Source organism: Sorex araneus, chromosome 9 (assembly GCF_027595985.1).
Source record: "Sorex araneus isolate mSorAra2 chromosome 9, mSorAra2.pri, whole genome shotgun sequence".
NCBI classification, from domain to species: Eukaryota; Metazoa; Chordata; class Mammalia; order Eulipotyphla; family Soricidae; genus Sorex; species Sorex araneus.
This window is the reverse complement of record NC_073310.1, coordinates 11,302,500-11,373,770: the sequence shown is the minus strand read 5'-3', so window position 1 is coordinate 11,373,770 and position 71,271 is coordinate 11,302,500. Positions and strand designations below refer to the sequence as shown.

The 71,271-nt window shown below is 49.7% G+C and overlaps 2 protein-coding genes and 1 pseudogene across 2 annotated transcripts; all 3 read left to right on the top strand.

Moving 5' to 3' along the window:
• Positions 1-17,695: 17,695 nt before the first annotated feature.
• On the top strand, positions 17,696-31,511 carry LOC101544192 (2'-5'-oligoadenylate synthase-like protein 2). The gene is made up of 6 exons (XM_055147104.1): positions 17,696-17,893; positions 23,591-23,873; positions 26,612-26,790; positions 27,504-27,745; positions 28,788-28,920; positions 31,035-31,511. Exons 1-6 carry the CDS (start codon positions 17,696-17,698, stop codon positions 31,509-31,511), a joined length of 1,512 nt encoding a protein of 503 aa, XP_055003079.1.
• A 5,810-nt stretch (positions 31,512-37,321) lies between these two features.
• Positions 37,322-51,161, top strand: LOC101543930 (2'-5'-oligoadenylate synthase-like protein 2). Its single transcript, XM_012934272.2, has 6 exons — positions 37,322-37,519; positions 42,713-42,995; positions 45,585-45,763; positions 46,478-46,719; positions 48,414-48,546; positions 50,673-51,161. Exons 1-6 carry the CDS (start codon positions 37,322-37,324, stop codon positions 51,159-51,161), a joined length of 1,524 nt encoding a protein of 507 aa, XP_012789726.2.
• Positions 51,162-57,713: 6,552 nt separating this feature from the next.
• LOC105942739 (2'-5'-oligoadenylate synthase-like protein 2) lies at positions 57,714-69,824 on the top strand (annotated as a pseudogene).
• Positions 69,825-71,271: the final 1,447 nt, after the last annotated feature.

The window sequence follows — 71,271 nt, the reverse complement described above, 5'->3', positions numbered from 1 at the left end:
TATCGATTTCAGAACAACTGGAGCTGTGAATTACTGACCATGATGGGCTTGGTCAGCCCTAGATGAGAATCTATCGACTGCTCCGGCGGGGGCGGGGCGGGAGGGTATCTAAATCTAATTATTGTCCAGGGAAGCCCGTTGGCAGAAGGGTCCAGAGTCTGTGTGCGGAGGAAGGGAGGAAACAGCCCCGGGCTACCTGCAGAAAGGCCTCCCTCTACTCCGAGCCGCCCCTGGTCGTGGTGATCGATCAGTGTGTCGAGTGGCTTTGGCCTTGGAATTAAGCCTGAGAACTGACCTCAAGCCATTTGTGTTATTAACGATGGTAACAATAGGGCCCTGGGCGCTGACAATATTGTTGATCTCCGATCGCGGTACCCTGCATTCTTTCTTTCCTTCTAAACCTCCCAGCGGCGCTCTCGGGGGCCAGCGGTGGGATTTTAGGCGATGTATTACTGATCCTGGGTGCTGGGGAGCTAGAGGAAGGCTTCCATCCCCTGCCCCACGTGGCCTCCTGAGCACTGCTGGGTGTAGCCCTGAACGCCCCCCAAGCAAGGTGTGGTCCTAGAGGCCCCCGTGAGCTCTGCCCAGCTGGCCTTGCTGGACCCCAGAACAACAGCGCCTGAGCAGCGCCCCATCCTTGGGCCCCAGCACTGACTAGCAGGCCTGGTTGGTCAAGCATCGCCAGGAATGTCCTCCCAGGCCTCCCGAGCACCACTTGGGATCCCCGCCCCCCCCCCCCCCGCGCCCTGCCCCAAAGTCAACAGAATTCCTTGGCTTCTCTTTGCCTGTTTCCTCATCTCTGAACACAGGCTGTTTCTGCCGTGTGCTCTGTTCAGCATCGACGTATACGCTCCCCTTCACTCCCCTCCAAGACACAGCACAGAGATGGCTGGGGACTTGCTAAGGACACACAGCCGACCCCAGGGTTTTGTGCGGGTCACAGAGGACTGTGGCTAGTGTGTTATTTAACCACTGCCATGGAAACCTGCACATGAGTGCCTGCCCATCTGGGGCATTGGCGGGGATGGTGAGAGCAGGCAGTGCAAGCCGGGGCTTCTTTTTCCCACCCTTCACCTACTAACCAAGTCTGTTCTCTCAAGTCTGCCAAGCGGACAGGACCAAAGCCCATTCACAGACCTGGAGCTGCAGCCCCAGTGCTCTGGGGCTGTTCCTGGCTCTGTGCTCAGGAACGACCCCTAGTGGTTCTTGGCGGGGGGGGGGGGAACCATTTGATGGTTGACTGCATGCAAGGCAAGTAAGTGCCTTACGCCTGCTCTGTCAGTTTGAATCTGCATTTTTTTTTTCTTTTTGGGTCATACCCGGTGATGCTCAAGGGTTACTCCTGGATCAGCACTCAGGAATTACTCCTGGCAGTGCTCAAGGGACATATGGGATACCGGGGATCGAACTTGGGTTGGCCGCATGCAAGACAAACACCTACCCGCTGTACTATCGTTCCAGCCCCAGAGCCTGCACTTTTAACAAACTCCATAGCCAATGGAGTGCTTTGATTGACATCACGCAGAGATGCAGCAAGAGGGAAATCCTGATTCCGTGGACGCTGCCCTTCCCCCCACAAGCAGCCTGCTCTTTCAGTTCTTACCTTCCTGTGTCACGGAGCTGTTCAGTTCTTGGCGTTGCACCGAAAGAGAACCACATCCACATTGTCGCACGCCTTGTTTGATGGGAGAGTTTTGATGCTTTTTCATTTGTCGTGGTAAAACCACGGACGGTTGTCTGACTCTCTTTACACATCGCTGTTGCCCACAGGGCAATCTGTCTTTAAGCAGAAATCCATCACTCTGAAAGAGAGGCATCCTGGATCATCTTCCCTTCGAGCCTTGGGCTTTAAACAAACATCTTGTTTCACTGCAGACAGGAATGAGAATAATTAAACACGCTGGACTCGGCCTTGTGGCTACCTGCATGCACGCTTGGCTGTTTCTGTTCAAAGTCAATCGCTGTTGTTTCTAAGCCCCATGGTCACCGCACTCTTCACTACTGTCATTGGGTTTTGATTCTCTCCTATGAAAATAGAGCTTTGGGGGCTGGAGTGATAGTACAGCAGGGAGGGTGTTTGCCTTGCACACGGCTGAGCCGGGTTCAATCCCCGGGATCCCATATGTTTCTCCAAGCACCGCCAGGAGTAATTCCTGAGTTCAGAGCCAGGAGTAACCCCGGAGCATTCAGTGTGACCCCAAAAAACAGAGCTTTTTGGTATCTAACAATGTTACAACAGGGGCTTGGAGGAGAAGGCATGGAAAGAGCTGAGCTCCATTCCTGTCCTAACTAGGCATTTAATAGACGTCACCTTGAACATGATTCTGACAGAGAGAAGTGTATGAATCAAGGCCCAGGAGCTGCCCCGTTCATTAGCCACCAGCTGCACATGGTGTGTGATGTGTGCAAGGCTAAACGAGAGGCCAGAAAGTACCGGTTGAAAGTTCTTGCTTTGCATGCAGCTGACTCCTGTTCAATCCCTGACACCACCTGATCCTCCAAGTACCATCAGGAGGGACCCTGATCACAGAGCCAGGAGTAACCTCCGAGAGCCACTGGATGTAACACAATCCTCCCAAAGAAATTTTCGATCATTGAATAAATTGCTGTGTGATTCTTTGGCCCTGGAAGTCTTAGATTCTTCAAGAATCTTCCAGAGCAGACTGTTTCACGAGCGGAGGGGAGAAGGCAGTTGGAATAGAGAAGGGATCACTAAGAAAATAATGGCTGGAGGAATCAGTCGGGATGGGAGATATGTACTGAAAATAGATAATGGACCAAACATGATGACCTCTCAGTGTCTGTGTTGCAAGCCATAGTGGCCAAAAGTAGAGAGAGAGTATGGGGAATATTTTCTGCCATGGAGGCAGGGAGAGGGTGGGAAATGGGGATATATCAGGGATATTGGTGATGGGGAATGTGCACTGGTGGAGGGATGGGTGTTTGTTTGATCATTGTGTGATTGTAACCCAAACATGAAAGCTTATAACTATCTCACAGTGATTCCATAAAAATTTTTAAAGATTTTTTAAAAAAGAATCTTCTAGAGCAGAGATCCTTAACTTAAAGTCCAGGAAGACCCTGAAATTTTATGGAAAACAGAGACCAGAATGCATTTTTCCAGGGGAAACCCTTTAGAAATCACCGTGTTCTCTATAGTATTGAAGCTCCAAGGAATTCTAGAAACAGTGGAAAATACAAAAATATGTACCCCTAGGAAAGATCAATCTTAACCACCACCCACAAATGGGGGCACCACCGGAACAGAAGGACCCTTTGGAAGAGGCAGGTTGGATAGTGCAGCAGGTAAGGTGTTTGCTTTGCATGCAGCTGGCCCAGGTTCCATCCCCGGCATCTCCTACAGTCCCCCAAGCACCACCAGGAACGATCCCTGAGTGCAGAGCCAGGAGTAAGCCCTGAGTACCGGTGGGCATGGCCCCCAAACAAACAAAAAACATTCCCACTTTATTTAAACACCATGGTTTTCCAAAGTTGTTCATGGTGAGTTGTTTGCAGTCATTCAATATTCCAACCCGATCCCACCACCGCTGTCACCTTCCCTCTGCCATTATCTTCATTTTCCCAAGCAACCCTGCCCCCTTAGCAGGCCCACAATAACTTATTTTATATTGCTCATTACCACTCAATGGCTAATGGAATGATCCAAAAAATATTTTCGCAGGAAAAAATATTCAAAAAATATTATATGTCACTATGGGGACATTAAGTCCTTGTCTGAGGGTTTTACTAAGCTGTTGCAAGTTAAGCCATTTGTGTTAGTCTTTGTGTTAGTCAAGAATAGTTAGCTTCTATATTACATCCCAGCCGGAGGCTGACGGTGGCTTTGGGGTGGGGGAGCAGCTGCTGGGGCTGTGTTAAGGCAGGAACTGGCCCACCAGACTCCAAGATCCCCCCAGAGTTCTCACCTGGGACTGGGTATCCAAAAATTTTTTGTGGCTAATTGATCTCTTTCAAGATAAATGTCTGAGTCTCTGGGTCAGGACCAGGAGATGAGCTTACAGTGCGGCAGTGGTAGGACATGGGTGTGGCTGCCTGGGCTTCCAGAAGTATGAAGAAGAGAGGGTAGGTTGTTCATCCCTTCTTGGAGAAGGCCCAGCATATTCAGACACAAAGATCAGTGTTCCTGAAGTTTTTGGCAGATTAGGTTCTCTGAAGACAATTTTATACATGTATTGTTGATTGTTTATAATATATATTGTACATGAAATACTAGTTATTGTTTAAATATATTGTTTATAATAATATATATTATATATTGTTTATGAGTGAATGTATTCCTGGACCGCGCGGCCGCAAAGCGACCACTCGACACATCATCATAGAGGGAAATAAATATATATGCTGTAGGATAACATTGGGTTTGTCCTTTCAGCCTTGCCGCAGGGAACTTAGTTTACCTTAAAGCAATGTCCTTTCTATATGGACACAGGAAGACAGTTAATATTATGCTTTGTAACTTGAGAGCTGATTGACTCCAATAATATTTACTCCCAGGCATCTGCTTTCTCAACTCAGTTGCCCTTAGTTTCTAGCTCCCCAAAAGCAGGGTCCCGACAAGGGATGGAATGGACCAAGGACAAGCTGTGAGCTACCCTGGCATCGAAATTGGCCAGGCCAAAGCACCACAATACTCAACTATAAGTTGAGAGCATGGTCATAGACAAATTCTATCATGATCCAAAAGTTACAATGATACTAGGACCCTGCTGAGGTTAGGAATACTAACCTGACCTGAGGACTGTGGTCTAGAATATATAGTGATAGGTCCTCAGGAAGAACCAAACTTTAAGTTTGATATATCTCTTACTGTGCTTATACAGAATGACATTGCTAGAAATACTAGAAGTAGATTTACTATAACTAAGTGCATTACTAGCTGAGGAAAGAAGAAAGCAACACACCCTGCATGGGATCCCACCCTTAAGCGGATCTCCTAGTTATCTGGAGTAATCTCCTTAGAAGAGATTTTATCCTTGAGTTAATCTCCTGGAGAAGTAGTCTTACCCCTCTTTGTTGATTTGTTAATGTTGTTAATGTTCAACGCACCTTTGTGTCACCACCCTATGTGATTGTTATATAAACTAAGACTGTAAAAGCGGAGGGGATGAGTGTCAGAAGCAAGGGTCAGAGTCAGAAGTGAGAGCGAGAAGGGCTCCAGAGAGAGAAGCAGAGGGGCTCCGGAAAGAGAGATCTGTAGAGAGATTGGAAGACACCAGAGGAGAGACAACAGAGACAGAGAGAAGTCATAAGAGTCCAGAGGAGAGACTACAGAGACAGAGTCAGTCAGAGAGACAGACAGAAGAGAGCACAGCGGCACACACAGAAGCAGAGCACAAAGGAGGAGCCATCCCGATCTGGTCCATACACAGTGGCTTGAGAGCACTGAATGTGCATGTGCACATACGCACATGCGCACGCAAGAGAGACAGAGAGATAGAGACAGAGAGCCACCCCAAGAACATACATCATCACATCACCCTTCCACGCGCGCACTTATGTTTTTTACATATATGCTCTTGGAGAGCCCGGCTAGCTACTGAGAGTATCCTGCCTGCACAGCAGAGCCTGACAAGCTCCCTGTGGTGTATTCGATATGCCAAAAACAACAATAGCAGTCTCACTCCCCTGACCCTGAAAGAGCCTCCAATCGTTGGGAAAGACAAGTAAGGAGAGGTTGCTAAAATCTCAGGGCTGGGACGAATGAAGATGTTACTGGCTCCCGCTCAAGTAAATTGATGAACAGTGGGATGATAGTGATAGTATAATATACTGTGATTATATATAATAACCAGCGTGGGACCAGCACGGACTCTAGCTGGTATTGTGTCATTCGTCTTCCACTCGCAGGCCAGAAGTGCCGAGACTGGAATTCTTGTACCAGCTGCCTCAGTTCACTCAAACCTTCAGCACTCACGGCCCCATGTGTTCTGAGACATACTACAGGGCCATGAGCCCAGAGGGCACAGGGACCACATCCACACAGCACAGTCTGTCACTCATCTCCGTGTCCCCCTCAGGCCCTCCCTCTGCCCAGCACCCAGAGCTCCTCAGTGAGCTTCAGGCCAGGGGCATGGTTACATCCCCACTGGGACCCCGCAGCCGGGGACCGTCTGTGCAGGTCACCCTGGGTCCCTGAGACTCAGCTGCCTCCTGAGCAGACCCAGAGCTCATGTCAAGGGTCCTGTGGAGAAGACAGGAGCGAAACCCGGAAAAGTCTGGCACCAACCAAGTGCTCAGGAAGAGCAATGGAAGCTCATGCTTCATTGAGCATCACAGAGAAGCTTCTAGAAAGGAGGACGAAGCAGAGGGCTTCTCTGTCCCGTCCACATCTGCCCTGGGGCTCCAGAGCAGTGCTCCCTGAGGTGGACTTGGGAGCAGTGCTCTCTTTGGTGGTTGTAGAGCATCATCTAGTGGTGGATGTGAGCAAGGAGCGCGTGTCACAGTGGACACTGGAGGAAGGCCTGGACAACAGCAGACAGGGAAGACAGGAAAGGGACTGCCGTGTCCCTGACAGGGGGCATGAGGTGACAACTCAGGACTGCACATGCCTGGGACTGGCCCCCCACACACACCGTCTCAGTCTTGCTTGGTCAGCACCTCTCTCTGCCCACTGAGGGTCCCGCCACCTCCGGATTCCTCCCAGTGCTTACAGCAGAGGGGCCGTACAACTCTGGGGGTGCTGGGCAGAGGGTGCGGCCCCCGGCAGTGGGTATTTGGGTTTCTGGCACAATCCACACCGTTCTACCCTGCTCTGCCGTACCTCGAGCCCTGTCCTCACAACCCCACTCTCCTCCCCACCAAAGGCCCACAGAGTGGAGAGGGGGTTCCGGGGTTGCCGGCCAGGCTCCCAGGGAGGACTCTGAAGGCAGCACAGATGCGGGGAAGGTGGAACACGTCGGCTGCAGGCAGGGCAGCTAAGCAGGCGGGTGGTTCGGAGCGATCAAGCTGCAGAGTTGGCAAGGCCTAGAGCTGTGGGGTCCAAGAAACTATTTTAAGCTTTTGATAGCATTTGATGCACACACACACACACACACACACACACACACACACCAAGATCAAAGAAGCAAGACAAGTATTCAATAATGTTTGCTTGTATTATGCAGATCATTAAAACTATGCTGTACATACAGATGCTAACATGTAGTCTTGCATTTTAAAAATGGAAAACTATAGAGTATGTAAAGAATACTGCAGAATTCTTTAGCAATAGTGGGGGGGTATAGGGCCACACACAGCAGTGCTCAGGGGCTATTTCTAGCTCTGTGCTCAGGAGTCACTCCTGATAGTGCTGGGGGTAGAGGATCATATACAGTGCCTGGAATCAAACTGGAGTTTGATTGCCACATTCGAGGCAAGCACCTTCCCCACTGTAATTTTCCTCCAGCCACAGATTTTTAAAAATCACAATATACATAGGACATATGCCCAAATACAAGCTTACCCCAGATCTAAGTCAACTTTTCAGATGCACTGATGAGAAGATTTTCCAGGTCAGAGAATAAAAATGTGAGTGTCCTAACAAAGAAAACTATAGACCTGGGGCCAGAGCGATAGCACAGCGGGTAAGGCGTTTGCCTTGCACTCGGCCGACCCGGGTTCAATCCCTGGCATCCCATATGGTCCCCCGGGCACCGCCAGTAGTAATTCCTGAGTGCAAAGCCAGGAGTAATCCCTGGGCATCGCTGGGTGTGACCCAAAGAGCAAAAAAAAAAAAAAAAGAAAGAAAACTATAGACCAATATCCCTGATGAACACCGATGTGAAGATCCTCAACAAAATACTAGCAAATAGAATCCAACAACTCATCAAAAAGATCATACACCATGACCAAGTGGGATTCATCCCGGGGATGCAAGGATGGTCTAACATTTGGAAATCAATCAACATAATCCATCATATCAACAAAAATAAAGATAAAACCATATGATCATATAAATAGATGCAGAGAAAGCATTTGACAAGATCCAACATCCATTCATGATAAAAACTCCCACCAAAATGGGTTTTGGAGGAACTTTCCTCAAGACAGTCAAAGCCATCTACCACAAACCTATGGCAAGCATTATCATCAAAGGGGAAAAACTAAGGGCCTTTCCTCTAAGATCGGGGACAAGACAAGGATGCCCACTCTCACCACTTCTCTTTAATATAGTACTGGAAGTACTAGCAATAGCCAGTAGGTAAGAAAAAGATATTAAGGGGATTCAGATAGGAAAGGAAGAAATCAAGCTCTCACTATTTGCAGACGATATGATACTATATCCAGAGAAGCCTAAAAGCTCTAGTAAGAAACTCTTAGAAATAATTGACCTGTACAGTAAAGTCGCAGGTTATAAAATCAATACCCAAAAATCCATGGCCTTCCTATATGCAAACAATGAGACAGAGGAAAGGGACATGAAAAAAGCAATCCCGTTCACAATCGTGCCCCAGAAAATCAAATACCTTGGAATCAGCTTAACTAAAGAAGTAAAGGACCTCTACAAAGAAAACTATAAAACGCTACTCCATGAAATAAAAGAGGACATGAGGAAATGGAAACATATCCCCTGCTCATGGATAGGGAGAATCAACATTGTCAAAATGGCAATACTCCCCAAAGCATTATATAGATTTAATGCGATCCCTATAAAGATACCCATGACATTCTTCAAAGAAATGGATCAAGCAATCCTGAAATTTATATGGAACAATAAATGCCCACGGATAGCTAAAATAATTCTTGGGAAAAAGATGATGGGAGGCATCACCCTCCCCAACCTTAAACTTTACTGCAAAGCGGTAACAATTAAAACAGCATGGTACTGGAACAAAGGCAGAGCCGCAGACCAGTGGAACAGAGCAGAATATCCCTACACACAACCACAAATGTATGATCATCTAATCTTTGATAAGGAGGCAAGAAATGTGAAGTGGAGCAAGGAAAGTCTCTTCAACAAATGGTGCTGGCATAACTGGACAACCACATGCAAAAGAATGGACTTAAACCTTGACCTGACACCATGCACAGAAATCAGATCAAAATGGATTACAGACCTCAACATTTGACCACAATCCATAAGGTACATCGAAGACAAGGTCAGCAAAACCCTTCACGATATTGAAGCTAAAGGTATCTTCAAAGATGACACGGAACTAAGCAATCAAGTAGAAACAGAGATAAACAAATGGGAATATATTAAACTAAAAAGCTTCTGCACCACAAAAGACACAGTGACCAGAATACAAAGGCAATCTACAGAATGGGAAAGGATATTCACCCAATACCCATCTGATAAAGGGTTGATATCAAGGGTATATAAAGCACTGGTTGAACTCTACAAGAAGAAAACATCCAACCCCATCAGAAAATGGGCCGAAGAAATGAACAGAAACTTTTCCAAGGAAGAGATACGAATGGCCAAAAGGCACATGAAAAATTGCTCTGCATCACTAATCATCAGGGAGATGCAAATTAAAACAACCATGAGATACCACCTCACACCACAGAGAATGGCACACATCCAAAAGAACAAAAGCAACCGCTGTTGGAGAGGATGTGGGGAGAAGGGGACCCTTCTACACTGCTGGTGGGAATGCCGACTGGTCCAGCCCCTTTGTAAAACAATATGGACACTTCTCAAAAAATTAGAAATTGAGCTTCCATTTGATCCAGCAATACCACTTCTGGGAAAATATCCTGGAGAGACAAAAAACTATAGTCTAAATGACATCTGCACTTATATGTTCATCGCAGCACTGTTTACAATAGCCAGAATCTGGAAAAAATCCGAGTGCCCGAGAACAGATGACTGGTTAAAGAAACTTTGGTACATCTATACAATGGAATACTATGCAGCTGTTAGAAAAAATGAGGTCATGAACTTTGCATATAAGTGGATCAGCATGGAAAGTATCATACTAAGTGAAATGAGCCAGAAAGAGAGGGACAGACATAGAAAGACTGCACTCATCTGTGGAATATAGAACAACAGAGTAGGAGACTAATACCCAAGAATAGTAGTATAGGCCGGGGCCCGTGCTCGGCTCCGGCCGGCCGAGTTTTCGGCCCGGGCGCCCATGCCTCTGCAGAGCCGGTGGATGTGGAACGAGTGGGAACCAGAGACAGCTTTAGGAATTGGGGTTCCAGCAAGTGCTTGCACCCATGTATGGAGACTGTGAACTAACTTTGGCTACATGCTGTTCCAGGAAGAGAAATGATTCATTTTCAAACTTAAATCTTCGCGGACTTAATTACTATAATACAGAAATTGTAAACGGCCGCGCGACATTTTATCTCTTCATTCTCATCAGTGGAAAACTTATTATCAAATATTTCCCTGTTAATAGAGCTGTATTCTTAGGGGATACATTCCAACAAAAATAGTGAGTCTGTTTTGAAACTCTAACAACAATAGTGAGTTATGTGCTGAAATCTGGAATGTAATCAAGGTAAAGAGAAAAGGAAGTGAAATTATCACTCACCTACGGGGTGGGTTGGGGGGTGAGGGGTGAGATGTATACTGTTTTTTCTTTTGTTTGTTTGTTTTGTTTTTGCTTTTTTTTTGTTTTTATTGGTGGTGGAATATGGGCACTGGTGAAGGGATGGGTGTTTGAGCATTGTGTAACTGAGATATAGGCCTGAGAACTTTGTAACTTTCCACTTGGTGATTCAATAAAATAAATTTAAAAAAAATAAAAATAAAATAAAAATAAAAAATTAAAAAAAAGAATAGTAGTATATAATACCAAAAGGTTGGCTCCATAGCTTGGAAGCTGGCCTCACATGCTGGGGGAAAGTCATTCCAGATAGAGAGGGGAACACCAAGTAATATGTGATTGGAGATCCTGCGCGGGAAGGGAGATGCGTGCTGAAAGTAAACTAGAGACTGAACGAACAGGATGACCACTCAATACCCCTATTTCAAACCACAACACCCAAAAGGAGAGAGAGATATCAAATTGGAATGCCCCGCCACAGAGGCGGGGTGGGGTGGGGGGATGGGACTGGGGGGGTGGGAGGGATACTGGGTTCATTGGTGGTGGAGAATGGACACTAGTGGAGGGATGGGCTCTTAAACATTGCATGAGGAAAAAACAAGCATGAAAATGTGTGAATCTGTAACTGTACCCTCACTGTGAATCACTAATTAAAAAATAAATAAATTTAAAAATAAAAAATGTGAGTGTCTTCCTGATGCTGTGCCTTTTAGAGAAATCAGGGGCGTGCTGACTTATTAGTCTATTCCCCGCTCTCTAGTAGCATCGCGTCTGATGTGAGGAATCTGAGAGAAAGAGAAGCGTCTCCAGCAACGTGGCATTGGGAAAACTGGACGGTGACATGCAAAAGGATGGAACTGGACCACTCTTCTAAGTCCAGGTATAAAAATTAATTCAGAACGGAGTAAGGAATCCATGAAGCACGTAGAATACAGCAGAAGTGACAGGTCCTGTGTCACTTCTGCATCAGACATATCTTGGAGGACTCTGACCTCAAGGGAATTGAAAGTAAAGGTAAATCTTTGGAACACGAAACTCATAAACGTCTGTACAATAAAAGAAAATACAAACAGTGCAGAGACGGCCCGCGGAATGGGAGGAGCCACGCGCGCATCGGACACTGGCTAAGGAGTCAGTGTGACGCTCTATAGAGAATTCATCTAACAACAAAAGAACACCAAGTGCCCCCTGCTCTTCCCTGTCTCCCCATCTGGCTCTGGGGCACCGGAGGGGAGAGATCAGGCCCCCCGCCAGGGCTTCTCAGAGACAGAGAGGGCTGTGCCCCAACCCTCCCCAGACTCCACTGACGACAGAGAGAACCTACCAGGATGGGCAGAGGGACCAAAGTGAGGAGACCCTGTTTGGTCAAGCCCAGATCTGATGGGGATAGGGGACAGCTGGCCGGGGCTGTCCAGGTTCAAAGCACTGGGACACCTGCAAGAGAACAGACTGAGGACAGAGAAAGGGGAAAGGACGCACACGGAAATCCCATGGACCAAGGGTCGCTCCAGAGACCGGGATAAAGTTATGGATTCATCCGCACGGTTTTTCCCAACACCTCTCAGCAGAGCCCTGGCACAGGGCCCTGGCAGGGGCACACTGGCCGCCCTAGTCCCCGCCCATGACCCCGCCCATGACTCCGCCCAGCTCTGGGACATCCTCGAGCACACACCCAAGGTTCCAGACCCTCACCCCGGCCGGGGCGAATGCTTGAGCGTTGGCCCCTGCTGCAACAGGCCGCGCTTTGTGCTTCCTTCTCATTCGCAGCCCATTTCTGCAGTTCGGCCTCAGTCCGCCGTGTGAGCCTGTAGCAGTCACCATGTCCCCTTCGGCCACATCTGTGGCCCCTGGTGGGGGGGCTCCACTGGCCCCAGCCCCTGGAGCTCACTGTGGAGAACCCGCCACTGCTCGAGCCAGCGTCTCCAGAGACCCCAAGTCTCAGGGCGCTGACTATGGAGGGTGGCGAGTCCTCACACCCCCACACCCCTTTCTTCCATCCTTGGCTGCCACTGGCACCTGACCCTGTGTTGGCCGGCATTGCAAGTGCTCTGAGCAAATTGCTGCTCGGTCTGGTGCCCTGGCAGCTCCTCACCACTCCCAGAAACACCTGGGCCCAGGCCGTGATGAGCTTCCTCCGCAGGATCTGGAAAAGGACCCGGGAACGGATTCAAGACCCCACGGTGGGGTTGGAGCCATAGCACAGCGGGTAGGGTGTTTGCCTTGCACGTGGCCGACCCAGGTTCGATTCCCAGAATCCCATAGGGTCCCCCGAGCACCGCCAGGAGTCATTCCTGAGTGCAGAGCCAGGAGTAACCCCTGTGCATCACCAGGTGTACCCAAAATGCAAAAAAAAAAAAAAAACCACAGTGCGACAGAGGCCAGGACCCGTCAACAGGCAGGTGAGAGCAACAGCCGGAGGATCGGGGTGCACATACTGGCCTCTGGGGGGGCCCTCAAGGCCCCACTCCCTTCCTTTCCAGAGCCAGGAGTTTGAAAGGGAAAAAAGTGACCAGCTCAGGGCCAAGACTACGTAGGAAACCCCTGCTGTCACTGAACCCTTCCTCCTCACGTGTGCCATCTCCAGCCACTATGGTTCCACCCGGAGCTACAGAGACCAAGGGCGCCCCCCACATCCAGCGCCCGGCTGCCCCATGGGCTGGCAGACGCTGACCTCCACTAAGTCCCACTGCACTTGCGTGTCCAAGAAGACCCAGGGGAAGGCATCTGTGGGTCAAGTGACTGTGACCACAGACCGGGGACCCACCCTGGCACCAGCCCCTCTGCTCCCAGCACATGTCAAACTCCAAGATGCAAGACATCCCCAATGCGTTGCAGGAAAGGGGACACCCTGCAGCTACCATCCACCCCTGACCCGGGATATGGCTCTGAAAGTCGGGACCGGGAGGAGGCCGCCACCGTCCTCCACATCAGCCGGGCTCCCCGTGATGACAACAAGGCCACCCAGGGCCACTGTCTCTCTTGTGGGTCTCTCTCCCCACCCGCTGCCCCTCCAGCAAGCGGCATCACCCCACCAACCCAGGAACTCAGGGAAAAGCAGGACGCTCCAGGCCCACTGGCCAGCCAGTGGGGCCAGAGGCTGCCAGAGGGGCCCATTCATCAGGCCTAGTATCACCCTTTGGACGCCAGGGTCAGTGAGGAACAACCCTGCGCCCCTGTCGCCTGCAGCCCCTGAACTCTGGCAGAGCCGCACTCTGCCCAATTCAGGGGCTTCTCGAAACAGAGAAACAGAGGCAGGGGAGGGCCTTTGCATACCGGGGCTCCAGGCCCTCCGAGAGTGGAGTCTCCCACCCCCCTTAGTGCGTGGACCCCTGTCTCGTACACCACAAAACACATCTACTCGGTGGCAGCCCCCAAACAGCAGTCCTGGAGGCTTGGCCCCCCCGGGTGCCCAAGGATGCTGCGAAGACCTCCCTGGATATCTCTCCAGCTTCTCAGGCTCCCTCCTGGGGTCTCCCTCAGGCTCCACGGGCCGCTTAAGCCCAGCTGACCCGCCCCCGCAGACTCCTCTTCCCACTGGCCCACGTTCAGCCAGACATTATGTTCACGCCGCAAGCTTCCATTTTACCCTGACATCAAACTCTCGGCCCTTACTGAGGGCTGCTGGTAGGTGACACTCTGGGGTCCCCGCCTGAGGCACCCCTCTCGAAAACAGAGGTGACTCCATCGGGCCTCCAGCCCCAACATCAGGCCAGCTAACCCCGGCCACCACCTCGGGGCCTTCCCTGCAGGGTCCTTGCCCTCCACTGCCACCTGAGTTCCACTGTGCCAACAGCACACACACACACACACACACACACACACACACACACACACACACCTGCTGCCACCCCACTGCGCTCCCTACAACAGTGGCTGCCATGGCACTCAGAGATGTCACCAAAAAACACCACACCAAACGCTGGGCCTGCCACCGGGCCTCTGGACACAACATCCAGCCCACCGAATCCACCATTCTCTCTGCGGGACCGTTAGCACCTCGCAGTGTCGGGAGCTCGAGGCAGGGACCTTGGGCATTGGGACAGGGAGCACCGGGGTGCCAAGGAAAGGTAGAATCAAGAAAAGCCCTGGGCCTGTAGCCCAGTCACTGACAAAACACAGGGTCTCAAGGGTGACCCCAGGCCCAGCCGTGAAAGCTGCCCTGCGAGCAAAGCCACGCTCAGCCCCCATCTGCAACTTCACTGCACAGCGACTAGCCTGGCGTCTGCCACTCCCAGACTCCGCAGGAAAACTGATGTTTGGTCTGCCACCTGCCCACCGACGAAACAAAGTCCAGACCGCTGAATACACTCTGTTCCTTATCTGGGACGACAGCACCTCGCACCCCTGGGAACTCCCAGAAATATCTGCCTTCCCTTACTCATAACTTCAGTGCCCTGAACACTGGGCCAGGGACCAGGGCGTGCCAAGTGTCCCTGCCAGTACCAAAAGAACATAAAAAGAAACAGCCTCGTTTCCCCTGTATCACCGTGCTTCCCGTCAAGTAGCCACGATGACGCATGTACCAGACTTCTCCTCAGACCCGGGGCCCCTCCCAGCCACAGGCTGTGTTGATACTTAGGACCAGCCCCAGACCAGTCTCGACCAACGCCCGTGGCCCTTCGGGGGCCAAAGTGCAGCGCAGATGTGCTGAGGGACGCCCTGACATCTCTAGAGATACGACTCCCTTCCCAGCCCTAATACAGAGGAGAGGGGGTGTAAGCGCCCAAGGCTAGCCTGAGCAAACCGCTTCTCTGGGGGAGACCCGATTCCAAGCCCTCCGCCGTCTCTTTTATGCTGGAGTCCAGATACACCCCTAAGAGACATTTCCAGGGGATAAAAAAAAAAAGAGACATTTCCATCCACTGTGTTCGGTCGCCCCCAAAAGTGAACCTAAGTGTCAGAGTCCCTCCTTCCTAGAGTGGCTAAGACTCACCCCACCACCTGCTCTGACAGCACCATCACCCACATCCCTCACCACCGCCCACCCCCCAGAGCTCTCCCCACTCCTTCTCATAAAGTTGAGGCGAGTATGGGGCCGGAGCGATAGCACAGCGGGTAGGGCATTTGCCTTGCACACGGCCGACCCGGGTTCGATCCCCGGCATCCCATATGGTCCCCTGAGCACCGCCAGGAGTAATTCCTGAGTGCAAAGCCAGGAGTAACCCCTGAGCATCGCTGGGTGTGACCCAAAAAGCAAAAAAAAAAAAAAAAGTTGAGGCGAGTAGAATAAGTGATGAGAATAAAGTCCATCCCTCATGCCTATCTGCTGTGGCTGTGCTCTGTGGTGGGGGTAGGAGAGTGTTGGGCAGTGGGGGGTGAGGGGGGATGAGGGGGACCGGGAGGAAAACAAAGGTCACCGTTTGCTCCTTCTGGTGCCCGGGAAAAGGGGTGCAGAGGAACTACTGCACGGCTGCAGGCTCGGCTCCCGATCATGAGGCAGCCCGGGAAGCAATGGGGCCCGGGCGATCCTGGTAGGTGGGATTGGCTGTGGGGTCCTCTGCCCCGGAGTGGGCCGGGTCACCCCTGCTGCCACCAGGAGTTCAATCTGACAACGACAGGCCTCTCCACAGCTCTGGATCTGATAGGGCCGCCCCAGCAGTGCTCAGAGTCCGTGAAGCGGCGGAAATGTTCACCCTCGGGGTGGCCTCTCCCGTGGCCTGTCTCCTCCACATGCTTGAGTCATCTTCGCTTCCCATACACGTTAGGCAAATCACCTGCACACACGTGTCGCTCAACCCTGGCAGGGCATCGAGGCCGCTTGGCAAAGCAGAGGGGAGGAGAAGCGCACACACCTGGCCCAGCGCCCGGGGAAGCGCCCGTGCACTCCCGATGGGGAATCTCATCATCCAGGGCGAGGCGTTCATTCACCTGCCTGGGCCCATCGCGTCCTGCGGCTCAGGGAGAGCAGGACCCCCTGAGCACAGCTCTGTCCCTCTGCCCAGGGAGAAAGCGGACGCGGGGCCAAGGACTGCGACTAAGTGGGTCTGGGCTCGGAAGGAAGGACCAGAAGGCATCTGGGATGCGGGTCCCGGTGCTCCCGAGCTTGGGCCCTAGAGCTCCTCCCTCCCTGGGGCGCAAGTCTCGAACGGGGGCAGGAGGGACAGCACAGGGGAGCACAGGGGAGCACGGAGACAGCACAGGCATGCCGTGGAGCTCAGCTCAATCCCAGCACCGCTTACGGCCCCGAGTGTAGAGTCTAGTAACCCCTGAGCACTGCCAGGGGTCGCCCCCAAACAAAAGAAACAGAAAGTTGGACTCTGTAATATCAGGTTTCGATATCCATCCAAATCGGTTTCTGGGGCTGAGTGATAGCACAGTGGGGAGGGTGTTTGCCTTGCATGCAGCCGACCCAGGTTCGATCCCCGGCATCCCGTATGGTCCCCTGAGTGCCAGCAGGAGTAATTCCTGAGTGCAGAGCCAGGAGTAACCCCTGAGCATTACCAGGTGTGACCCAAAAAACTGGAAAAATAAGAATTGGGGTCTCTCGGCAAACTCCTTTACATAGACTGGAGAGAAAGCATAGAATCAGAATTCACTGGGCCCAAGGTCCGGTGGCAGAGGCAGCTGCTGGAGCCAAGGCCTGGAGGGAAAGTGCTGGGAGCTCAGAGGGGCCTCTCGAGTGTGGCGCAGACCTCAGGAGCCCAGACTCCAAGGAGTCACTCGAAGGGTAGGGCATCTGCCTTGCACGCGGCCAACCCGAGTTCAATTCCCAGCATTCCATATGGTCCCCCAAGCGCCACCAGGGGTAGTTCCTGAGTGCAGAGCCAGGGGTGACTCCTGTGCATCGCTGAGTATGACCCAAAAAGCAAAAGCGGGGGAGGGTGTTGAGGGAGAGAGGGAGGGGAGGGAAGGAGAAAGAGGAGGAGGAGGAGAAGGAGGAGGAGAAGGAGGAGGAGGAGGAGGAGAGGAGAAGAGAAGAAGAGGAGTTTCAGTTTCCTGGTACCTGTGTCAGAGAACGTGTAGGAAAGGGAGGAGCCGCCTGCCAGGCTGGGGCTGGGAGAGACGGAAACGTTTGATCAAATAGCAAGAGCATCTTGACAACAACACAGAAAGAGGAAAGTGCAGCCCTGCAGGCTCAGTTTCAGTTTCCTGACACCTGTGTCAGAGAGGGTGTAGGAGAGGGAGGAGCCTCCTGCCATGCTGGGGCTGGGAGAGACTTAAAAGGTTTGGCCGGATACCAAGAGCATCGGTTGGAGATGGAGCCCCGGCAGGATCTGTACAACACTCTGGCAGAGGACCTCGGTGACTTCGTGGAGGAGAGCCTCCAGCCCGACGGGGAGTGGAAGAGAGAAGAGCAGGATGCCTGGCACCGATGTTCCACTTTCTTAAAGGATCACTGCTTCCAGGATCAGCTGGTGGCAGGCCAAAAGGTCCGGGTGCTGAAGGTGGAGGAGGTGAGTGACAACCCCGTGCTCCAATCCCAGACCTGCTCCTTTGGGATGGTGTGCCCTGGACAGTGGCAGGGGAGTGGTTCCCTCTCTCAGCTTTGGGGTTCTTTTTCCTCTTCAGCCTGGATACTGAGAAAGATTAAGTGTCCCAAAAGCGGGGAATCACGAATCACGAATCACAAAATCCCATGGATTGTCGACTTCTCAAGCAGGCTCAGTAACCTCTCCATTCGTCCTAACCCTGAGATTTTAGAAGCCTCTCTCCACTTGGCCTTCCCAACAGTGCCGCATTGGAGGTTCTTTCCGGGTCAGGGGAATGATATCCAGCTTGTTACTGGCTTTAGCATACGAATACACCATGGGGACCTTGCGAGGCTGTCCCATGTGGGCAGAAAGTTCTCAGTAGCTTGCTAGTTTCTCCCAGAGGGAGAAGTAGGATGTAAGATATTGTGCGGCCGCTTTGTGGCCGCGCACCTCTAGGAACTTGCTTTTAAGTCTCTGGATGTTGGCTGTTGATGGAATTACACACACCTGGGTTCCTCTGCCGATACCTTCATGCCTGAGGCTTGTCCGAACGTGTGGAGAGGGGCCTTGAGCATGGCTGTGGCTAGGTTCCGATGGTCTTCAGCCGCCGGGAGCTCTGCTTGAGATGGGGAGGGAAGCTGGAGCCCATCCCCTCAGAGGGGCCCTGGGGAAGACATCCAGGCGTGCGGGCAAGAAGTGGAGAATGTGCTCTTAAACAGTGACTCTCCAAAGCAATGGAACGACAAGGATTGTCATTTGGAATCCAACCTCTGAGACACAGATGGACTAGGAGCTCTAGGTGCCTCTCAACTGCATGCTTTCTGTTTCTTGTTTCTTGTTGAACAAAACCTTCTTGCGTGCCAAGGAGACTCGGAAGGCTAGAGTCCATGCTTTGCATGCGGGAACCTAGCTTTAATCCCTAAGTAGGGTATCCCCCACCCCCCCAAAAAAAAGCAGACTTTATCCCCAGTCATAAATATTATTTGCTAAATTTTTCTTCAAGAACTGCACCATCATAAATTTATATTATGAATCCTATTAAGTTATAATAGGAACTTAATATTATAAGTAATATAATATTATTGTAATAGGAATACCAGAGAAATTATGTAGTGTCAGAGGGTACCCCAAAATCCACAGTAAAATGGATTCAGAGATGGACCACGTAATTCAATACCCTGTTATGGCTTGGTTTCCCCTTAAAGAGTGCTCAATCAGAATTCGATCAGGTGGGCAGGCAGCCCATGACCCAAGTGGTGCTCAGAAATCCTGGGAATAATCCCATAAAGTTTCAGCCAACCAGGACATAAAGTTAAATGCAAGCATTCAAGGCAGCAGATGCTTTGATAGAGGTGCCGGGAATTACCTGCCCTGCCCCACCCACCCCCAGTGCAAGAGGCGTCGGGATTGGTCTGGGTTAGGAGCATGCCCCTGTACTATCTCCCCAGCCCTGTAATTGAATGTATAGTATTGCAGCCTAAATCAAATGTGTCTTGACCATAAACTAAATTGCATGACTATTGCTGCAATGAAAACCATTGAGCACGAGAGCCACCAGCCTCTCCCTGAGTACGGCAAAGGCTGCATTGAAAGAGAATCCCTCCCTCTGGCTACCCGGCACTGCTGGGTGCAGTCCAGGTGATCCCTCAGAAACGTTTTTTTTTTTCTAGAAGAATCTTTCAAAGCGTCAGGGGTCTTCTTAGCAAACCCGGAACTTAGAAGCAGAAAAGTCAGAGACTCGAGGCCCTTCGGTTCCTTTAAGAGTCAACCTTGCAGTACTAGGCTGGGCTCCCCAGGGCTGAAGTCCAGGGCTAAAGGGCAACTTCTGCTTCCTGCTCTACAGACACGTTGCTTTGGGGAGAGGCTGCGACCAGCTCACTGCTGGGGGATGCTGCGAGCTCAGGGCTTGGTAGGGCTGATGGGCCTGCGGAGACTACAGGATTGAACCCAGGACTCCTGCACGCAAAGCATGAACTCCAGACAACACTGCACAGTAGTTTTTGCTTTGTTTCGATTTGCTTTGTTTGGAGAGAGCCACACCTAAGGTACTCGGGACTTAAGCCTAGCTCCGTGCTCAGGGGTCACTCCTGGTGGTACTTGGGGGACCATATAAAGTGTCAGGGATGTAATTTGGGCCATGTGCATGGTCCTTTCTGCACCGTACGGGCATGGCAGCCTTTACTGCCACGTTAGATTATCCTTTGTTTTCAGAATCTCAAATCAAAAAAGAAAAGAGCTTCTTTTTGATGAGCATGATGAACATGTTCAAGATTACGCAGGAGTCTGAGGTCAAACTGCTTTGTAGAGTTGTTTAGTTGTTTTATTTTTTCTGTGTGTTGGGATGGGGGGGGGAATGTTTGTTTTTTGCTGTGGTAGAGACCAAACTTAACACCTCGCAGTCTCTACCTCTGAGCTGTATCTCAGCTCTGCTTTGTGATTTTATTTATTTGTTGCTTTGGGGCTAGCCCTGGTAGTGCTCCCAGATAAGTGCTCCAGAGTGGCCTTCCCTGGTGCTGGGGCGGGAGGCGCATACCGTGAAAGGGGTGAATCCAGGCCTCCCACGTGCAAAGCAGGCCCTCTGGCCTTGTAAGTCAGCCTCCAACTTGCTTCAGGATATTTGTAATTCCACATTTAGGCACCAAAATATAGGAAATACTCCCCAAATTACAAAATGACCGCGCGCACCAATAGCACTATTAACATCTTACTCTACTGTGATCAATCACACAGCGGGCTGGAGCGGTAGCACAGCGGGTAGGGCATTTGCTTTGCATGCAGCTGACCCGGGTTCGATTCCCAGCACCCCATATGGTCCCCTGAGCACCGCCAGGAGTAATTCCTGAGTGTATGAGCCAGGAGTAACCCCTTGTACATTCTTGGGTGTGACCCAAAAAAGAAAAATAATAAAACAACCAAAAAAAAGAAGTTATGAGGGGAAAAATGACCATAAAAAGAAGAAAATCAACACAGGAGAGATTTTTAAAAAATAAAAGAAAAATAAATGCAGATATGAACTGGCACCACATAACTTTCTTGTACTTTTTGGCCAAATTCAGCTTCCCCCCAATTTCTTCTTTTAAGATTTTTTTCATTGAATCACTGTGAGAGAGACCCTCACAAAGCTGTTCATGATTAGGTTTCAGTCATACAGTGTTCCAGCACCCATCACTCCAGCAGTGAACATTTACCAGCACCAGAGTCCCCAGTTTCCCTCCCATCACCCCCCATCTGCACCTCCCAGCCTGCCTCTTTGGCAGGCACTTTTCTTCTCTCTCTCTCTCTCTCTCTCACACTCTCTCTCTATCTATCTATATATCTATCTCTCATTTAAAGATAAAAAGAATGTGAACTTCTGGTGCCAACCAAGAGGGAACCGATTTGGAACCACTATCACTCACTCAAACTACAGCTAAAATGCACAGACATCAGAAGCAAGTTCTTGAGAACTCAGGAGTAAACAACAGATGGGTTGGAGACAAACCCCAAGTCTTGAATAACAAGATGGAATGAGGGTTCCCTCTTGTATCCACCATTTGCTTGATAATTTGCAAGATCAACATTTATTAATCAGTAGACATAGGACACGGATAGGTTTCAGACGCACGATGCGGACGGAGGAGGGGAAATAAAGAGCCAGTGTCAAATGGTCACAGTAAGAACATTCTGCCTGATCCATTTATATAACTCTGCAAATGCCAAGAGAGTCGAGATAGGTAGAAAATAGATGCCCGGTTTGTGGGGTGTGGGAAGGTGGCGACAAGGGAAGGTGGCGTGGCCATAAAGGTAGTATGAGGAAACAGAAAAGGCTTTCTCTCTATCCGGTTTCACTAGTGACAATAATAGTCTGCACCAATGACAAGATGCCAGAAAACGAAACACACACCTTGGGGCAAAGTCTATTTCCTCGTTGGAAATTCTCTGTTTATGGAAGATGAGGCCCCCCAAGTGGTCTGAGCGATGGCACAGCGGGTAGGACATTTGCCTTGCATGTGGCCCACCTGGGTTTGATTCCTTGGCCCTCTCAGAGAGCCCAGCAAGCTACCAAGAGTATCCCGCCCGCACCACAGAGCCTGACAAGCTACCCGTGGCGTATTCGATATGCCAGAAATAGGAGCAACAAGTCTCACAATGGAGACATTACTGGTGCTTGCTCGAGCAAATAGATGAGCAACAGGACAACAGAGATACAGTGAGGAGGCCCCCCAAGAAGGGTCTGGAGGAAGTGTCCCCTACACCTATCTGCACTGGCTTTACCACTACTTGTTGCCCCTAATTCTTTCCCAAAAAATATTTTTTTAGCTTGTTGGGTCACACCCAGCTATGCTCAGAGATTACTCCTGGCTCCACGCTCAGGAATTATCCCTGGTGGTGCTTGGGGGACCATAGGGGATACCAGGGATTGAACTCAAGTCAGTCGTGTGCAAGGCAAATGCCCTACCCGCTGTACTATTGCTCCAGTCCCTTTCAAAATTTTTAAATATAGAATATACATTGATGCTTAGATACAAAAATGCATTGGTCTGGGCCTGAGCTGCCCCCTAGAACATTCTATGGCAATGGAAGTGTTTGCCTGATTAACATGTGTTTAGTTATCAGCACACACATAGAACATGGATGGCTGTCAAATGCATGATGCCGAGTGGGAATGCATGGACAATGTAACAGTCCACGGGGAGCCCAGAGCACTCGAGGGGAATGTCTGAGTGTAGAGCTGAGCTTTTCATATCTCAATCTATTTTAATCCTTTTAAAACCAAAAAGTCATGCATGGCGTTTGGCTGAGGTGTGTGTTAGGCTGCCTGGTGCAGGCGTGGATAATTGATGGTGTGTCAGAAGCAGGTAGCTCTGATGGCCTCTGAGGAAAGGCTTAGGAACAGGGATGAATCGGAAGTTCAGCATCTCATTGATATGTTTGAGCAGCCTGCCCAGTGATTTATTTTTCTATTCAATGTAAAGAGGCGAAAGCATCAGCTGGAGCAATAGCACAGCAGGTAAGGCATTTGCCTTGCATGGGGACAACCCATATGGTACCTGGAGCCCTTCTAGGAGTGATTCCTGAGTTCAGAGCCAGGAATAATCCCTGAGCACCCAAGGATGTGACTAAAAAGGCTCTCAAGAGTAAATTTTAGGGGGTGGGGGATGGGGGAGGTTTACTGTGGTTCTTGGTGGTGGAATATGTGCAATGGCGAAGGGATGGGTGTTCGAGCATTGTGTAACTGGGACTTAAGCCTGAAAGTTTTGTAACTTTCCACATGGTGATTCAATTAAAAAAATAAATTAAAAAATTACATACCAAAAAAAGAGTACATTTTAACAATAAAAAAAGAAGTAAGTGGCCAGAGAGATATAACAGTAGATAGAACACTTGTCTTGAATGCAGCCAACCTGGGTTTGATACCAGCATGCCATTTGTCCCTTCAGCACCACCAAGAGTAATGTTTAAGTCCAGAACCAGGAGTAAACATTTACTATCATCAGGTGTGCCCCCACCACAAAAAAATATGTGATTATATGAACATGTTGATATTAAAGGCCATCATGTCCACTGGACAACCAAGGCTCCATTGGGGACGGGAGTCAACAGCCTTCCAGGGTGTCTCTGTCTTCAACCTCCCTCCCACCCAGTCTCAGAGCATTAGAACTCAAGACAAATGAAGCTCCACATTGATGTGCTCCCTAGGGTGGCTCCTATGGAAAGGGGACATCACTGAAACACACCTCCGACGTGGACTTGATCCTATTCCTGAGCTGTTTCTCCAGCTTCCAAGACCAGACAGACCTCCGCAAGATCATCATCGACTTCATCAAGAAGAAAGTGGATCACTACAGCCAGAGCCTGGCCTACAGCATCTCTGTGATTCCCAACTGGAGCAGGAACCCCCGCTCCCTGGCCATCCAGGTCCAGGCCACGAAGAACAGCAATGTCATCAAAGTGGACGTGCTCCCGGCTTTCGACGTTCTGGGTAAAGAGGACGAGGGGTCAGCTGCTGGGGGAGAACATTCTTGCAAGCTGGCACCGGGGAGGACTGGGAGAGCGGAAATTGGCGGCAGGTTCAGAGGGAGATAAAGTTTCTTCACTTTTCAGTGCAGGAGGATAGGTCTGGAAAGACCCCTTGAAGATGAAATCCCCCCATAAATGGATGTGGCCATGCATCAGTGTGAAACTTAAACCAGATTTGGTGATCTTGCTCTTCCCTGGGGAAACCCTAGGACCAGCCAGCACTTAGAGGAACCTAAAAGTCAGAACTACATGGGAATACTTTCTTTTTTTCTTTTATCTTTTATGCTGGCTTATCATTGTTTGACCATATGATAGATTTTTAGGGTATTTTTAGTTGAATTCCCTTGAGATACTCAATTACAAAGTTGACCGTGATTGGGTTTCAGTCCTACAATGTACGAATGCCTGTTCCTTCACCAGTGTACATTTTCACCACTGATGATTTCCATGTCCCTCCCACCCCTCCTTCGATAGCCTGCCTCTATGGAAGACACATGTTTTCTCTCACTCTCTCGTTCTCTCTCTCTCTCTCTCTCTCTCTCTCTCTCTTTCTCTTTCTATCATGTATATCACTTTACATCCTTTCAGCACCCAGTTTTTGTCCTGTTTCAAATTATCATTGCTAGGGGGCCGGAGCGATAGCACAGCGGGTAGGGCGTTTGCCTTGCACGCGGCCAACCCGGGTTTGATCCCCGGCATCCCATATGGTCCCCCAAGCACTGCCAGGAGTAATTCCTGAGTGAAAAGCCAGGAATAACCCCTGAGTATCGCTGGGTGTGACCCAAAAAGCAAAAAAAAAATTATCATTGCTATTGTGGTTTCTTCTCTGTCCTAACTGCTGCCATTCCCCCAATCACTTGTGGCAAACATCCTCTCATACACAGGCCTCCCTGGCCCTCGTTTCTACTTTGGGTGTTATTCTCATACTATGTTTTTTTTAATATCCCACAAATGAGTGCAATCATTCTCTGTCTGTCCCTCTCCCTCTTACTCTTTTTACTCAACATGATACTCTCCACATCCATCCACATATAAACAAATTTCATGACTTCACTTTTTCCAAACAGCTGCAGCATTCCACTCTGTAGAGGTACCAGAGTTTCTATATCCATTCATCTGTTCGTGGGCACTGGGGTTGTTTCCAGATTCTGGTCGATTGTGTATAGTGCTGCAATGAATATAGGAGTGCAGATGGCTTTTTGTAACTATGTTTTGGGGTCCTTGGGGCATATTCTCATGAGCAGTGTTGCTGGGTCATATGGAAGCTCACTGTCTAGTGTTTTGAGGAATGCCCATATTGTTTTCCAGAAAGGCTGGACCAGCTGACGTCCCCACCAGCAATGAATGAGAGTCTCTTTCTCCCCGCACCCACACCAGCGCTAGGGGTTCTTGTTCTCTCTGATGTTGCCAGTCTCTGTGGCATGAGGAATTTTTAGGGGTTGGGGTATGACTGTGTGACAGTGCCCTCCCAGCACACCAGCACCCCCTTGGCTCCTCCGTTTCTCCCTCCTGTTCCCCTTCTAGTTAATGAAATTGAATCTCTAGGTGGCTTTGTTGTTTCTTGCCGGTTTAGTTTACTCATCTAAATTCCAAATGTGAGTGAAACCATTAGCTCATGGGCTCTCACTTCCATAGTTATTTCACATTCGCTTCATGGTCTCAAGTTCCATCTATTTTGTCCCTAGAGACAAAATTTCACCTTTTCCCCCCAATGGCACAGTAGTATTCCATTGTGTAGTATTCCACGATGGCTTCTCTGTTCAGCCATCTGTGGATGGCCTCGGGAAGAGTACCAGCTTAGCCTGTGGATCACACAGCTCTGAACACAGGGAGCAGACACCCCATCCCACTAGTGTTTCCTCTCTTCAGATAAAATCTCAAGCTATTGCTGCAGCCCATGGATTTCCATTTAATAGTGTTGTGGGTTTTTTTGCTCAGGTATTGAGTTGCTGTCTTTGTTTTCATTGAATCACAGTGAGATACACAGTTACAAAGTAGTTCCTCATTGGATTTTGATCATACAATGTTTCAACACCTTTCCCTTCATTACTGTACATTTCCCACCACTAATGTCCCCAGTTTTTCTTCCCACCCCTGCCTATATAGCACTATCTCTCTCTGTCTCTGTCTCTCTCTCTCTCTTTTTCCAGATTTGGGATCCAAAACCTGCTAATTGTCCTTGGGAAAGAAATCAAACACCTCCAACTGTACTAACCAGCTCAATGGGATCACAAAATCAGATTGGATCCTAGAAAACTGACAATACTGGGCGCGATTTGGACACATCTGTGTGATTCCTTAGGGTTCCATGAAATTTCACCTATTTCTCTTTTTTTCTTTTTGGGTCACACCTGGCGGTGCTCAGAGGTTATTCCTGGCTCTGCACTCAGGAATTACTTCTGGCGGTGCTCAGGGGACCATATGGGATGCTGGGAATCGAACTCATGTCAGCCGCGTGCAAGGCAAACGTCCTGCCCGCTATGCTATCTCTCCAGCCCCAAAATTTTACCTATTTCCTAGGGTCATTCTGCATATCTCACAAGCACAGAGATCGAGAGTAACCCAAAAATAATGTTTCGCCATAAGTCAGGGAAAATAAAGCAAGAATGAGGGTTTTGTGGGTTACCGTGGGATGCTGGTCCTTTCCCCGCGTCTTCACGCCAAAGGGTGGGCATTCCTGACCAGGTGCTCTCCTCACAGGAAAAGCCTCCCCAGACTCTCACCTGCCACAGGAAATCTATGAAAACTTAATAACCTGCGAAGGCTACCCTGGGGAGTTCTCTCCCAGCTTCACGGTCTTGCATCAACACTTCGTGAAAAGTCGCCCCATAAAGGTCAAGAACCTCCTGCGGCTGGTGAAACACTGGTGGTACCTGCAGGTGCAGTCAGGGGGCCAGACTGGGGGTTCAGGCTGGGGACTAAACTGAGGGTCCAGGCTGAGGGGCTGGGCTGGGGATCTCGCTGGAGAAAAAAAAAGAGGCAGAATATCTGTAACTATTTTTTTCCTCGAATTTTTTGGCCACACTTGGTTATGCTCAAGGCTTACTCTTGACTCTGCGCTCAGGGATCACTCCTGGCAGGGCTCAGGGATGTGGGGATCAAACCCACGTTGACCGTATGCAAAGCAAGAGCCTTACCCACTGAGCTATATTTCTGGCCCCACGAATCCACTTGTTTATTTGTTTGTTTAACAGTGGCTACCCCCACATTAAGCTCAGGGACTGGGGTAATTCCTAGAGATACTCAACCCAGCCTGAGAGTGAGCCACACACACACACACACACACACACACACACACACACATACACACACACAGCGCCAGGGTTACAACTCAACGCCTTGGCACTGAAGGCAGATATTTGCCACGAACCTGGACTCCCAGGCCTGATTTCCTCCTTTATGAAATCTTCCTGGGCCCAGGGGATGCATTCAGCCAGGCCCACACCGCCTGGCCTGCCTCAAAGGTGCTGGGTGGTGGGTGACGTGACACCGGGACCTGGAAATAGAGAGGTCTGGAGAGATCAAATTCCCTGGGTAATAATCTACCACAGCTCCCCCAACGCACCCCTGCCCTCTCTCTCCTCCTCACCAGCATCAGAAACACAAACATGCAAAAGTCACCTTTCCTCCAAAATACGCCTTGGAGCTGCTGACCATCTACGCCTGGGAAACAGGCACCAACGAAAGTGAGAATTTCGACCTGGCCCAAGGCTTTAGAGCAGTGATGGAGCTTGTCCGAGATTACAGTAATATCTGCATCTACTGGACCAAGTACTATAACTTCGAAAATGAAGCTGTCAAAATCTTTATCAAAAAAAAGCTGAAGGAAGCAAGGTATGTTCCCAGGACTGCTTGGAGATGCAAGGAACAGAACAACCCACACGTTTCCAATGCTTGTCTTGAGATGTTGTGATTGACAGTGCTGTCAGGGGCACACACAGAATCCCAACACTGCAGCCGTCACAGCGTACCACCTCCCCTCACCCAAGGATGCCAATGCCCCCTTCCTCTCAACCCCAGCCTTCCCACACTCAAGTTATCTCTCCGGGGATCCTTGACTGCTGTGTATCTTTATGTCCCATCCTTGAGAGACATCATCCTGTATCTGCCCCCTTTCCTTATCACTAACTTCCCTCAACACGAGATTCACTAGTTCCACCTATGTTGCTGCAAATTACATGAGTTTGTCCTTTCCTGGAACTGCATAGCGTTTCCTCTATACCACAACTTATCAATCCATGTATTGTATCGAGGCATTTGGGTGGTTTCCATATCTCAGCTACTGTGCTAAGTGTGGCAATAAACACAGGTTTGTATAGATCCTTCAAAATAAATGTTTTTGTGTGGTGGGAATGACGCCAAGAAGAGACATGAATGGGTCATATGATGATTCTATTCCTGTGTTTTGAATAGATCTCCATGTTGAATTCCATGGAGGCTGAGTCACACAGCTTCCCACTGACAGTGGGTGAAAGAAAACCCAACACAAGTTTAAGACAAAGGGAAATGTCTTAGCTTTGTCACCAAAAAAAGGAAAACACTATATGAGATAAACAAACCTTCAGGTCTGGCGGGGTCCAGGCATTTGCTATCATCAAATCCCATTCTATGACACTTTATGTCTTGCCCCTCTGAACTCAGGCTGATTTCTTTGAGAATCCCCCAGTCCAAGGAGGGCGTTTGGGTCCATTATTATAGCACAACGTCAAGGCACCACACTGACAGGGACAGGTTAAATGACTCCTCCAGTTCTCAAGACAGGCATCAGGTCCAAGGGAGCCCGTCCTGCGTGGTGACTCCCACCCGGAGTGGGGGTTGAGTGCAGAGGCCAGAGGCCAGAGGGTGATGGAAATCTGCTTCCCTTTCTCTCTCCCAGGCCCGTGATCTTGGACCCTGCAGATCCCACCAACAATCTGGGGAGAGGAAAGAGATGGGATGTGATGGCCAAAGAGGCTGACTACACCCTGCAACAGGCCTGCTGCAGCACCGTGGAATCGTGGCCAGTGCAAGTATGAGCTCCCTGGAGATGTCCACCCCTGGGCAGCGCTTCTCTTTTAAAGATTTCCGGGCCTCAGTGTTTTCCTCTGTAAAATGGGTAGACAATTTCTGGAGTGCTCTGGAGCCTCATGAGGAAGAGGGGCCAAGAATTGACTTGCACTGACTGGAGAGCTAGTACAGGGCTTAAGCTGCCTACCTGGCATGCGGCCAAGCCTGGTTAGGTGCCCAGGACTTAGGCGCCCTGCCAGAAGTGACCCTGATCACAGAATCAGTAATTAGCCCTGAAGTACCTCTAGGCGTGACCCCAAAACCAAGAAACAATAGCAACAATAATTTACTCACATACGTACATGAATGCTGTAAGGGGGAATCTTCCTTCTTAGGGGTTTTTGAAAGCTGCTGAAATGAGATTTGACCTGGTCACATGTCCCTAAACTGGGTCAGTGATAGACCAAAATGTGCCACACTGGCCCCATACACTGTGCCCTAAAGCCTGGGTGGTGCCCTCTCTGCCCCCGGGTCTCTGTCATTGGTTGAAGGCCCTGTGATGTTCAAACACTGACAAAGCCACTGTGCCCCGCTTTTCTCAGAACCAACCCCTACTGTGTGCGACACCTCACCACGTAGAGGAGGAATTAGGGTCTCTCGGTAGACGGTGATCCCCTCTGCACAGCCCCCGCCCAACTCCAAGCCTTCCCCATAACGCACAGAATACTGTCTGCACTCATCACAGCACCCAGGAAGGACTCTAGGCTGTCAGCCCCGAGAAATCACTCTCCCAGTCTGCAGAGGAACGCCAGGCTCACATACGACAGGAGAGAAGTCCTGGCGAAACATTTCTGTTTCTGTAAGAGGACGGAGAGGAAGCAGAAGTCCAAGGTCCCAGTGGCAAGGCTGATGAGCTGTGCAGCCTGGGGGACCCCCACCCAAGTGTCACCCGCTGGCTGGAAGGTCCAGGGCACCAGGGAGCACCTGGAGGCAGGATCCTTGGCACAGTCTTCCAATGCTTGCCAAGAACCCTCCCCAACACCTTCATGGTGGTGGTGGTGGTTTTATTTTTTGTTCCGAATACAGCAAAACTCACACATAGCCCCCGAGCCAATAGAACTATGTCAGAAAGGGGATACAATCTAAGCAGGTCTCTGTTCTGTGTTCCAGCATCTTCCCTCTTCCATCCTGGGCTCAGACTTATGTCTCTGCATCGCTGAGGCAGAACGTAGAAGGGACTGGGGTTCACACACTTAGTTTTACTTACTTAAATGATTCCATTCTTTGATAGCAAAGTGAAAGCATCTGAAAGATTGCCGGATCCACACAGAGACTGGAAAGGCATAACGACCAACCATACCCTGCACGACGGGCTATTTTGAGCATGAGGCTATGGAGGCTGCTGATGTCAGGATGGGGTGCAGGGAGCTGGCTCAAAGGGCTGGGGCACGGGCTCTGCACATGCGAGTTCCTGGTTCCATCCCTGACACTTGGGGTCCCCTCAGCACCACACCAATGCTAGGAATCGAGCCTGGGCACCGTCAGGTGTGGTCTAGAAAACAAGTATATAAACACGACAGGACGAGATATATATATATCAGGACTGATATACCAGGACTATGCAAGGGGTGAGGTGTGGGAGGGGAGAATATGCACCAAAAGTCTCCCTGGATCTAATCCATCTTTCTGAGAGCAAGACTGTAACCTGACCGAGGAAATGCCTTGAATTGCATGACCTGATCTGGTTTTCAGGGTGTTTCAGACTTTTGCTAAGACAGTGAATGTCTCTGGGATTCACCTCCCAACACCCCAGTGAAGAGTCGAGGGAGGAGGTGCAAATGGGACCCCTGGATGACAGCTGGGGACTCTGTAGAGGCCCATGAGGAGGCTTTCTGGGACATGTTGCTTGTTGCCATTCCCCTGGCCAGCAGGAGTCAGAGGTCAGAGCATCCCTGGGTCCTGTTAGACTCCGCTTCCTTTGCCAGGGAAGCCCCGATTTCTGCCCGGGGGCTGAGGTCCGTTTGACCAATGTCGGGGTGAGCAGTCAAGCACACCGTGATCCCCCGAAGCAGGAGGCCTCGGAGATAAGAGTCTATTCAGGACACCCAGATAACCCTCCCCCGCTCTTCACTTCCAGGCAGCAAGAGACGTTCAGGTGGAAGTGGAGGTGCAAGGTGAGGAGGTCCAGACGCTCATGGTGGACCCCTACAGACCCATCGGCAAAATGAAAAAGAGCATTGAGGAGAAGTGTCACCTCACTGGGCAGCAGCGGCTCTCCGTCCAGGAGCCCGGAGAAAAGCGGAAACGACTCAGCAGCTCCGAGACGCTGGCAGATTACGGGCTCTTTGCCAGGGTGACAGTCTCAGTTCTGGTGACAGAGCCTGGGGAGATCCAGGTCTTTGTGAAGGACAGCAGCGGCCACAGCAAGCCCTATGCCGTCTACCCCGATGACTTCATCTCCGACCTGAAGGAGAAGATTGAGGAAGCAGGGGGACCCCCGGCAGAGGACCAGATACTCACGTTCCCCGGCCACAAAGTGCGTTATAGTAGCAATCTCTCAGACCTGCAGGTTCAAGACGGTGACACCTTCCTGCTATTCAGGAAAGATTACTAGTCCCCCAGGCGTCAGGGCGACCACCTGGCTCTCAGATCACCGTGATGCTTGTCCACGGATTTGCTTTAGAACAGAATCCAGAACTAGCCGCTTACAAGATGCTGCTGTGGATGTGACCAGTGACTGGGACGCCCCAAGCGCTGTGACCAAAACTGTCCCCCTTATATATACTTTGGGCCCAGTGTCAGGGATTTCCTGAGACAATGGACTGTGGAAATAATCACTGATCCACTACGATCAGACCCAGGAAATTCCCAGATTTCCGACAGCAGAAATGAGCCGTGCAGCTAGGTTTTCCAAACAGTAAGCTGACCAAACGGTTATCTGACTCTGCATATCTGTTACTACCTCATTGTCTGACTTTCTGATAGAAGGATGCGCAAACACCTTTAAAGGGCTGGGGGGGGGGGGAATCTTTGACAGGGCTGCATGATTCGGGTCTGGGACCCCATGCAGTCTTGGGTGAATAAACGCCTCAGAATATCTCCAGTTCCTTTACTATCCCAGCCGCCTTCTCCCCCAAAAGTAGAGAGAGAGGAAGAAGGAAATTGTCTGCCATAGAAGAGGCAGGGGGTGGGGTGGGGTGGGGAGGGGTGGGGTGGCAGGAGGGAGACTGAGAAAGTTGGTGGTGGAAAATACGCACTTTTGGAGGGATGGTGTTCGATCTTTGTATGACTGACACTCAATCATGAAAGCTTTGTAACTGTAGCTCATGGTGATGCTATAAAAAAATAAATATTTTTTTAAAAAATGTCTCTGTTCCTCTGAGTTTTGGAATTGGCAACCCCCCCATAACACCAGGAGAACCCAGAGGTGGCTGCCTATGACCCTGCATCCCCAGGTACCCCCCTGTTGATCCAGACGATTACGGTCTTTCTGAAGCATAAGCATGAATGCGCTCCTCCTCTGCTAAAAGTCCTCTAAGGGCGCCTGTCCCCCACGTGTCCCGGTTGCCGCCGTCTTCCAGAACCCAGTGAAAAGCCCAGGTACGCGGGAGCAGTGGCTAATACCAGGTCTCATGAGGTGGAAGTGGAGTCAGTCCCTCTTGTCCCCCCACACGATGGGACTCTGCGATGACGCCCACCAAATACTTTTCAGCTACTATTTAAGCCCCATAACGGTTGTGATTCAGAGACACAAAAGAATCTCGGAACCAAGCAGCTCTCACTGCAGAGTCCTCTCCAGACCCTAATTATTAAAGTTTTAGAACTTCAGGAGAGCATGGCCACTCTCTCGGCTGCACAACATCATATGGTACTCCTAACAAGCAATACCAAATAAATTGTCTAGCGTTGCCGCTTTGGAAGGTTTGAGTGGTGATGGGAAAATTCCAAATAATAATGGTGAGACTGGTGTCAAAATATTGAATGGAATCAAAGTACAGAGAGAGTATTGTGGAAATTATCTGCCACACAGGCAGGAGATTTGTATGGATGGGGGCAGATGCTGGGTACTTTAGTGGTTGAAAATGTGCGCTGGTAAAAGGATGGGTGTTTGATCATTGTTTGACCAAAACTCAAACATTAAAGCATTGTAACTGTATCTCACAGAGAGTCAATAAAAAAGAAATCATCATCATCATCATTATCATCATCATCATCATCATCATCCCGTTGATGATAGTATTTCTCGAGCATTCTCAGTAACGTCTCCATTCGTCCCAGCCATGCTCAAGGCCCCTCTCCGCACGTTCAGATGAGCCTCACGCATGAAGGAACCGGCAGAGGAACCCAGGTGTGTGGGCCCTGGAGCTGAGACTGCCAAGCCTGCTCTGATCGGGACTGGGCCTCTTCTGCCCAGATTTCCCATCTTCCAGTAGCTAAGAGGTCACACTCATGGACTGCCCCCGGCGCCATGTAATCCCACCAATGGCCAACATACAGAGACTATAAAACCAAGCTCTCAGAAGACATCTTATGGCCTAGTTCTCCCTCTGGGAGAGCCTGGCAAGATACCGACAGTTTCCTGACCACATGCGAGAGCCTCACAAACTCCCCATGGTGTATTCAGATGCCAAAACCAGTAACAATGATGGGTCTCATTCCCCTGAGGGTTCATTTGAACCCTCAAAGAGCCTCCAATGCTTCACCATTGAAAAGGACAAGAGAGGCTTCTACAATAAAAAAAAAGAAAACAAAAATAAAATAAAATCCTCTAAAGAGGCCCAGAGAGATAGTATAGCGGTTAGGGAGCCTTGATGCCTGCTTTGACCCCTGGCAGTGCAAGGGGTTCCCCCATGCACCATCAGGGATCACTCAAGACCACAGAGCCAGGAATAGACCCCCCCATGTTCATCCCAATACCTTTGCCCCACTGTCCAAATGAGATTGGACCAATAAGTGGTCTTTAACCTAAAGCGGAATCCACCCATTACTTCTCCTTAATCAATCATATGTTGAGTCCTGGACAGCAGGCCCACGAGCAAGGTGTAGTAGTCCAGTAAGAGGAGGGGAAACCTGGGCTGGAGTGATAATATAGCGGGGAGGGCGTTAGTCTTGCACTCAGACGACCAGGATTCAATCCCCAGCATCAGATAGGGTCCCCGAAGCACCGTCAGGTGTCATTCCTGAGTTCAGAGCCAGGAGTAACCCCTGAGCATCACTGGGTCTGACCCAAAAAGAAAAAAAGAAAAAAGAGGAGGGTGAACTTCTGGGCAGAAATGTCCTCAGAAGAAGAGAGATCCAAGCTGCCCCAGTCAGAACCCCATTCCAACAACACACAGCCTTCCATAACGGCTGGCATGAGACAAAGCTGCATCCAGGAATCTAAATGAGGCCAGAAGTTAATGTCAGTTTGTCCAGAGGTGGAACCAGCCATTCCCAAGCAGCCGTTTATTTGTGTTTCTTGGTTCCATGTGTCTAGTCAGTCTTTCTGGCTTCATTTGACTCACCTAGAGCTGGAGAATTACTACAGCCTCATTCCTGGCAGTGGGCCCCATCTCGACTGGAAAAGTACGAATGCCTTCGCCTTGTCTGTCTCATTCTCCTCCAGGCACTTCACCTGGCATCTGGAGGTCTTGAGGTAGCAAGAGAATGGGCCAGCTGCAATATGTTCACACTTCTAAAATTTAGGCACTACTCGCCATCTCCTGATGGAGCCCCGGCAACACTGAGCTTCTACTAACACAGCTCCGGTATGCGGGACTGGACATCTCCAAACCTCGGAGGCGTACTGGAACAGGGCGGCACCAGCCTCATTTCCAATTCGCCCCGGCAGCCGGAAGTCACGCCCTCGCCCCGCCCTCAGCGCCATCTTGCCATAATCAGCAGTGAAGAATCCGGGCCATTCCAGCAGCACCATAGGTCAGAGAACGCTCCGGACCCCAGACCAGGCCAACAACACCGGGGTGCCAGACGGGGAAGGTACAGCCTGCACACCTTCTCCAGATGGAGCCCTGGCGACACTGAGCTTCTACTAACACGGCTCCAGTATGCGGGACTAGACAGCTCCAGATAGAGCGTCTGCATCTGATATACATGTATACCTTTTCTGATATACAAAATATATGCTCTGGAATGGCTCCACCACTCCTGAGCATCCATTATCCCAGAGGCACAGAAACCAATCTCAGAATGCAGCTGCTGCTGGCAGATATACTCCTCGACTCTGAACTAAGCTATGGCCCCTTGCAGCCCTGGGAGAGGAAAGGTTTCTGTCCCTCGGCCTTTTCCCCCCTGTGACAGAATGGCGACCGCCACCATTCAGAATCAGTTGGACAGAGAGGTAGGAGTTTGCAGTGATGGGACGGGATCCATGGGGAATCTTGCGATGGGGGAGGCAGAACCAGCCCTGCCTCCTGCCATAATGAGACCCCGAGCGGTCGACCATGGACAGCTCCTCCACTCCTGAACAGCCATGATCCCAGTGCCCCAGAAACCAAGCTGTAATTCAGTGGCTGGTGGCAGAAATACCTCTGGACTTAATACCAGAATTCCAAATCTGGGCGGCCGCTTCTCAACCGTGCAACATCATATACTCTTTGTTACCAACAATAGAAAACATACAATCTAATGATGTCATTCTGACAGGTCTGACTGTTGGGGGTAAAACACCAAATAATGATAGAGAGTTTCCTGTTGAAAATTGAATGTAATCAAAGTAAGGAAAGAATAAAGTGCTAATCATCTGCCACACAGGCAGAGGGGGAGGGGGAGGGGTGTATGCTGGGATTATTGGTGGTGGAACATGTGCACTAGTGAAGAAATGGGTGTTTGAGCATAGTATGACTGAGATTTGATCCTAAAAGCCCTGTAACTGTTCTCACAGTAACTCAATTTAATTAATAAATAAATAAATTTCAAAAAATACTAAATAATAATAATTAATAATAATAAAATTTAGGCACTACTGTTCACAATACTGTTAATGACAGGGTTTCATGTATGACACAGTTCAACTCCACACTCTCCCCTGGAGTGTCCACTGGAGAGGGGTTGAGGATCTCGCCTGGCACGCTGTGGGCCCTGGTTCAATCCTGGCACAGCATAAAGTCCCCGAAGCACCACCAGAGTCACTTCTCCCCTATAATAGACTCAAAAGCAAGGCCCAGAGCGAGGGCCTGTGACTCCACGGGGAAAAGGGCGACCTTGTATCCTAAGACTTTGCTCCACTTCCCACAAGGGAAAGATAAAAGGCAAAATAGTTGACCGAGAGCAGCAGCCAATGGGGAATCATGTTGTTCGGACTATAACCCTCCCCCACCATCGCCAAAACTAAAATTCTCCCGGATTCCACACTCAAAAGGTCCCCATTGATGAATGAAGCCATTTCTAGAAGGTTCCTTCCTCGGTGCCAGATCTTATCGTTGGGGAAGTAGAGGGGAGGACAGAAACACTGTGTCCAAGGGCGGGGGGTGGGTGGAGAGGGCCTCGGAGGGAGGGGCAGAGGCCGACCCCGCCTTGGGAGCACACCCTGCCAGCAGAACTGGGTCACAGGGCAGAAAGGGCTGGAAGTACCCCACCCTGTGACTGCCCTTCAGTTGGCCAGGACTGCACTGAGTTCCCAGCACCCCATGAACACCCCCCACCTGACCTCAGTGTTCTCATCTGCACTTACGGGCTACTACTAATTCTCCCAGGACCCACCCTCACATGTTGTGTGAAGATTGACTTCTATTACACGTTGTTGGGTCCAGGTCACGGGTGCCACGTGATGAGTGCCAGTTCTAGAATGCATTTGAAATAATGAGCCGGGACTCCCCACTGCCCGAGTCCGCTGTCACCTGGGCAGGGAGGAAGAGGGAGGGGAAGAGAGAAGTGAGTCTTTGTTCTCCCGGGGGTCAGAAAGACTAAAAATCTCAAAACACTGAAAAGAAATTTTCAATATACTCTACTTCAGGCTCTCTCTGTTCAAGATGGCGCGGTGGCAGGAGGGTTTGACACAAGTGCGTGGGGGACAACAGGTAGTTAGGATAGAGAAGCATACAGTGATGATAATAGTTAGAAATGATCACTTTGGACAAGAACTGAATGTTGTAAAAGGAGGTGCAGGAATATTAATGATAACCTCTCAGTACCTGTATTGCAAACCATAATGACCAAAAACGGGGGGGGGGGCGGGGAGAGAGAGACAGAGACAGAGATAGACAGAGAGAGAGGATGACGAGTAGGACAGGAGAAGGAGAAGGAGGAGGAGGAGGAGAAGGAGGAGGAAGAGGAGGAGGAAGAGGAGAGGAGAAGAGAAGAGAAGAAGAGTTTCAGTTTCCTGACACCTGTGTCAGAGAGGGCGTAGGAGAGGGAGGAGCCTCCTGCCAGGCTGGGGCTGGGAGAGACTTAAAAGGTTTGGTCAGATACCAAGAGCATCGGTCGGAGATGGAGCCCCGGCAGGATCTGTACAACACTCTGCCAGAGGACCTCGGTGACTTTGTGGAGGAGAGCCTCGTGCCCGACGAGGAGTGGGAGAGGGACGAGCAGGATGCCTGGCACCGATGTGCCACTTTCTTAAAGGATCACTGCTTCCAGGGTCAGCTGGTGGCAGGCCAAGAGGTCCGGGTGCTGAAGGTGATGAAGGTGAGTGACAACCCCGTGCTCCAATCCCAGCCCTGCTCCTTTGGAATGGTGTGCCCAGAGGGGTGGTGGTGGGAGTGGTACCATCTCTCGGCCTTGGTGTCCTTCATCCTCTTCAGCCTAAAAGTTGAGAAAGATTAAATGTCCCAGAATCGGGGAATGTGCTCTTAAACAGTGACTCTCCAAAGCAATGGAACGACAAGGATTGTCCTTTGGAATCCAGCCTCTGAGACACAGACGGACTAGGCGCTCTAGGTGCCTCCCAACTGCATGCTTCCTGTTTCTTGTTTCTTGTTTCACACAACCTTCAGGGCCAAGGAGACTCAGATATGTAGATTCCGTGCTTTGCATGCGGGAACCTAGCTTTGATCCCTGAATACCTATAGGGTACACCCCGAGTCCCCCCCAAAAAAAGCACACTTTATCCCCAGTCATAAATGTTATTTGCTATATTTTTCTTCAAAAACTGCACCATCATAAATTTATATTATGAATCCTAGTAAGTTATAATAGGAACTTAATATTATATGTGAATATAATTTTATTATAATCTCAGAGAAATTTTGTAATGTCAGAGCGTACCCCCACAGTAAAATGGATTTTCAGAGATGGACCACGTAATTCAACACCCTGTAATGGCTTGGCTTCTCCTGGAAAAGTGCTCAATCAGAATTCAATCAGATGGGCAGGCAGCCCATGACCCAAGTGGTACTCAGAGATGCTGGGAATAATCCCGTAAAGTTTCAGCCAACCAGGCCAGAGGTTAAATGTAAGCATCCAGATAGCAGATACTTTAATAGAGGTGCCGGAAATTACCTGCCCTGCCCCACCCACCCCCAGTGCAAGAGGTGTTGGGATTGGTCTGGGGTTAGGAGCATGCCCCTGTACTATCTCCCCAGCCCTGTAATTGAATGTATAGTATTGCAGCCAAAATCAAATGTGTCTTGACCATAAACTAAATTGTATGCCTATTGCTGCAATGAAAACCATTGAGCACGAGAGCCACCAGCCTCTCCCTGAGTACGGCAAAGGCTGCACTGAAAAAATCCCTCCATCTGGCCACCGGGCACTGCTGGGTGCAGTCCAGGTGATCCCTCAGCAACAATTTTTTTCCACAATAATCTTTTAAAGTGTCAGGGGTCTTCTTAGCAAACCCGGAACTTAGAAGCAGAAAAGTCAGAGACTCGAGGCCCTTCGGTTCCTTTAAGAGTCAACCTTGCCGTTCTAGGCTGGGCTCCCCAGGGCTGAAGTCCAGGGCTAAAGGGCAACTTCTGCTTCCTGCTCTACAGACACGTTGCTTTGGGGAGAGGCTGCGACTAGCTCACTGCTGGGGGATGCTGCGAGCTCAGGGCTTGGTAGGGCTGATGGGCCTGCGGAGACTACAGGATTGAACCCAGGACGCCTGCACGCAAAGCATGAACTCCAGACAACACTGCAGAGTAGTTTTTGCTTTGTTTCGCTTTGCTTTGTTTGGAGAGAGCCACACCTAAGGTACTCAGGACTTATGCCTAGCTCCGTGCTCAGGGGTCACTCCTGGTGGTACTTGGGGGACATATGAAGTGTCAGGGATGGAATTTGGGCCATGTGCATGGTCCCTTCTGCACCGTACGGGCATGGCAGCCTTTACTGCCACGTTAGATCATCCTTTGTTTTCAGAATCTCAAATCAAAAAAGAAAAGAGCTTCTTATTGATGAGCATGATGAACATGTTCAAGATTACGCAGGAGTCTGAGGTCAAACTGCTTCGCGAGTTGTTTCGTGGTTTTGTTTTCTTTGGTGTGTGTGTGTTGGGAGTTGGGTGAGGGGGGGAAATATTTGGTTTTTGCTGTGGTGGAGATGAAACCTAAAACCTCACAGTCTCTACCTCTGAGCTATAACTCAGCTCTGCTTTGTGATTTTATTTATTTATTATTTGGGGCTGCCCATGGCAGTGCTCCCAGATAGGTGCTCCAGAGTGGCCTTCCCGGGTGCTGGGGCAGGGGGAGCATACGGTGAAAGGGGTGAACCTGGGCCTCCCACGTGCAAAGCAGGCCCGCTGGCCTTATAAGCCAGTCTCCAACTTGCTTCAGGATATTTGTAACTCACATTTCGGCACCAAAATATAGGAAATATTCCCCAAATTACAAAATGACCGCACACCAATAGCACTATTATTAACATCTTACTCTACTACGATCAATCACACAGCGGGCTGGAGTGGTAGCACAGTGGGTAGGGCGTATGCCTTGCACGAGGCCGACCTGAGTCCGATTCCCAGGACCCCATATGGTCCCCTGGGAACCTCCAGGAGTAATTCCTGAGTGCAGAGCCAGGAGTAACCCCTGTGCATTCCCGGGTGTGTTCCAAAAAAAGAAAAATTTAAAAAAAGACCAAAAAAAAAAAAGAAGTATTGAGGGGGGGGGGGGAAATGACCATAAAAAGAAGAAAATCAACACAGGAGAGATTTTTTAAAAAGAAAAGAAAAATAAATGCAGATATAAACTGGCACCACTTAACTTTCTTATACTTTTTGGCCAAATTCAGCTTCCCCCCAATTTCTTTTTCTTTTAAGATTTTTTTTCATTGAATCACTGTGAGAGAGACCCTCACAAGGCTGTTCATGATTAGGTTTCAGTCATACAGTGTTCCAGCACCCATCACTCCAGCAGTGAACATTTACCAGCATCAGAGTCCCCAGTTTCCCTCCCATCACCCCCCATCTGCACCTCCCAGCCTGCCTCTATGGCAGGCACTTTTCCTCTCTCTCTCTCTCTCTCTCTCTCTCTCTCTCTCACACACACACACACACACACACACACACACACACACCCCTCACATTTAAAGGTAAAAAGAATGTGAACTTGTGGTGCCAATCAAGAGGGGACCAATTTAGAACCACCGTCACTCACCCAAACGACAGCTAAAATGCGCAGACATCAGAACCAAGTTCTTGAGAACTCAGGAGTAAACAACAGACGGGTTGGAGACAAACCCCAAGCCTTGAGTAACAAGATGGAATGAGGGTTCCCTCTTGTATCCACCATTTGCTTGGTAATTTGCAAGATCAACATTTATTAATCAGTAGACATAGGACACGGATAGGTATCAGACGCATGATGCGGACGGAGGAGAGGAAATAAAGAGCCAGTGTCAAATGGTCACAGTAAGAACATTCTGCCTGATCCATTTATATAACTCTGCAAATGCCAAGAGAGTCAAGATAGGTAGAAAATAGATGCCCGGTTTGTGGGGTGTGGGAAGGTGGCGTGGCCATAAAGGTAGTATGAGGAAACGGAAAAGGCTCTTTCTATCTGGTTTCACTAGTGATAATAGTAGTCTGCACCAATGACAAGATGTCAGAGAACTAAACATACACCTTGGGGCAAAGTCTATTTTCTGGTTTGAAATCCTCTGTTTATGGAAGATAAGTCCCGCCCCTTACCCTCACCCAGGTGGTTTGGAGCGATGGCACAGCAGGTAGGACATTTGCCTTGCATGCGGCCAACCCGGGTTTGATTCCTCTGTCCCTCTCGGAGAGCCTTGCAAGCTGCCGAGAGTATCCCGCCCGCACCGCAGAGCCTGGCAAGCTACCCGTGGCGTATTCGATATGCAAAATAACAGGAACAGGGGCTGGAGCAATAGTCCAGGGGGTAGTGTGTTTGCCTTGCACTCGGCCGATCCAGGTTCGATTCCCAGCATCCCATAGGTCCTCTGAGCATCGCCAGGTGTGATTCCTGAGTGCAAAGCCAGGAGCAATCCCTGTGCATTGCTGGTGTGACCCAAAAAGCCAAAAAAAAAAAAAGACAGGAACAAGACTCACAATGGAGACTTTTATTGCTACTGTTACTGGTGCCTGCTCAAGCAAGTTGATGAGCAACGGGACAACAGAGATACGGTGAGGAGGCCCCCCGAGGAGGGTCTGGAGGAAGTGTCCCCTACACCTCTCTGCACTGGCCTTACCACATCTTGTTGCCCCTAATTCTTTCCAAAAAAATATTTTTAGCTTGTTGGGTCATACCCAGCTATACTCAGGGGTTGCTCCTGGATCCACACTCAGGAATTACCCCTGGTGATGCTTGGGGGACCAAAGTGGATACCAGGGATTGAACCCAGGTGATTCGTGTGCAAGGCAAAAGCCTTACCCATCTACTGCTCCAGTCCCCTTCAAAATTGTTAAATATAGAATATATGTTGGTGCTTAGATATAAAAATGCATTGGTCTGGGCCTGAGCTGCCCCCAGAACATTCTATGGCAATAGAAATGTTTGCCTGATTAACATGTGCTTAGTTATCAGCACACACACAGAACATGGATGGCTGTCAAATGCATGATGCCGAGTGGGAATGCACGGCCAATGTAAGAGTCACCTTCCCCGGGGAGCCCAGAGCACTCGAGGGGAATGTCTGAGTGCAGAGCTGAGCTTTTCATATCTCAATCTCTTTAAATCATTTTAAACCAACAGTCACCCATGTAGGTGGGATGAGGTGTTTGTTAGACTGCACTGATGCAGGCATGGATAATAGATGGCGTGTAAGAAGCAGGTAGCTCTGATGGCCTCTGAGGAAAGGCTTAGAAACAGGAATGAATCAAAAATTCTGCATCTCATTGATATGTTTGAGCAGCTTGCCCAGTGATTTATTTTTTTCAATGTAAAGAGGTGAAAACATCAGCTGGAACAATAGTACAGCAGGTAAGGCATTTGCCTTGCATGGGGCCAACCCATATGGTCCTGGCATCTCATATAGTAACTGGACCCCTTCTAGGAGTGATTTCTGAGTTCAAAGCCAGCCAGGAATAAGCCGTGAACAACCATGGGTGTGACTAAAAAGGCTCTCAAGAGTAAATTTTAATTAAAAAAAAAAGAAAGAAGTGGCCAGAGAGATAGATAGAACACTTGTCTTGAATGCAGCCAACCTAGGTTTGATACCAGCATCACATTTGTCCCTTCAACACCACCAAGAGTAATGTTTAATTCCAGAGCCAGGAATAAACTCTTACTATCATCAGGTGTGCCCCCACCACACCCACCAAAAAAAAATGTGATTATACAAACATCTTGATACTGAAGGCCATCGTGTCCACTGAACAACCAAGGCTCCTTTGGGGACAGGAGTCAACAGCCTTCCAGGCTGTCTCTGGCTTCAACCCCCCTCCCACCCAGTCTCAGAGCATCAGGCCTCAGGACAAATGAAGCTCCACATTGATGTGCTCCCTAGGGTGGCTCCTACGGAAAGGGGACATCACTGAAACACACCTCCGACGTGGACTTGATCCTATTCCTGAGCTGTTTCTCCAGCTTCCAAGACCAGGCAGACCTCCGTAAGGAAATCATTGATTTCATCAAGAAGAAAGTGGAACACTGCAGCCAGAGTTTGGCCTACAGCATCTCTGTGATTCCCTACTGGGGCAGGAACCCCCGCTCCCTGGCCATCCAGGTCCAGGCCAAGAAGAACAGCAATGTCATCAAAGTGGACGTGCTCCCGGCCTTTGACGTTCTGGGTAAAGAGGACGAGGGGTCAGCTGCGCAGAGGCCGCTGGGGGAGGACATTCTTGCATTCTGGCCATGGGGAAGACTGGGATAGTGGAAATTGGCAGGCATGTTCAGGGGGGTAGATAAAGTTTCTTCACTTTTCAGTGTAGGAGGATAGGTCTGGAAAGACCCCTTGAATATGAAGTCCCCCGTAAATGCATGTGGACATACATCAGTGTGAAACCTAAACCAGATTTTGTGATCTTCTATTCCCTTGGGAAACCCTAGGACCATCCAGCACTTAGCAGAACTTAGGTCAGAACTACATCGGGAAATCTTTCTTTTTTTCTTTTTTTTTATGCTGGTTTATCATTGATAATATGATGGACTTTTAGGGATTTTTTTAATTGAATTCCCTTGTGATACCCAATAGAAAGTTGACCGTGATTGGGTCTCAGTCCTACAATGTACCAACACCTGTTCCTTCACAAGTCTAAATTTTCACCACTGATGATTTCCGTGTCCCTCCCAACCCTCCCCTCGCTAGCCTGGCTCTATGGAAGACACATGTTCTCTCTCACTCTCTCGTTCCCTCTCTCTCTCTCTCTCTCTTTCTATCATGTATATCACTTTACCTCCTTTTAGCACCCAGTTTTTGCCCACTTTGAATTTTCACTGCTATAGCAGTTCCTTCTCTGTCCTAACTGCCCTCCGCTGAAACACTTGTGGCAAACTTCCTCTCCTAGACGAGCCTACTGGCTCTCATTTCTACTTTGTGTATTATTCTCATATTATGTCTTTTTTAATATCCCACAACTGAGTGCAATCATTCTATGTCTGTCCCTCTCCCTCTTACTCTTTTTTACTCAGCATGATACTCTCCACGTCCATCCACATGTAAACAAATTTCATGACTTCACTTTTTCCAAACAGCTGCAGCATTCCACTCTGTAGAGGTACCAGAGTTTCTATATCCATTCATCTGTTCGTGGGCACTGGGGTTGTTTCCAGATTCTGGTCGATTGTGTATAGTGCTGCCATGAATATAGGAGTGCAGATGGCTTTTTGTAACTATGTTTTGGGGTCCTTGGGGCATATTCTCATGAGCAGTGTTGCTGGGTCATATGGAAGCTCACTGTCTAGTGTTTTGAGGAATGCCCATATTGTTTTCCAGAAAGGCTGGACCAGCTGACGTCCCCACCAGCAATGAATGAGAGTCTCTTTCTCCCCGCACCCACACCAGCGCTAGGGGTTCTTGTTCTTTCTGATGGTGCCAGTCACTGTGGCATGAGGAATTTTTAGGGGTTGGGGTGTGACTGTGTGACAGTGCCCTCCCAGCACACCAGCACCCCCTTGGCTCCTCCGTTTCTCCCTCCTGTTCCCCTCCAGTTAACGCCACTGACTCTCTAGGTGGCTTTGTTGTTTCTTGCTGGTTTAGTTCACTCACCCAAATTCCACATGTGAGTGAAACCGTTAGCTCATGGGCTCTCACTTCCATAGTTATTTCACATTCGCCTCAAGGTCTCAAGTCTATTTTTCCCCATCTATTTTGTCCCCAGAGACAAAATTTCACCTTTTCCCCCCAATGGCACAGTAGTATTCCATTGTGTACAGACTCGATGGCTTCTCTGCTCAGCCATCTGTGGATGGCCTCGGGGTAGAGTACATGCTTAGCCTGTGGATCACGCAGCTCTGAACACAGGGAGCAGACACCCCGTCCCATTAGTGCTTCCTCTCTTCAGATAAAGTCCTCAAGCTATTGCTGCAGCCCATGGATTTCCAATTAAAGTTTTGTGGTGTTTTTTGCTCAGGGATTGTGTTGCTGTTTTTGTTTGTTTCATTTACTTTTTCTTTTTTTTTTCTTTTTGGGTCACACCTGGCGATGCACAGGGGTTACTCCTGGCTCTGCACTCAGGAATTACCCCTGGCCGTGCACAGGGGACCATATGGGATGCTGGGATTTGAACCCGGGTCGGCCGCGTGCAAGGCAAACGCCCTACCCGCTGTGCTATCTCTCCAGCCCCTCATTTACTTTTTCACTGAATCACAGTGAGATACAGTTACAAAAATGTTCGTGATTAGATTTTGGTTATACAATGTTCCAACACCTTTCCCTTCATCACTGTACGTTTCCCGCCACTAATGTGTCCAGTTTCCCTTCCCACCCCAGCCTCTATAGCACTCTCTCTCTCCCGCTCTCCCTCTTTCCCTATCTCTCTCTATCTCTCTCTCTCTTTCTCTCTCTCTCTGTCTCCAGATTTGGGCTCCAAATCCTGCTAACTGCCCTTGGGAAAGAAATCAAGCACCCCCAACTGTACTAACCAGTTCAATGGGATCACAAAATCAGATTGGACCCTAGAAAACTGACAATACTTGGCCCGATTAAAACATATCTGTGTGATTCCTTAGAGTTCCAGGAAATTTCACCTATTTCTTGGGAACATCCTGCATATCTCACGAGCCCAGGGCTCAAGAGTAGCCTGAGAATAATGTTTGGTCATAAGACAGAAAATTTAAAGCAAGAATGAGGGTTTTGTGGATTAACATGGGACGCTGATCCTTTCCCCGCGTCTTCACGCCAAAGGGTGGGTGTTCCTGACCAGGTGCTCTCCTCACAGGAAATGCCTCCCCAGACTCTAATCTGCCACAGGAAATCTTTGAAAAATTAATAAACTTCGAAGGCTCCCCTGGGGAGTTCTCCTCCAGCTTCACGGTCTTGCATCGACACTTTGTGAGAACTCGCCCCGTAAAGGTCAAGAACCTCCTGCGGCTGGTGAAACACTGGTGGTACCTGCAGGTGCAGTCAGGGGGCTGAGCTGGGGGTCCAGGATCGGGAGCAAGTTGAGGGTCCAGGCTGAGGGGTTGGGCTGGGGATCCTGCTGGGGAAAAAAAAAAAGGCTGAACTATCTGGAACTTTTTTTTCTCTACTTTTGGGCCACACTTGGCCATGCTCAAGGCTTACTCTTGACTCTGCGCTCAGGGATCTCTCCTGGCAGGGCTCAAGGGACATAAGCGAGGTGGTGATCAACCCAGGCTGACCGTATGCAAAGCAAGAGCCTTACCCACTAGGCTATATTTCTGGCCCCACCCATCCACTTTTTGCTTGTTTGTTTAACAGTGGTTACCCCCACATTAGGCTCAGGGCCTGGGGCAGTTCCTAGAGATACTCAGCCCAGCCTGAGAGTGGGCCACACACATACATACACACACACACACACACACACACACACACACATCGCCAGGGTTACAGCTCAATGCCTCGGCACTGAAGGCAAATATTTGCCACGAACCTGGACTCCCAGCCCTGCTTTCCTCCTTTATGAAATCTTGCTGGGCCCAGGGGATGAGTTCAGCCAGGTGCCACACCGCCTGGCCTGCCTCAAAGGTGCTGGGTGGTGGGTGACGTGACACCGGGACCTGGAAATAGAGAGGTCTGGAGAGATCAAATTCCCTGGGTAATAATCTATCACAGCTCCCCCAACGCACCCCTGCCCTCTCTCCTCCTCACCAGCATAAGAAATACAAACGTGTAAAAGTGGCCTTGCCTCCCAAATATGCCCTGGAGCTGCTGACCATCTACGCCTGGGAAACAGGCACCGACGAAAGTGAGAATTTCGACCTAGCTGAAGGCTTTAAAGCAGTGATGAAGCTTGTTCGAGATTACAATAATATCTGCATCTACTGGACCAAGTACTATAACTTCCAAAATGAGGCTGTCAGTATATTTATCAAAGAAAAGCTGAAGGAAGAAAGGTATGTTCCCAGGACTGCTTGGAGATGCAAGGAACAGAACAACCCACACATTTCCAATGCTTGTCTTGGGATGCTGTGATTGACAGTGCTGTCAGGGGCACACACAGAATCCCAACACTGCAGCCATCACAGCGTACCACCTCCCCCCACCCAAAGATTTCAATGCCCCCTCCCTCTTAACCCCAGCCTTCCCACACTCAAGTTATCTCTCTGGGGACCATTGACTGCTGTGTATCTTAATGTCCCACCGATGAGAGACATCACCCTGTATCTGCCCCATTTTCTTCTGACTAACTTCCCTCAACCCGAAATCCACTAGTTCCACCTATGTTGCTGCAAATTACATGAGTTTGTCCTTTCCTGGAACTGCATAGCTTTTCCTCTATACCACAACTTCTCGATCCATGTATCCTATCGAGGCATTTGGGTGGTGTTCATATCTCAGCCACTGTGCTAAGTGTAGCAATAAACAAAGGTTTATGTACATCCCTCAAAATAAATGTTTTTGTGTGGTGGGAATGACGCCAGGAAGAGACATCAATGGGTCATATGATAGTTCTATTCCTGTTTTTTAAATAGATCTCCATGTCTCCATGTTGATTGCCATGGAGACTGAGCCACACAGCATTCCCACCAACAGTGGATGAAAGAAAACCCAACACAAGTTTAAGACAAAGGGAAAGCTTTGTCACCAAAAAGGAAAAAACTATATGAAGATAAACAAAACTTCAGGTCTGGCGTGGTCCAGGCATTTGCTATCATCAAATCCCATTCTATGACTCTTTATGACTAGCCCCTCTGAACTCAGGCTGATTTCTTTTTCTTTTTAATTTTTATTTTATTGAATCACTGTGACAAAAGTTACAAAGCTTTCAGGTTTAAGACTCAGTCATATAATGATCTAACCCCCATCCCTTCACCAGTGCACCTGTTCCCCCACCAAGAACCCAAATATACCCCCTCCCACACACCTCCTACCTGAGTGGCTAATGATATTCACTTTATTCTCTCTATACTTTGAATACATTCAATATTTCAACAGAGAACACACGATTATTATTTGGAATTTTCCCCCAACAATCAAACCTGCTGAAAAGGCATCATTTGAAAATTTGTGTTCCATTGCTTTAAATGAAGATTATATGAGCTCGTGTGGCCACAACAGCGGCCGCACAGTTTTGGATTTCTGTTATTTTAGCTCAGTTCACAGTCTAGATGCATTTCTACAAGAAGTCGCTGGGTGCCAAAATGAGTTAGTACACCTCCCAGATCACAGACTTTAAGGAGCAGAGGGACCGTGTCGTGTACGGCTGCACTGGATCAACTGGGCGAAGAGCGTGCCAGTAACACCCACATCTCATGACCTCTTGAGCGTCACGTCACTGCAAGCTCATTCCTCTGGGTTGTGAGTTCTAGAAGATGGCAGACGCCACATGGGAGCTGCCGCTGGAACTCAGGCTGATTTCTTTGGGAATCCCCCCAGTCCTAGGAGGGTGTTTGGGTCCAGTATTCCAGCACAACGTCAAGGAACCATACTGACAGGGCCAGGCTGAGTGACCCCTCCAGTCCTCAACCCAGGCATCAGCTCCCCAAGAGCCCGTCCTACATGGTGACTTTCTCCCGGAGTGGGGGTTGAGTGCCAGAGGACAGAGGTCAGAGGGTGATGGAAATCTGCTTCCCCTTCCCTACTCCAGGCCCGTGATCTTGGACCCTGCAGATCCCACCAACAACCTGGGGAGAGGAAAGAGCTGGGATGTGATGGCCAAAGAGGCTGCCTACACCCTGCAACAGGACTGCTGCAGCACCGTGGACCCGTGGCCAGTGCGAGTATGGGCTCCCTGGAGAGGACCATCCCTGGGCAGTGCTTCCCCTTTAAAGATTTCCGGGCCTCAGTGTTTTCCTCTGTACAATGGGTAGACAATTTGGGGTGCTCTGGAGCCTCATGAGGAAGAGGGCCCAAAAATTGACTTGCACTGACTGGAGAGCTAGTACAGGGCTTAAGCTGCCTACCTGGCATGCAACCAAACCTGGTTAGGTGCCCAGGACTCCAGAGCCCTGCCAGAAGTGACCCTGGTCACCAAGCCAGTAGTAAGCCCTGAAGTATCTCTAGGCGTGACCCCAGAACCAAGAAACAATAGCAACAATAATTTACTCACATATGTACATAGACGCAGTAAGGGGGAATCTCCCTTCTTAGGGGTTTTTGAAAGCTGCCAAAATGAGATTTGACCTGGTCACGTGTCCCTAAACTGGGTCCGTGACAGACCAAAATGTGCCACACTGGTCCTATACACTGTGCCCTAAAGCCTGGGTGGTGCCCTCTCTGCCCCCAGGTCTCTGTCATTGGTTAAAGGCCCTGTGATGTTCACACACTGACAAAGACACTGTACCCTGCTTTTCTCAGAACTGACCCCTACTGTGTGCGACACCTCACCACGGAGAGGAGGAATTAGGGTCTCTCGGCAGATGGTGATCCCCTCTGCACAGCCCCCGCCCAACTCCAAGCCATCCCCATAACGCACAGAATACTGTCTGCACTCATCACAGCACCCAGGAAGGACTCTAGGCTGTCAGCCCCGAGAAATCACTCTCCCGGTCTGCAGAGGAACGCCAGGCTCACATACGACAGGAGAGAAGTCCTGGCGAAATGTTTCCATTTCTGTAAGAGGACGGAGAGGAAGCAGAAGTCCAAGGTCCCAGTGGCAAGGCTGATGAGCTGTGCAGCCTGGGGGACCCACACCCAGCTGTCACCCGCTGGCTGGAAGGTCCCAGGGCACCTGGGAGCTTCTGAGGCAAGATCCTTGGCACAGTCTTCAAACGCTTTAAAAAACCCTCCCCAACACCTTCATGGTGGCGGTGGTAGTTTTATTTTATGTTCCAAATATAGCGCAACTCACACATAGCCCCCCCCCACCCCAAGCAAATAGAACTATGTCAGAAAGGGCACACAATCCAAGTAGGTCTCTGTTCTGTGTTCCAGCATCTTCCCTCTCCCATCCTGGCCTCAGACTTCTGTCTGTGCATCTCTGAAGGCTGAGGGGAGGATGGGGCCGGGGATCCCATACTTGGTTTTACTTACTTAAATGATTCCATTCTTTGATTGCATAGTGAAAGCATCTGAAAGATTGCCATATCCACACAGCGACTGCGACTGGAAAGGCATAACAACTAACCATACCGTGCACGACCAGCTTTTTGAGCATAGGCTATTGGAAGGAGCTGATGTCAGGATGGGGTGCAGGGAGCTGGCTCGAAGGGCTGGGGCACGGGCTCTGCACATGCGAGTTCCGGGTTCCATCCCTGATACTGTGTGGTCCCCTCAGCACCACACCAATGCTAGGAATCGAGCCTGGGCACCGTCAGGTGTGGTCTAGAAAACAAGTACATAAACACATCAGGACGAGACATATATACCAGGACTGATATACCAGGACTGTGCGGGGGGTGGGGAGTGGGAGGGGAGAAAGGCACAAAATGTCTCTCTGAATATAATCCATCTTTTTGAGAGCAAGACTGTAACCTGACCGAGGAAATGCCTTGAATTACATGACCTGATATTGTTTTCAGGGTGTTTCAGACTTTTGCTAAGACAGTGAATGTCTCTGGGATTCACCTCCCAACTGCCCAGTGAAGAGTCAAGGGAGGAGGTGCAAATGAGACCCCTGGGAGACAGATGGGGACTCTGTAGAGGCTCATGAGGAGGCTTTTTGGGACATGTTGCTTGTTGCCATTCCCCTGGCCAGCAGGAGTCAGAGGTCAGAGCATCCCTGTGTCCTGTTAGACTGTGCTTCCTTTGCCAGTGAAGCCCCGATTTCTGCCCGGGGGCTGAGGTCCGTTTGACCAATGTCGGGGTGAGCAGTCAAGCACACCGTGATCCCCCAAAGTAGGAGGCCTTGGAGATAAGAGTCTATTCAGGACACCCAGATAAACTTCCCCCCCCTCTTCCCTTCCAGGCCGCAAGAGACGTTCAGGTGAAAGTGGAGGTGCCAGGTAATTGGGTCTTGATGCTCATGGTGGACCCCTACAGACCCATCTGGAAGATGAAAAAGAGCATCGAGGAGATGTGGCACCCCAGCGGGCAGCAGCGGCTCTCCTTCCAGGAGCCCGGAGAAGAGCGGAAAGAACTCAGCAACTTCAAGACACTGGCGGATTACGGGATTTTTGCCAGGGTGACAGTCTCGGTTCTGGTGACAGAGCCTGGGGAGATCCAGGTCTTTGTGAAGGACAGCAGCGGCCGCAGCAAGCCCTATGCGGTCTACCCCGATGACTCCATCTCTGACCTGAAAGAGAAGATTGAGGAGGCAGGGGGACCCCCGGCAGAGGACCAGATACTCAAGTTCCCAGGCCACAAAGTGCGTTATAGTAGCAATCTCTCAGAACTGCAGGTCCAAGACGGTGACACCTTCCGGCTATTCAGGATAGGGACTAGTAATCTATCCTGAATAGATTACTAGTCTATTATTTGGCTCTCAGACCACCATGATGCTTGTCCACGGTTTTGCTTTAGAGCAGACTCCAGAACTAGCCGCTTACAGATGCTGCCTGTGGACGTGACCAGTGACTGGGACGCCCCAAGCACTGTGACTAAAACTGTCCCCCTTAAATATACTTTGGGCCCAGTTTCAGGGATTTCCTGAGACAATGGACTGTGGAAATAATCACTGATCGACGACGATCAGACCCAGGAAATTCCCAGATTTTCGACAGCAGAAATGAGCCGCGCAGCTAGGTTTTCCAAACAGTAAGCTGACCACATGGATTATCTGCCTCTGCATATCTGTTGCTACCTCATTGTCTGACTTTCTGATAGAAGAATGCGCAAACACCTTTAAATGGCTGGGGGGGGGGGGGAAACTGTGACGGGGTTACATGATTCAGGTCTGGGACCCCATGCAGTCACGGGTGAATAAACGCCTCAGAATGTCTCCAGTTCCTTTTCTATCCCAGCCGCCTTCTCCCCCAAAAGTAGAGAGAGAGGAAGAAGGAAACTGTCTGCCATAGAAGAGGCAGGGGTTGGGTTGGGGTGGGGTGGGGTGGCAGGAGGGAGACTGAGAAAGTTGGTGGTGGAAAATACGCACTTGTGGAGGGGTGGTGTTCAATCATTGTATCACTGAAACTCAATCATGAAAGCTTTGTAACTATAGTTCATGGTGATTCTATAAAAAAATAAATATTTTTTTAAAAAAGTCTCTAGTTCTCTGAGTCTCAGAATCGGCAACCCCCCATAACACCAGGAGAACCCAAAAGTGGCTGCCTATGATCCTGCATCCCCGGGTACCCCCCTTTTTATCCAGATGATTATGCAATTTCTGAAGCATGAACATAAATGCGCTCCTCCTGTGCTAAAAATCCTCTAGGGCGCCTGCCCCCCACGTATCCCGGTAGCCGCCGTCTTCCAGAACCCAGTGAAAAGCCCAGGTACGGAGGAACAGTGGCAAACCCCAGGCCTCATGGGGTGGAGGTTGGAGCCAGCCTCTCTTGTCCCCCCACCCCATGGGACTCTGCGATGACGCCGACCAATTGCTTCCAGCTACTACTTAAGCCCCATAACGGTTGTGATTCAGAGACACAAAAGAATCTGGGAACCGAGCAGCTCACGGCAGCGTTCTCTCCAGAACCTAATTATTAAAATTTTAGAACTTCAGAAGAGGATGGCCTCTCTCTCGGATGCACAACATTATATGGTACTCCTAACAAGCAATACCAAATAAGTCATCTAGCATTGCCTCTTTGGAAGGATTGAGTGGTGGTGGGAAAATTCCAAATAATAATGGTGAGTCTGGTGTCAAAATATTGAATGGAATCAAAGTAGGGAGAGAGGATTGTGGAAATTGTCTGCCACACAGGCAGGAGAAAAGTTGGGTTGGGGGCAGATGCTGGGTACTTTAGTGGTGGAAAATGTGCGCTGGTAGAAGGATCGGTGTTTGGTCATTATTTGACCAAAACTCAAACATTAAAGCATTGTAACTGTATCTCACAGTGAGTCAATAAAAAAGAAATCATCAGCCTTTTTGGTGCTGCTGCGGATCGTGCATGATGGAAGAGCCCAAAAGAGCGCCCTTGGACTCGAAGCAGCCCACTGAACTAATTCTGGCACGGGAACGGAGACCCCACGGTGGGCTGCGACAGTGGAAACCGGGCATTCCCCAAGTCTTTTAACCTCTCTCTCTCAACCCCTTCCTCCCGAGCACAGCACAGGGTCCACGGCTTTCTGAGCCCAAAATGGAGACGCCGAGCCAGCTCTCTCTAGGTTTCTCCATCTTATGAGCACCATAATAGGGTAAAAGTTTGTAGTGATGTTATTTCTGGTTGTACTTTCCCTGGACTTTATACAGAAACCCAAAACTGCGCGGCCGCAGAAGCGGCCACGCAACCTAATGTCATCTAAGCATCAGCAGTATGTAATGGTTCCTTTTTAACGGGTTGGACTTTTATGGGAGATCCTAACAAGAATAGTAAGTCTTTTGCTGAAATGTTGAAGGCAATCAAAGTGGTAGCCATCTCTATAGACTGAACTAAGCCATATCCCCACGCCGGCTGAGAAGAAATATCCTTCTTTCTCGGGAAGAAATGCGGTGTGGCGTCAACCGTAGTGTGATGTCCATTAAGCAAACGCAGACCTGGTGGCATGGGAATGGGATATAAAGGGAAAAATTATGTACATGGAACAGCAGGACGCTGGTGGAATCTCGAGGCCAGAGCCGATACCAGCGCAATACCTTTGGTTCCAGAAACTGCTTGCAGACACTCTACTAGACTATCAACTAAAGCAGGGCCCCACGCCGGCTGATGACGGGAAATAACCATCTTTTTCTGTTCTTTTCCCTTTGTCAGGCAGCGTGGCGATTACTAAACAGGCGTGAACTCGGTGGCGCGGGGCAAGGGGGGAAAAAAGAAAAGTTATGTAACAAACAGCGGGACTTAATATCTCTACGTTCTAAGCAATGGAGAACTATCAAATGCTTCCTTGGCAATAGGACTGTCTTTTTCTTTTTGGGGGGAAACCCCAGCAACAATAGTGAGTTATGTGTTGAAACATGGAATGTAATCGAGATAAAGCATAAACGAAGTGAAACTTATCACTTTCAAGGGCTGGGACTGGGGAGGTGGGAGGGAGCGGCAGGTACACTGAGGTGGTTGGTGATGGAATATGGGCACTGGTGAAGGGAAGGGTGTTTGAGTATTGTATAACTGACATAATCCTGAGAACTATGTAACCCTCCACATGGTGATTCAATAAAATTTAACATAAAAAAAAGACATCATCATCATCATCATCATCATCATCATCCCAAATTTCTCAAGCAGTGTCAATAACATCTCCATTCGTCCTAGCCATGCAAGGTCCCTCTCCACACGTTCAGATGAGCCTCACGCATGAAGGAACCGGCAGAGGAACCAAGGTGTGTGGGACCCCGGGCTGAGACCTCCAAGCCTACTCAGATCAGGACTGGGCCTCTTCTGCTCAGATTCCCCATCTTTCAGTAGCTAAGAGGTCACACTCATGGACTGCCCCCGGGCCATGTAATCCCACCAACGGCCAACATCCAGAGACTATAAAACCAAGCTCTTGGAAGACATCTTGTGGCCTCGTTCTCCCCCTGGGAGAACCTGGCAAGATACGGAGAGTTTCCTGCCCACATGGGAGAGCCTCGCAAACTCCCCATGGCATATTCAGATGCCAAAACCAGTAACAATGATGGTCTCATTCCCCTGATCCTCAAAGAGCCTCCAGTGCTGCACCATTGGAAAGGACAAGTAAAGAGAGGCTTCTACAATAAAAAAAAATAATAATATAAAATCCTCTAAAGGGGCCAGGGAGATAGTATAGCGGTTAGGAACTTTGCTTTGATCCCTGCTTTGACCCCTGGCAGTGCAAGGGGTTCCCCCATGCACCACCACGGATCACTCAAAAGCACAGAGCCAGGAATAGCCCCCCATGTTCATCCCCAATACCTTTGCCCCTCTGTCCAAATGAGGTTGGACCAAAATGTGGTCAGTAACCTAAAGCAGAATCCACCCAGTGCTTCTCCTTCATCAATCAGATGTTGAGTCCTGGACAACAGGCCCATGAGCAAGGTGCAGTAGTCCAGTAAGAGGAGGGGAAACTTGAGCCGGTGTCATGGAATAGCAAGGAGGACATTTGCGTTGCACGCAGCTGACCCGGATTCAATCCCCAGCATCCATAGGGTTCCCCAAGCACCTCCAAGTGTCATTCCTGAGTGCAGAACCAGGAGCAACCCCGAGTATCACTGGGTGTGACCCAAAAAGCCAAAAAAAAACAAGAGGAAGGTAAACTTCTAGGCAAAAACGTCCTCAGAAGAAGAGAGATCCAAGCTGCCCCCAGTCAGAACCCCATTCCAATGACACACAGCCTTCCGGGACGGCTGGCATGAGACAAAGCTGCATCCAGGAATCTAAATGAGGCCAGAAGTTCATGTCAGTTCATCCACACCACAATCCTGCTTCTACCAGGATGCCTCTATGCCTCCTAAGGAGTAAGTCCTGAACGCAGCCAGCTGTGGCCCAAAATTAAACCCCAAAAGTTCTCCACCATCCCCTCTGCTCAATCAAGCCCCATCCCGTCCGGCTCACCTCCCCCCCTGCATCTTTCCACTGCAGTCACATTGCAGCCCCACCAGCGCGGCTGCCCCTGGGCCATGTGTCCCTCTTCTCGCCGGAGCCTCTTCTCTCTGATGTGCTCTTGGCTCCGTCCCCACCTCCTTATGAGCTTGGCTCACCCGCCTCCATTCCAGGCCCCTCAGCGTCTCCTCACCTGCGACCCCACAGCATGTGTGTGAGCACGGGATGCTTCTAGCCCTGGTGTTCTCTCCTGCTTAGCACACCGCCTCATCTTCTTCACTCCAACTGCCCTTGTCTTGACTGTCCGCAACTACCATGAGACTCTTGGCCTGTTCCCTGTTCCCCTGCCGTGTCCCAGCGCCCCTGTGGCACATGGACTCACCCCACACTGAGCTGCTGAATATTGAAGGCGCAGGCACCTGGAGACTCCACCCCTGCCGACCCATCCAGTAATGGGGTCCCTGGCACACACCAGGGCCACTCCTTTATCTCAGCTTCTCCTCCTGGCCATGTCCCTTCCTCCTCACCATACCCCCAGCTCGAAAAAACGCTTGCATGCCACTCACCACCAGATTAGCTACTTCCCACACGGCCATCGTGATCTAGTCACCGGTCTTCTCACCTGTGACTGGACCTTCCTGTCTGCACCTCTCCCCCATCCAGCAAATGGAACATGCGGGCAGAACGCTCCGACCTCAGGGCTGGCCAGGATGAAAAGTAAAACAAGGCTCTAGATGCTGACCACCACCCATACCTTCCATCCTGGCCTGGGATGCCAGTCTGAGTCTGGTGAACACACTAGACCACCCAGCTGCTGACCCTGAGACTAACGCTGATGGTATGAGACAGCTCCGAACAGAATGGCCCCAAGTGGTGTCGAGCCAGCAAGAAATTCTGCCCTCGGAGCTAGAGGGAAAAGGAGAGGGGTTCAGGTTCTTCCCTGGCACGCTGTGGGCCCTGGTTCAATCCTGGCACAGCATAAAGTCCCCGAAGCACCACCAGAGTCACTTCTCCCCTATAATAGACTCAAGACGCAAGGCTCAGAGCGACGGCCTGTGACTCCACGGGGAAAAGGGCGACCTTGTATCCTAAGACTTTGCTCCACTTCCCACAAGGAAAAGATAAAAGACCAAATAGTTGACCGAGAGCAGCAGCCAATGGGGAATCATGTTGTTTGGACTATACCCCTCCCCCACCATCACCAAAACTAAAAATCTCCCGGAGTCCACACTCAAAAGGTTCACATTGTAACAAGGGATGAAGCCATTGCTAGAAGGTTCCTTCCTCGGTGCCAGATCTTATCGTTGGGGAAGGAGAGGGAAGGACAGAAACGCTGAGTCCAGGGGTGGGGGTGGGTGGAGAAAGCCTCAGAGGGAGGGGCAGAGGCCGACCCCGCCTTGGGAGCACACCCTGCCAGCAGAACTGGGTCACAGGGCAGAAAGGGCTGGAAGTACCCCACCCTGTGACTGCCCTTCAGTTGGCCAGGACTGCACTGAGTTCCCAGCACCCCATGAACACCCCCCACCTGACCTCAGTGTTCTCGTCTGCACATACGGGCTACTACTAATTCTCCCAGGATCCACCCTCACACGTTGTGTGAAGATTGACTTCTGTTGCACGTTGTTGGGTCCAGGTCACGGGTGCCACGTGATGAGTGCCAGTTCTAGAATGCATTTGAAATAATGAGCCGGGACTCCCCACTGCCCGAGTCCGCTGTCACCTGGGCAGGGAAGAAGAGGGAGGGGAAGAGAGAAGTGAGTCTTTGTTCTCCCGGGGGTCAGAAAGACTAAAAATCTCAAAACACTGAAAAGAAAATTTCAATATACTCTACTTCAGGCTCTCTCTGTTCAAGATGGCGCGGTGGGGGGATGATTTGACACAAGTGCGTGGGGGACCACAGGTAGTTAGGATAGAGAAGCGTACAGTGATGATAATAGTTAGAAATGGTCACTCTGGACAAGAACTGAATGTTGTAAAAGGAGGTACAGGAATATTAATGATAACCTCTCAGTACCTGTATTGGAAACCATAATGCCCAAAGTGGGGGGGAGGGGGGGAGAGAGAGACAGAGAGAGAGAGAGAGGAGGAAGAGGAGATGGAGGAGGGAGAAAAGGAGGAGGAGAGGAGAAGAGAAGAAGAGTTTCAGTTTCCTGATACCTGTGTCAGAGAAGGTGTAGGAGAGGGAGGAGCCTCCTGCCAGGCTGGGGCTGGGAGAGACGGAAAAGGTTTGATCAAATCACAAGAGCATCCGGACAGCAACACAGAAAGAGGAAAGTGCAGCCCTGCAGGCTCAGTTTCAGTTTCCTAACTTCTGTGTCAGAGAGGGTGTAGGAGAGGGAGGAGCCTCCTGCCAGGCTGGGGCTGGGAGAGACTTAAAAGGTTTGGTCAGATACCAAGAGCATCGGTCGGAGATGGAGCCCCGGCAGGATCTGTACAACACTCTGCCAGAGGACCTCGGTGACTTTGTGGAGAAGAGCCTCGTGCCCGACGGGGAGTGGAAGAGGGAGGAGCAGGATGCCTGGCACCGATGTTCCACTTTCTTAATGGATCACTGCTTCCAGGATCAGCTGGTGGCAGGCCAAGAGGTCCGGGTGCTGAAGGTGATGAAGGTGAGTGACAACCCCGTGCTCCAATCCCAGCCCTGCTCCTTTGGGATGGGTGCCCTGGGGGGGTGGCAGGGAAGTGGTTCCCTCTCTTGGCCTTGGGGTCCTTCCTCCTCTTCAGCCTAAATATTGAGAAAAATTAAGTGTCCCAGAAGCGGGGAATGTGCTCTTAAACAGTGACTCTCCAAAGTAATGGAACGACAAGGATTGTCCTTTGGAATCCAGCCTCTGAGACACAGGTGGACTAGGCTCTCTACGTGCCTCCCAACTGCATGCTTCCTGTTTCTTGTTTCTTGTTGAACAAAACCTTCTTGGGGGCCAAGGAGACTCGAAGCGCTAGAGTCCATGCTTTGCATACTGGAACCTAGATTCTGATCCCTGAGTACCTTCAGGGTAGCCTCCAGTCTCCCCCCAAAAAAGTAGACTGTATCCCCAGTCATAAATGTTATTTGCTATATTTTTCTTCAAAAACTGCACCATCATAAATTTATATTATGAATCCTATTAAGTTATCATAGGAACTTAATATTATAAGTGAATATAATATTATTATAATCTCAGAGAAATTATGTAGTGTCAGAGCGTACCCCCACAGTAAAATGGATTTTCAGAGATGGACCACGTAATTCAACACCCTGTCATGGCTTGATTTCTCCTGGAAAGTGCTCAAACAAATGACCCAAGAGGTGCTCAGAGATGCTGGGAATAATCCCGTAAAGTTTCAGCCAACCAGGCCAGGGGTTAAATGCAAGCATCCAAAGCAGCAGATGCTTTGATAGGGGTGCCGGGAATTACCTGCCCTGCCCCCCTCCACCTCTAGTGCAAGAGGTGTCGAGGATTAGTCTGGGGTTAGGAGCATGCCCCTGTATATCTCCCCAGCCCATGTAATTGGATGTATAGTATTGCAGCCTAAATTAAATGTGTCTTGACGATAAACTAGATTGTGTGCCTATTGCTGCAATGAAAACCATTGAGCATGAGAGCCACCAGCCTCTCCCTGAGTATGGCAAAGGCTGCACTGAAAAGAATTCCTCCATCGGGCCACCGGGCACTGCTGGGTGCGGTCCAGGTGATTCTTCAGCGACAATTTTTTTTTCTAGAAGAATCTTTCAAAGCGTCAGGGGTCTTCTTAGCAATCCAGGAGATTAGAAGCAGAAAAGTCAGAGACTCGAGGCCCTTCGGTTCCTTTAAGAGTCAACCTTGCCGTTCCCAAGAGCCGCGGCACGAGAAGCAGAGCCTCCCGCCTACTGACTGTGATCCTGAGGTCTCCTAACCCATTTTGGCACCAGAGCAGATTCTTGCAGCCATCCATTTTGACTGTGAACTGAGCTAAAGTATTAGAAACCCAAAACCGCGCGGCCGCTATTGCGGCCGCGCGGACTCAAAGTCTTCACTTTTACCAAGGAAGAGAAATTATTAGATGATGCTTATTCAGCAGGCCTGATTGTTGGGGAAAATTTCCAATCAACAATAGTGAGTTCTGTATGGAAATATGAAATGTACTCAATATATAGAGAGAATAATGGGAATATCATCACTACTTAGATGGGGGTGGGGTGGGAGGGGGGTGTATTGGGGTTCTTGGTGGTGGAACGGGTGCACTGGTGAAGGGATGGTGGTTTAATCAGTATTTGACTGTGACTTAAACCTGAAAGCTTTGTATTTTTTTTTGTTTTCACGGTGGTTCAATAAAATATTTCTTTAAAAAAAAAAAAATAAATAAAAAATAAAAGAAACAAAAAAAAAAAAAAAAAAGAGTCAACCTTGCCGTTCTAGGCTGGGCTCCCCAGGGCTGAAGTCCAGGGCTAAAGGGCAACTTCTGCTTCCTGCTCTACAGACACTTTGCTTTGGGGGGATGCTGCGACCAGCTCACTGCTGGGGAATGCTGTGAGCTCAGGGCTAGGTAGGGCTGATGGGCCTGCAGAGACTACAGGATTCAACCCAGGACTCCTGCACGCAAAGCATGAACTCCAGACAACACTGCAGAGTAGTTTTTGCTTTGTTTCACTTTGGTTTGTTTGGAGAGAGCCACACCTAAGGTACTCAGGACTTAAGCCTAGCTCCGTGCTCAGGGGTCACTCCTGGTGGTACTTGGGGGACATATGAAGTGTCAGTGATGGAATTTGGGCCATGTGCATGGTCCCTTCTGCACTGTACGGGCATGGCAGCCTTTACTGCCACGTTAGATCATCCTTTGTTTTCAGAATCTCAAATCAAAAAAGAAAAGAGCTTCTTTTTGATGAGCATGATGAACATGTTCAAGATTATGCAGGAGTCTGAAGTCAAACTGCTTCGTGAGTTGTTTAGTGGTTTTGTTTTCTTTGGTGTGTGTGTGTTGGGGGTAAGGTGAGGGGGGGAAATATTTGGTTTTTGCTGTGGTGGAGATCAAACCTAAAACCTCACAGTCTCTACCTCTGAGCTATATCTCAGCTCTGCTTTGTGATTTTATTTATTTATTTTTGGGGGCTAGCCCTGGCAGTGCTCCCAGATAGGTGCGCCAGAGTGGCCTTCCCCAGTGCTGGGGCAGGGGGCGCATATGGTGTAAGGGATGAATCCAGGCCTCCCATGTGAAAAGCAGGCTTGCTGGCCTTGTAAGCCAGCCTCCAACTTGCTTCAGGATATTTCTAATTCCACATTTAGGCACCAAAATATAGGAAATACTCCCAGATCACAAAATGGCCACGGACCAATAACAGTATTAGCATCTTACTCTACTACAATCAATCACACAGCGGGCTAGCGAAGTAGCACAACAGGTAGGGCATTTGCCTTGGACATGGTTGAGCCAGGTTCGATTCCTTGTCCCTCTTCCGGAGAGCCCAGCAAGCTACTGAGAGTATCCCGTCCACCTGGCAGAGCTTGGCAAGCTACCCGTGGCGTATTTGATATGCCATAAAAAGGAACAAGTCTCACAATGCAGACGTTACTGGTGCCCGCTCAAGCAAATCAACGAGCAAGGGGATGACAGTGATATAGTGAGGAGGCCCCCCCAAGGTGGTCTGAAGGAAGTATCCCCTAGATCTAGACCTCTCTGCACTGGCTTTACCACTTCTTATTCCCCTAATTCTTTCCAAAAAAAATTTATTTTTGCTTTTTGGGTAACACCAGCTATGCTCAGGGGTTACTCCTGGTTCCACACGCAGGAATTACCCCTTATGGGGCTTGGGGGACCATAGGGCATACCAGGGATTGAACCCAGGTAAGTTGTGTGCAAGGCAAATGCCCTACCCACTGTACTACTGCTCCAAAATTTTAAATTTAGAATATACGTTGGTGCTTAGATACAAAAATGCATTGGTCTGGGCCTGAGCTGCCTTCTAGAACATTCTATGGCAATAGAAGTGTTTGCATGATTGACATGTGCTTAGTTATCAGCACACACACAGAACATGGATGGCTGTCAAATGCATGATGCTGAGTGGGAATGCATGGCCAATGTAAGAGTCACCTTCCACAGGGAGCCCAGAGCACCCGAGGGGAATGTCTGAGTGCAGAGCTGAGCTTTTCATATCTCAATCTATTTTAATCCTTTTAAAACCAAAAAGTCACGCATGGCGGTTGGATGAGGTGTGTGTTAGGCTGCCCTGGTGCAGGCGTGGATAATTGATGGTGTGTCAGAAGCAGATAGCTCTGATGGCCTCTGAGGAAAGGCTTAGGAACAGGGATGAATCCGAAGTTCTGCATCTCATTGATATGTTTGAGCAGCCTGCCCAGTGATTTATTTTTTTCAATGTAAAGAGGTGAAAACATCAGCTGGAACAATAGTACAGCAGGTAAGGCATTTGCCTTGCATGGGGACAACCCATATGGTACCTGGAGCCCTTCTAGGAGTGATTCCTGAGTTCAGAGCCAGGAATAAGCCCTGAACACCCATGGATGTGACTAAAAAGGCTCTCAGGAGTAAATTTTAATTAAAAAAAAGAAAGAAAGTGGCCAGAGAGGTAGAACAGTAGATAAAACACTTGTCTTGAACGCAGCCAACCTAGGTTTGATGCCAGCATCCCATTTTTCCCTTCAGCACCACCAAGAGTAAAAATTTAAGTCCAGAGCCAGGAATAAACTCTTACTATCATCAGGTGTGCCCCCACCACACTCACAAAAAAAAAAGATATGATTATAGGAACACCTTGATATTAAAGGCCATCGTGTCCAATGGACAACCAAGGCTCCTTTGGGAACGGGAGTCAACAGCCTTCCAGGGTGTCTCTGTCTTCAACCCCCCTCCCACCCAGTCTCAGAGCATCAGGTCTCAGGATAAATGAAGCTCCACATTGATGTGCTCCCTAGGGTGGCTCCTACGGAAAGGGGACAATGCTGAACCACACCTCCGACGTGGACTTGATCCTATTCCTGAGCTGTTTCTCCAGTTTCCGAGACCAAGCAGGCCTCCGTAAGGACATCATCGACTTCATCGAGAAGAAAGTGGATCACTGCAGCCAGAGCTTGGGCTACAACCTCTCTGTGATTCCCCACTGGGGCAGGAGCCCCCGCTCCCTGGCCATCCAAGTCCAGGCCAAGAAGAACAGCGATGTCATCAAAGTGGACGTGCTCCCGGCTTTCGACGTTCTGGGTAAAGAGGACGAGGGGTCAGCTGCACAGAGGCCGCTGGGGGAGGACATTCTTGCAAGCTGGCCTTAGGGAGCGCTGGCAGAGTGTAAATTGGGGGGCAGAGTCTGGGGTAGATAAAGTTTCTTCACTTTTCAGTGCAGCAGGATAGGTCTGGAAAGACCCCTTGATGATGAAGGCCTCCCGTAAATGCATGTGGCCATACATCAGTGTGAAACGTATACCAGATTTCGTGATCTTCTCTTCCCTGGGAAAACCCTAGGACCTTCCAGCACTTAGAAGAATCTAAAAGTCAGAACTACATCGGGAATCCTTTCTTTTTTCTTTTTTTTTATTTATGCGGGTTTATCATTGACAATATGATGGATTTTTAGGGGTCTTTTTAACTGAATTCCCTTGAGATACGCAATTACAAAGTTGATCGTGATTCAGTCCTACAATGTACCAATGCCTGTTCCTTCACCAGTGTACATTTTCTCCACTGATGATTTCCGTGTCCCTCCCATCCCTCCCCTCACTAGTCTACCTCTATGGAAGACACAGGATCTTTCTCACTACCTCATTCTCTCTCTCTCTTTCTATCATGTATATCACTTTACCTCCTTTCAGCACCCAGTTTTTGTCCCATTTCGAATTATCACTGCTATAGCAGTTCCTTCTCTGTCCTAACTGCCCTCCACCCAACCACTTGTGGCAAACTTCCTCTCCTAGACGGGCCTACTGGCCCTCTTTTCACTTTGCGTATTATTCTCATACCATGTTTTTTTTAATATCCCACAAATGAGTGCAATCATTCTCTGTCTGTCCCTCTCCCTCTTACTCTTTTAACTCAGCATGATACTCTCCACCTCCATCCACATATAAACAAATTTCATGACTTCACTTTTTCCTAATAGCTGCACAGTATTCCACTGTGTAGAAGTACCATAGTCTATATCCATTCATCTGTTCGTGGGCACTGGGGCTGTCTCCAAATTCTGGTCGATTGTGTATAGTGCTGCAATGAACACAGGAGTGCAGATGACTTTTTGTAACTATGTTTTGGGGTCCTTGGGGAATATTCTCATGAGCAGTATTGCTGGGTCATATGGGAGCTCACTGTCTACCGTTTTGATAATATCCATATTGTTTTCCAGAAAGGCTGATTTCCCCACCAGTAATGAATGAGAGTCCCTTTCTCCCCGCACCCACACCAGTGCTAGGGGTTCTTGTTCTTTCTCATGTTGCCAGTCACTGTGGCATGAGGACTTTTTAGGGGTTAGTGTGTGACAGTGCCCCCCAGCACCCCAGAGCCCCCTTGTCTCCTCCCTTTCTCCCTCCTGCTCCCCTTTTAGTTAACAAAATTGAATCTCTAGGTGGCTTTGTTGTTCTTGTTGGTTTAGTTCACTCATCCAAATTCCAATGTGAGTGAAACCGTTAGCCCATGGGCTCTCACTTCCATAGTTATTTCACATTCGCTTCATGGTCTCAAGTTCCATCTATTTTGTCAGCAGAGACAAAATTTCACCTTTTCCCCCAAATGGCACAGTAGTATTCCATTGTGTACAGACTCGATGGCTTCTCTGCTCAGCCATCTTTGGATGGGCCTCGGGGTAGAGTACATGCTTATCCTGTGGATCACGGGCTCTGAACACAGGGAGCAGACACCCCATCCCATTAGTGTTTCCTCTCTTCAGATAAAGTCCTCAAGCTATTGCTGCAGCCCATGGATTACCATTTAATAGTGTTGTGGGGTATTTTGATAAGGTATTGTGTTGCTGTTTTTCTTTGTTTTCATTTATTTTTTTCATTGAATCACAGTGAGATACACAGTTACAAAGATGTTCGTGATTGGATTTGGTCATACAATGTTCCAACACCTTTCCCTTCATCACTGTACATTTCCCACCACTAATGTGCCCAGGTTCCCTTCCCACCTTGCCACTACAGCACTCTCTCTCTCTCTCTCTCTCTCTCTCTCTCTCTCTCTCTCTCTCTCTCTCTGTATTTCTCCCGATTTGAGCTACAAAACCTGCTAATTGCCCTTGGGAAAGAAATCAAACACCTCCAACTGTACTAATCTGTTTAATGGGATCACAAAATCAGATTGGACCCTAGAAAACTGACAATACTGGGCCCGATTTGGACACATGTGGGTGATTCCTTAGGATTCCGTGAAATTTCACCTATTTCCTAGGACCATCTTGCATATCTCACCAGCCGAGGGCTCGAGAGTAACCCGACAATAATGTTTCATCATAAGACAGAATAATGAACGCAAGAATGAGGGTTTTGTGGGTTACCGTGGGATGCTGGTGTCTTCACGCAAAGGGTGGGTGTTCCTGACCAGGTGCTCTCCTCACAGGAAATGCCTCCCCAGACTCTCACCTACCACAGGAAATCTATGAAGACTTAATATCCTGTGGAGGCTACCCTGGGGAGTTCTCCCCCAGCTTCACAGGCTTGCAACGACACTTCGTGAAAAGTCGCCCCGTAAAGGTCAAGAACCTCCTGCGGCTGGTGAAACACTGGTGGTACCTGCAGGTGCAGTCAGGGGGCTGAGATGGGGATCCAGGCTGGGGCCTGAGCTGGGCTGGGGGTTGGGCTGGGGACTAGACTCCTGTGTTAGACTGGGGGTCCAGGGTGGGGGTCCTCGTTGGGGGCCGATCTGAGGGGCTGGGTTGGGAATCCGGTTGGGGGGGGAAAGAGGCAGAACAAACTTGGGTTTGGGGGGGGGCACACTTGGCTACGCTCAAGGCTTACTCTTGACTCTGCACTCAGGGATCAACCCTGGCAGGGCTCTAGGGACCATAAAGGATGTGGGGATCAAACCCAGGTTGACCATGTGCAAGACAAGAGCCTTAACAACTGGACTGTGTGTCTGGCCCCACCCATCCACTTTTTTGTTTGTTTAACAGTGGCTACCCCCACATTGGGCTCAGGGGCTGGGGCAATTACTAGAAATAATCAGACCAGCCTGAGATGGGCCACTCACACACACACACACACACACACACACACACACACACACACACACACACAAACACAGCGTCAGGGTTAAACTCAATGCCTCGACACTGAAGGCAGATATTTGCTGTGAACCTGCACTCCCAGCCCTGCATTCCTCATTTATGAAATCTTGCTGGGCCAGGGGATGCATACATCCAGGTCCCACACCGCCTGGCCTGCCTCAAAGGTGCCGGGTGGTGGGTGACCTGGAAATAGATAGGTCTGGAGAGATCAAATTCCCTGGGTAATAATCTATCACGGCTCCCCCAACGCACCCCTGCCCTCTCTCTCCTCCTCACCAGCATCAGAAACACAAACATGCAAAAGTGGACTTGCCTCCAAAATACGCCCTGGAGCTGCTGACCATCTATGCCTGGGAAAGAGGCACCAACAAAAGTGAGAATTTTAACCTGGCCCAAGGCTTAAGATCAGTGATGGAGCTTGTCCGAGATTACAATGATATCTGCATCTACTGGACCAAGTATTATAACTTCAAAAATAAGGCTGTCAGAATCTTTATCAAAAAAAAGCTGAAGGAAAAAAGGTATGTTCCCAGGACTGCTTGGAGATGCAAGGAACAGAACAACCCACACATTTCCAATGCTTGCCTTGAGATGTTGTGATTGACAGTGCTTTCAGGGGCATACACAGAATCCCAACACTGCAGCCATCACAGTGTACCACCTCCCCTCACCCAAGGATGCCAATGCCCCCTCCCTCTCAACCTCAGCCTTCCCACAACTCAAGTTCTCTATCTGGAGACCCCTGACTGCTGTGTATCTTTATGTCCCATCTTTGAGAGACATCATCCTGTATCTGCCCCCTTTCCTTCTGACTAACTTCCCTCAATATGAGATTCACTAGTTCCACCTATGTTGCTGCAAATTACATGAGTTTGTCCTTTCCTGGAACTACATTGCGTTTCCTTTGTACCACATATTCTTGGTCCATGTATCATATCGATGCATTTGGGTGGTTTCCATATCTCAGCCACTGTGCTAAGTGTGGCAATAAACACAGGTTTGTGAACATCCGTCAAAATAAATGTTTTGTGTGGTGGGAATGACGCCAAGAAGAGACATCAATGGGTCATAGGATAGTTCTATTCCTGTTTTTTAAATAGATCTCCATGTTGATTGCCATGGAGGCTGAGTCACACAGCTTCACACTGACAGTGGATGAAAGAAAACCCAACACAAGTTTAAGACAAAGGGAAATGTCTTAGCTTTGTCACCAAAAAAAGGAAAACACTCTATGAGATAAACAAACCTTCAGGTCTGGCGGGGTCCAGGCATTTGCTATGGTCAAATCCCATTCTATGACTCTTTATGTCTTGCCCCTCTGAACTCAGGCTGATTTCTTTGAGAATCCCCAAGTCCTAGGAGGGCATTTGGGTCCAGTATCCTAGTACAATGTCAAGGCACCACACTGACAGGGCCAGGTTAAATGACTCCTCCAGTTCTCAAAACAGGCATCAAGTCCAAAGGAGCCCGTCCTGCGTGGTGACTCCCACCTGGAGTGGGGGTTGAGTGCCAGAGACCAGAGGTCAGAGGGTAATGGAAATCTGCTTCCCCTTCTCTCTCCCAGGCCCGTGATCTTGGACCCTGCAGATCCCACCAACAATCTGGGGAGTGGAAAGAGATGGGATGTGATGGCCAAAGAGGCTGCCTACACCCTGCAACAGGCTTGCTGCAGCACCGTGGACCCGTGGCCAGTGCGAGTATGAGCTCCCTGGAGATGTCCACCACTGGACAGCCCTATCCCTTTAAAGATGGCCGGACCTCAGTGTTTTCATCTGTAAAATGGGTAGACAATATGGGGTGTTGTGGAGCCTCATGAGGAAGAGGGGCCAAGAATTGACTCTCTCTGACTGGAGAGCTAGTACAGGGCTTAAGCTGCCTATCTGGCATGCGGCCAAACCTGGTTCCATGCCCAGGACTCCCTCCGGAGCCCTGCCAGAAGTGATCCTGGTCACAGAGTCAATAGTTAGCCCTGAAGAACCTCTAGGCGTGACCCCAGAACCAAGGAACAATGGCAACAATAATTTACTCACATACATACATGCATAAATGCTATAAGGGGGAATCTCCCTTCTTAGGGGTTTTTGAAAGCTGCTGAAATGAGATTTGACCTGGTCACGTGTCCCTAAACTGGGTCAGTGACAGACCAAAATGTGCCACACTGGTCCCATACACTGTGCCCTAAAGCCTGGGTGGTGCCCTCTCTGCCCCCGGGTCTCTGTCATTGGTTGAAGGCCCTGTGATGTTCACACACTGACAAAGCCACTGAACCCCGCTTTTCTCAGAACCGACCCCGACTGTGTGCGACACCTCACCACGTAGAGGAGGAATTAGGGTCTCTCGGTAGACGGTGATCCCCTCAGCACAACCCCTGCAAAACTCCAAGCCTTCCCCCGAACGCACAGAATACTGTCTGCACTCATCACAGCACCCAGGAAGGACTCTAGGCTGTCAGCCCCGAGAAATCACTCTCCCGGTCTGCAGAGGAACGCCAGGTTCACATACGACAGGAGAGAAGTCCTGGCGAAACGTTTCCGTTTCTGTAAGAGGAAGGAGAGGAAGCAGAAGTCCAAGGTCCCAGTGGCAAGGCTGATGAGCTGTGAAGCCTGGGGGACCCCCACCCAGGTGTCACCCGCTGGCTGGAAGGTCCAGGGCACCAGGGAGCTTCTGAGACAAGATCCTTGGCACAGTCTTCCAATGCTTGCCAAGAACCCTCCCCAACCATCCTTTATGGTGGTGGTGGTGGTTTTATTTTTTGTTCCGAATACAGCAACACTCACACATAGCCCCCCAAGCCAATAGAACTATGTCAGAAAGGGGACACAATCTAAGCAGGTCTCTGTTCTGTGTTCCAGCATCTTCCCTCTCCCATCCTGGGCTCAGACTTCTGTCTGTGCATCGCTGAGACAGAAAGTAGAAGGGACCGGGGTTCACACACTTAGTTTTACTTACTTAAATGATTCCATTCTTTGATTGCATAGTGAAAGCTTCTGAAAGATTGCCAGATCCACACAGAGACTGGAAAGGCATAACGACCAACCATACCCTGCACGACGGGCTATTTTGAGCATGAGGCTATGGAGGCTGCTGATGTCAGGATGGGGTGCAGGGAGCTGGCTCGAAGGGCTGGGGCACGGGCTCTGCACATGCGAGTTCCGGGTTCCATCCCTGACACTTGGGGTCCCCTCAGCACCACACCAATGCTAGGAATCAAGCCTGGGCACCGTCAGGTGTGGTCTAGAAAACAAGTATATAAACACGACAGGACGAGATATATATATATCAGGACTGATATACCAGGACTGTGCGGGCGGTGGGGAGTTGGTGCGGAGAGAGTAAAAGCACCAAAAGTCTCCCTGGGTCTAATCCATCTTTCTGAGAGCAAGACAGTAACCTGGCCAAGGAAGTGCCTTCAATTACATGACTTGATCTGGTTGTTAGGGTGTTTCAGACTTTTGCTAAGACAGTGAATGTCTCTGGGGTTCACCTCTGACAGCCTGTGAAGAGTCGAGGGAGGAGGTGCAAATGGGACCCCTGGGTGACAGCTGGGGACTCTGTAGAGGCCCATGAGGAGGCTTTCTGGGACATGTTGCTTGTTGCCATTCCCCTGGCCAGCAGGAGTCTGCTCAAAGCATTACTGGGTCCTGTTACTCCGCTTACTTTCCCAGGGAAAGCCCCAGTTTCTGCCTGGGGGCTGAGATCCTTCCATTTGACCAATGTCGGGGTGAGCAGTCAAGCACACCGTGATCCCCGAAGCAGAAGGCCTCAGAAATAAGAGTCTGTTCCGGACACCCAGATAACCTTCCCCCGCTTTAACTTTCAGGAGGCAAGATACGTTCAGGTGAAAGTGGAGGTGCCGAGTGCGGGAGTCCAGACGCTCATGGTACACCCCTACAGACCCATCTGGAAGATGAAAATGAGGATCAAGAAGAAGTGGCACCTCAGGGGGCAGCAGCGGCTCTCCTTCCAGGAGCCCGGGGAAGAACGGAAAGCACTCAGCAACTCCAAGACACTGGCACATTTCGGGCTCTTTGCCAGGGTGACAGTCTCGGTTCTGGTGACCAAGCCTGGGGAGATCCAGGTCTTTGTGAAGGACAGCAGCGGCCACAGTAAGCCCTATGCGGTCTACCCCAGTGACTCCATCTCTTCCCTGAAGGAGAAGATTGAGGAGGCAGGGGGACACCCGGCAGAGGACCAGATACTCATGTTCCAAGGCCACAAAGTGTATAATAGTAGCAATCTCTCAGACCTGCAGGTCCGAGACTGTGACACCATCCTGCTATTCAGGAAAGATTACTAGTCGCCCGGGTGTCAGGGCGACCACCTGGCTCTCAGACCACCGTGATGCTTGTCCACAGTTTTGCCTTAGAGCAGACTCCAGAACTAGCCGCTTAAAGATGCCGCCTGTGGACGTGACCAGTGACTGGGATGCCCCAAGAGCTGTGACCAAAAGTCCCCCTTAAATATACTTTTGGCCCAGTGTCAGGGATTTCCTGAGACAATGGACTGTGGACATAATCAGTGATCGATTAAGATCAAAGACAGGAAAACCCTAGATTGCCTAAGGTAGAAATGATCTGCAGCTAGGTTTTCCAAACAGTAACCTGACCACATGGCTTATCTGCCTCTGCATAGCTGTTGCTACCTCATTGTCTGACTTTCTGCTAGAAAAATGCTCAAAACCCTTAAACGGGCTGGGGGCAAAAAAACAAACTGTGACCCGGGTTGCATGATTCGGGTCTGGGGCCCCATGCAGTCACGGAAGAATAAATGCCTCAGAATGTCTCCAGTCCTTTTCTATCCCAGCCGCCTTCTCCCCTAAAAGTAGAGAGAAAGGAAGAAGGAAGTTGTCTTCCGTAGAAGAGACAGGGGTGGGGTGGGGTGGGGTGGGGATGGCAGAAGGGAGACTGGGAACGTTGGTGGTGGAAAATGTGCACTGGTGGAGGGATGGTGTTCTATCATTGTGTGACTAAAACTCAATCATGAAAGCTTTGTAACTGTAGCTCATGGTGATTCAATAAAAAATAAATTTTTTTTAAAAAATGTCTCTAGTTAGACTGAGCACAGCGGCCACTCAACACCTTTATTGCAAACCACAACAGCTAATTAGAGAGAGAAAACAGAAGGGAATGCCTTGCCACAGTGGCAGGGTGGGGTGGGGGGGAGATGGGATTGGGGAGGGTGGGAGGGACACTGGGTTTACGGGTGGTGGAGAATGGGCACTGGTGAAGGGATGGGTTCCAAACTTTGTATGAGGGAAGTATAAGCACAAAAGTGTATAAATCTGTAACTGTACCCTCACGGTGATTCTCTAATTAAAAATAAATAAATTAAAAAAAAATGTCTCTAGTTCTCTGAGTCTCGGAATCGGCAACCCCCCATAACACCAGGAGAAACCAGAGGTGGCTGCCTATGATCCTGTATCCTCAGGTACCCCTCTGTTAATCCAGACGATTACGCTCTTTCTGAAGCATGAACATGAATGTGCTCCTCCTCGGCTAAAAGTCCTCTAAGGGCGCCTGCCCCCCATGTGTCCCGGTGGCCGCCGTCTTCCAGAATCCAATGATAAGCCCACGTATGGGGGAGCAGTGGCAAACCCCAGGCCTCATGGGGTGGAGGTGGAGCCAGTCCCTCTTGTCCCCCCACCCCATGGGACTCTGAGATGACGCCCACCAAATGCTTCCAGCTACTACTTAAGCCCCATAACGGTTGTAATTCAGAGACACAAAAGAATCTCAGAACCGAGCAGCTCACGGCAGAGTTCTCTCCAGACCCTAATTATTAAAATTTTA

What these genes read in the sequence shown, in the direction of transcription:
- LOC101544192 (XM_055147104.1), top strand. Translation starts at nt 17,696, where the DNA reads ATGGAGCCCCGGCAGGATCTGTACAACACTCTGGCAGAGGACCTCGGT. An exon ending in AACACTGGTGGTACCTGCAG is followed by an intron (nt 26,791 to 27,503) that starts GTGCAGTCAGGG and finishes CCTCCTCACCAG; the next exon opens with CATCAGAAACACAAACATGC. An exon ending in AAAAAGCTGAAGGAAGCAAG is followed by an intron (nt 27,746 to 28,787) that starts GTATGTTCCCAG and finishes TCTCTCTCCCAG; the next exon opens with GCCCGTGATCTTGGACCCTG.
- LOC101543930 (XM_012934272.2), top strand. Translation starts at nt 37,322, where the DNA reads ATGGAGCCCCGGCAGGATCTGTACAACACTCTGCCAGAGGACCTCGGT. An exon ending in GGGTGCTGAAGGTGATGAAG is followed by an intron (nt 37,520 to 42,712) that starts GTGAGTGACAAC and finishes TGTGCTCCCTAG; the next exon opens with GGTGGCTCCTACGGAAAGGG. An exon ending in GAAAAGCTGAAGGAAGAAAG is followed by an intron (nt 46,720 to 48,413) that starts GTATGTTCCCAG and finishes TCCCTACTCCAG; the next exon opens with GCCCGTGATCTTGGACCCTG.